The following is a 72,089-nucleotide window of genomic DNA, read 5'->3' on the forward strand; positions in this document are numbered from 1 at the left end:
GAGTTACAGGGATGAGGGTTGCGGAATGCTCTTCAGAGGGTGGGTGTGGACTTGATGGACCTGCTTCTACAATGTAGAGATTCAATGAAAAGGCATGGAAACAGAGCCTCTGAATATTTTGAAGGCAGAGGTAGTTTCTTGCTAAGCAAGGGGATGAAAGCTTACTGGGGTTGATGGGGACTTTGAGTAATTATATCAGCCGAGATCTTATTGAACAATGGAGCAGATTCAAGGGAGGGAGGAGCCTCCTCCAGTTCCTAAATTTTGTATCTGTACTTCCACCTCTTCCACCAAGGACATCATCCCCTTCTCTCCACAATCAGCATTCTGAAGGGATTGTTCCTCCAGGAGAGCCTGGTCCACCCCTCATTCGCATCCAACCCTAATGCCTTGTTATCTCCCCAAGTACCATCCCACACAACCACAAGAGGTGTAACAACCACCCTTTTAATTCCTCTTCCCTCATTGTCCAATGCCCAAATGTGCCTTTCAGTTTAACCTTCTACTAATCTTTCATTGACAGTCCTATGCTTTAAAAGATGGGTTTTGTCCTGATTTCTTTCAGAGAGAGGTTGGGAGACAGGTGCAGTCTGTGAGGAGATAAACAATGTGTGAAGCCTTGGGTTTATGGTTAAGTTGCAACAATAGAAGCAGCCTGAATGGGTGTAATCAAGCTCTCTCAGATAAAGGATTTTTAGCTAGCTTTCAGCAGTTGCTGTTGGAGTCTCAACAGGGTTGGAAGTGCAGTAAAGGTCTCCTGGCTGCTATTCTGAGTTTTCTCTTGATGTTTTTTCTTCTGGGTTGCTGGAGTTACCTGTTAGATAAATCGGTTTTCTGAATTTTGCCAAAAAGGTGTGTGTATGGGATGTTACTATATTAGAACAATTAATTAGTAAGAGTTACTTTATCTATTATTCTGTTAAGTTTTCTAATAGAATAACTTACTTCTATGTTACTCTTTCTTTTGTTGTATGTTTGCTATAGTCATGATTTGGAGGAGCTGGTGTTGGACTGGGTTGTACAAACTTAAAAATCGCACACCAGGTTATAGTCCAACAGGTTTATTTGGAAGCACTAGCTTTCAAAGCACTTTGAAAACAACAGCTTCCAAATAAACCTGTCGAACAATAACCTGTGCTGTGTGATTTTTAACTTTAGATATCGTGTTTGAATAAATTGTGTTTTGCTTAATGCTGAGCAGTTTGACCAAATGAATTGCATACAGAACACAGTACTTCACATTTTCCTTTAAAGTAAAAAGTAGTTAGGACCCAGGCTACCTTCTTAACATATTTTGAAGGGGTCTGGTCTGGACTAGAACAGCTGCCATTCTCATATTTTTGTCCTCCACTTTATTTCATTCCTCCTGTGAAGACCAACAGTAGCTTGAGGGACAACAATTTATTTTCCAATCATTCACTTCATACTCTTCTGGACTAAACATTGTGGAATGCAATCTCACCATGAACCCAATACCCCATTTTGATGTTTTGTTGCTATGTGCTGGTCTTTTTAAAAATTAACTAATGGAATATGGGCATCGCTGACTGGACCAGTATTTGTAGGGCATCACTGAGTGGGCCAGTATTTGTAGGGCATCACTGACTGGACCAGTATTTGTAGGGCATCGCTGAGTGGGCCAGTATTTGTTGCATGTCCCTAGTTGCTCTTGAAAAGGTCTGAATTATGTTTGTCATGTTTCTTGCTTTTCAACAGAGCTGTTCGTCAGCATATTATTAAAAATAACATACTGCTGGAAATTTGAAACTTACACAGAATAGTAGAGAAACTCAGCAAGCCTATAGCATCTGTCGAGAGAGAGAAACAGAGTTAATGCTGAGAGTCTGGCATAGAGTCACAGAGGTGCACAACACTTGAGAAAGCCCCTTTGGCCCATTGAGTCTTTGCTGGTTAAAAACAGTAAGCTAACTATTCTAATCTCATTCTCCAGCACTTGGCTCAAAGCTTTGTATGCCTAGTGTGACTCTTCTTCAGAGTTGTTCACTATTCTATCTTTCACACTCACTCTGGGTAAATGCTTATGCTGTGACGATTACAACTCCCTTTGCTTTTAGGGGGTTACTGTATGGAAACAGGCCCTTCAGTCCAACTTGTCCATGCCACCCAGTTTTCACAATTAATCTAGTCCTATTTGCTTGCACTTGGTCCATATCCCTCCAGGCCTATCCCATCCATGTCCCTGTCCAAATATGTATTAAATGACAATACTGTACTCGCCTCCACCATTATGTCTGGCAGCCCATTCCAGACACTTGCCAACCTCTGTGTCAAAAAATCATGACCCTTTTGCATCCCTCTTGTCTCACCTGAAACCTCTCATTTTAGATTCCCCTACCCTGGAGAACAGCTGTTGATTAGCTACCTTATGTGTGCCTCTCATGATATTATGGCGATCACCCCTCAGTCTCCTATGCTCCAGGGAAGTAAATTCCCAGCCTGTCCACCCACTGCTTATAACTCAAACCTTCCAGTTCACGTAGCATCCCAGTAAATATTTGTTCAGATATCTTTGTCATTTTATCTCTCCCACTCTGTACCCTATCCCAGACCATCCCTTTAGTTTCCCCTCCTCTCCCACATTCAAAAACCTAAAGCTCTGCTTTCTTTCAGTCCTGAAGAAGGAGAATATTCAATTTGAAAAGAACACTTATTTCTCTCTCTCTCACAGATGATTTTTCCAGCACTTTCTGTTTTAAGGTTTCAGACTCTGTCTCCATCGATCCAGACTCTCACATTTACAATGGTCACATCGGTGAGGTTTTAGTGCATGATCTCTCAAATATTCAGAAATAGGAGTACATTATTGTTTTAGCTTTGGATTAAAAATAACACGCTGGATTATCAACTGGCCACTGAACATGAAACTGCCCTGGACTGCTGCCCATTGTCAAAACCAAGGCAATTCAAATAAAATTAATTTAGATGGTGATAAAAGTCAGCCAGTTTCTGCAACATTCGGTAAATCTGAATTTGATTTACACTCAGATTGCAATTTACAATGAATATGTGAAATACACCTTGATCTAGTTGGGTTTTGTTCTATGTTACTTTCATTTGGTATTTCATCTGAGAGGTTGTCTTTACATGCACATGTATTAACTTAGTCCATGTTTTTCAAAACCTCATCTTAGTATAATTGCTATGAGGCCTAGTTGTGATTATCACTATGGCAACTTACAAAGGGCAGCTTTATCACATTAAGTTCTTCAAGACTTACCACAAAGTGAAACACTTGTAAAAATTTGTAGTTTTGCTTATGAGCAAAATTCAGGCTGTCTTGTAACTTGCTTAACTTTTTTTTATATCTTTAATACCAATATCAACAAATAGTTAAAATTATTAGTGTATGCCTAGTAAAAAAAAATCCATTCCATTTTATTGGTTGTGATCTGATCAAATTATACATATACCTTTTGTAATTGAAAACAAACTCATTTGGAAATCATTCATAGGCTGGCGAACAGTAAAAGCAAATACACTGTGGATGCTGGAAATCTGAAATATACAGAATGCTGGAAAAACTCAGCATCTGCGGAGAGGGAAATAGAGTTCATGTTTTGAGATTTGGTATAACTGTTCTTCAGAATCCTCTTCTTGTGTTCTGAAAAACAGATATAGATATGAAGACAGTCCCAAGAAAGTTTGTTAAGTTGATCAAAGCTTTGGAGGGACTGTCTTACAAGGAGAGATTGAGTAGGTTGGGCTGTATTTTTTTAAACATGGAAGATTCTCAAAAGGACCTGACAGTGTAGATTCAGAAAGGTCGCTTCCCCTCGAGGAAGAGTGTAGGGCCAGAGGGAATAATCTCAGAATAAGGATCACTGATTTAAGACAGATGAGGAGGAATTTCTTCTGAGAGTAGTGAATCTACTGAAGGTTTAATGCAGAGGACTTTTGTGGCTTCATTGTTTTATATATATATATATTCAAGATTGAGATAGACATTTTTAATCTGTCAAGGAATCAAAGACTGTGGGGATTTAGTCAAAAAAAGTGTAGAGCTGGAAAAGCACAGCCAGTCAAGCTGCATCCGAGAAGAAGGAGTCGATGTTTCCAGTGCAAGATTTTCATCAGAAATGTAGAGAAAAAGGCAGGAAAGTGGAGTTGAAGATTATCAGATCAGCCATGATCGCACAGAAAAGCAGACTCAAAGGGTTGAATGGCCGATTCTGCTCTTATTAGAATTAGAATCTCTATAGTGTGGAAACAGGACCTTCAGCCCAACGAGTTCCACATCAACCCTCCAAGAGTAATCCACCCAGACCCATTCTGCTACCCTATATTTACCCCTAACTAATAACCTACCCTATGGGCAATTTCGCATGGCCAATTCACCTAACGTGCACATTTATGTCTTATGGTGTTATGATCTAAACAAAAGCCATAAAAGTGGTTCTTAACAAATATCAGATTATAGTCAAAACGGGAAGGAGACAGCACTGAACGTGATTTGAGATAAAGAGATAAATTGAAATCACATCAAACTGAGAGTGAGTATTTCTTCCAACAGGACAGTACTGGAAGGGGAGTCGCACTGAATTAAACATTTCAACCAAACAGCAAAATACTTCACATTCTGCAAATGTGAAACAAAAGCAGGAAATCTGATTCCATATCCTCAATTAATCAGTTCGGGTTAGTGTTCCTATTAGCCTGCTGATAAAATGGTCACTGGGTACCTCAGTGGTTTCAATGGTAATAGTTACTGGCTACAGTTACCACTTGTGTCAATGATCTTCTCTTTAATCTCAGGCAAGCACTCAGAGTATACTAAACTGGAAAGGACACAAATGTAAACAGACAAAAAGAGAATTTAAAAAATATACAAGGGAGAAAAAGACAGAGGGAAGAGCAGAGACTGACAGGAATGATATATCGTCCCAACAATAAGGAAAACAGCCAAGAAAGGGAATCATTAACAGAAAGGTTAAAAGCAACACAAAAATGGTGATAGTGGTATAAAGACACACAGACAAAAAATAAAAAGCAAAATTATAGAGGTTAAACCCTAACATTTTGCTCTATGCTCAGATTTTCCTTTATTATCTGACGATTTATCTCTTTCTAGATATTTGGGATTTTAAATAACATTCGGGCTAGTTTCACATTTACAAATCTGCACACAAGAAAAAGCATCAAGGTGATATGTGGAAAAGCATTGTAAGTTATGGAAAAGTCTAACCACAAACTAGATACTATGCCTGAGCTAAAACAAACTGTCCTGATGATCTGATATCTGAATGCTGCTGAATCTTATTATTTTTTCTGGCACATACATATTTTCTGAACCTGAATATCATATTCCTTCCTTCACATTGTTAGTCCATACCCCAAATCTATAGGAACTGTTTGCATTTGCAAAATCATATGGACACAAGTTTAGAAAAAGATAAAACTTGTTACCAAAACGTCTATTGATCACCTAATAAAGTGCTTTGTTAAATTTGCTAATGTAAGGATAGATTGTTGGAACTATCTGAAGGAACTATAAATATTTAAGGAACTTGCATTGCTGAAATAAATGACATTTTCTTTTGTAATCCCATTTTTTTCATATTTCCTCTGAACATCAACGATAACTGCCTTTTACAGTTTGTTCATTTTTAAGAGCGGGCGACTTTCACTCGTCGTGTACTCGGATTCTTCAAAAAGAACAATTTGCACCATTCTAAATATCTGGCGTTTGCCAATTAAGTCAATGTATGATTAATTATGTGAAGGGAAAAGACCGTCGGTTCCTGAAACCCAATACTTCCTGCACATGACAATTCAGAATCTTAGCAACAAGAGCTGGTTGCTGTGACCAAAGGATGGCACGTAAGCATGTTAATTAGTCCCTTACCCCTGATTCCTGACAGACAGGAACCTCCCGCGATCACTCTCGATCACTTGCTGCTGCTTGTAATGAGTATCCTCTGTGCGTTTAAAACAAAAGGCTAGTCTAAAGCCCACTTTGACCAGTTCCATTGCTTCTGCAGGTAACAGCGTAGTCAGAAAGGAGGAAGCATCAGCGAAATGAACGCTTGCCGAGATTCAGCATGGAACACTCAGTGTGAAGGTGTACTCTTTATCAGTCAACATAATGTGATAAGTACAGCTCCTCCCCTCCCTCTCTATCTGCATCTGTAATCTTTCACAGGCTCCCACCCTGATGGGCTCAGCCAATCTCAGGGAGCTGATAACAGGCAGTCGTCACTTGCTGGCTCCTCGCTCCTCTCTCTGGTGTTCCATACAGCAGGCTGTGTTGTAAAATGGAATATGATAGAGACACAGACGCCAGGCAGAGCTCACTCTGCGCCTGTACTTTAAAAGTTCAGAGAACGGGAGAGATACCAACCGATGGCCAGCTCCCAACAACAGCAAGGGAAATGTGCATTGGTCCAAACATAAGATTTTTCTAAAATGCAATCAAACATCATCGGGATCTTGCAGCCAATTGTCCCTTTCTTCAGATTGGAGGTACTTTTTTTTTAAATATATATACATGGTTCAATATGATTTGCATGTGTTGCCTAACTTTTTTTTCTGTTACTGTTCTCATTGCAAGTCAAATTTTAATAACCCTTTTGCCAATTCATCACTGTTACCTCTATGCTTAGTGAGTTAAAATTTGGCTAAAGTCATAAAAGTAATTTTTGGAAAGGAAGCTAAGTGTATACAAGAATCCACATGCAATGTTAAAAGTATTACCCACTTGCTGTGACAAGGTTAACAAAAGGTGAATTTCAGATTTGACAACGAGATAACGGATAACAATTGTTAAATTGTACTGTGTAGATTGATCAGGATGGTTTGCGCAACAAACTACTGTAGGCTAGCTGCTAACTAATTTTAATCTGCTTGACTGTTTCAATTTATTAGAGCTGGGGTGAATTTGGTGATGTTTATTTTCCCCAGTGACACGCCCAGTCAGACGGGAATGACTCCATGTGCATCCTATGTCAAGGGCCACTGGAAGCCTGTTGAGAGATGGCCATGATGTGCTCACACCACCCAGTCTTCTCCTCTGTCCTCCGAGGTCTCCCCTTCACACCCCAAAGACTAGTGCTGCTGCTGTTGCTGCTTTCTGCCTGTATGGCGGGAAATGCTTCGGGAACCTGCCCTCCAGTCTGCATCTGTGCGAGCGACATCACCACTTGTACCAACAAGAACCTGACCACTGTGCCAAGGACGCTCCACAAAGTTGTGACCAGCCTGGATGTTAGCTATAACAGCATCCGCCTCCTTGACTCTAACTGGGCCCCTGCTATTTTAGACAGACTGAAAACCCTCGTTCTCAATCACAACAGCATTCATTTCCTCTCCAGAGGGGTCTTTGCTTCTACCCCCCAGCTGAGGTATCTAGACCTGTCCTCCAACAAGCTGAAAACATTAGGCAACTCATCGTTTCGAGGTTTAAGCTCCCTGGAGACCCTCCTGCTTTACAATAATCAAGTGGCCCAACTTGGCGCCGGAGCTTTCGAAGGTTTGTACAAACTTCGTAAGTTATATCTCAGTCAGAACCTGATCGCCCACTTCCCCTTGCACTTGTATAAAGGGCAGTCCAGCCTTCCACTACTCGAACTCTTAGATCTGTCCTTCAACAAGTTAACTTCTGTGCCAGTCCTGCAGGTAACTGCACTGTCTGTTCAGCTACAGAGCGGTTTGTATCTGCATGCAAACCCGTTTATTTGTGATTGTTCTTTCTACACGATGGTCACTTACTGGTATCACAGGCAGTTTAGGTCTGCAGTGGATTTTAAAGATGATTACCGATGTTATTTTCAACTTGACTCCACGAGAAGTGTTAGTATTTTACTGATCCATGATGACCTATTGAATTGCTCCAATAGTACTGTGAACGGCTCCTTTCATGCTTTGGGGCTGCTATATGAGGCTCACTTGGGGGAAAGACTAGTGATAAACTGCGACAGCAAGATACTGGATCCAAATACAAATGTTCTCTGGGTCACACCAAGGAATAATACATTGCAGCCAGGCATTCAAGATCAGGATTTGCGGGTATTATTGAATGGAAGCCTTGAGATTCAACAGGTCCGACCTGAAGATGCAGGCATCTACTCTTGTATAGCAATTAACAGCAAAAGGATGTTAAACGAATCAATCGAGGTAATGCTGAGGGTGCATAACTTTACACAAACTGGGCAACGCTTGCAGACCTTTAACACTGCCTTTACCACACTCTCTGCCTGCCTTGCCAGCATTATTTTGGTCCTGATCTATCTTTATTTGACACCTTGCCGCTGTTGGTGCAAATCCAAGCAGAAGCCCAGGAAGCCGAATGGAAATAGTGCCCACTCTTCGATCCTGAGCACCACTCCCTCCCACGAAACTGCCGACGCCGATCGGAAAGTCAGTGCTTGCAAGCGGGTGGTTTTTCTGGAGCCGGTGAAAGAGCCTCTGAAAGGTCAGAACGGGAAAATGAGACTGCACCCCGCCAACCATGCCATGGCGGAAAAGATCCTGAGGGGCAAAAGGGGCAAAGCTGACATTGACGCTATCAGTTCTGCGTTCTCAGATAAGCTCATCGTGGCGTAATCTGAATATCAGGGATATGGTTTTATCAGAAGTTAGATTGCTACCAATTAGACACACTGAGAATCAGCTGGCATTTCTGATAAATCCTGTTTGTGGAAAGCTGAAGGCTGGATTGAAGGATAACTCTGCTGTATTGAATGTTAATAGGGCTATGTCACCTTGGAGAGAAGTTTTACAAATCTACTCCATTCTTGGATCCTTCATGAGGGCACAAGTACACACTGCTCTACTTTCTAAATTCTGCACATTATCCTGGCTCTTTTGCTTGTCATAAGTTATAAATAAATTAAAACGCAATGAACTTGACAGACAGGTGAAATGCCATAGTGAAGTTGTTTTACAGGAATGTCTGTGCCGCATGTTTACAAGCCTTCTGTCAAGTTGGCATAGCCCTTTTTTAAAAAAGGTCTCATTGTTTTGGACTGCTGTTTTACTCAATCCTTAGAAGCCAAAAGTACAATGAAGCCTCATTTAATGGTCTTGCATCTGCTTCATACACACCGGCAGATAATATGCAATGCTAATTTTGCTCTAATAACTAATGAAGCTGTGTGAAAAGATTAATCTTTGCCACAAAAACTCAGCACACTCTTACAATATTCAATTTGTCATGGACCTTTGCCACAAATTACATTTTTAAAAATTCCAACGACAAACCCATTATTCAGACCTGCTTGATGACAATAAACACGTACTGTATCATTTATCTTACTGCTGTACAAACATTGAGTAGGGGCCTACATTTGTATGGTAGAGTACAAATTAAACTTTTTGTACAATGATTTAAAGCATTGCCCACATTTCTAGTTTATGCATACATTAATTTATCCCATGCGTAGGGAATTGGAAAGTTGCAATGATGTCAGTTGTCATTTCAATGTAGCATTAATAAAGTGGAAAGGTTACCAGCATTAAGATCACCAGTTCATAGGCTTCAATATTCAATGTACTGAAAGCCTGCAACTGGAGGATTTCAGTTCACTGACCCAGTAAAATATCAGACTTTGCAGTCGGAAAATGCAATCCGAAATTTCAGTCTCACAAGGTACTGATGTTTGTCATTCCCTACCGTATAAGCTTCATCAGCTCAGTCACAGCTACAAGATTCTCTAGGGACTTGTTAAAAGAAAACCCTCCAGTTATTTCTTTTTTTTTGAAGCTCAGACATGCCTCTCAGTGCTTACAGCCAAGTAATAGTGTTGATGCTGCCTGAACAGACAGTTCTGTCTAAGTTAATTGAACAGGGAAAGAGGTGGAACTGTGAAAATAAATTAAATCGTAAAAAAAAATCTATAATACATTATGGAATAAATTATTATTTATAATCTTTGAACTGAAATTACTTAATTAAAGAATTTATTTCAAATCTAAAAATGGATGGAAGAACACTAAGCATTTACTTTGAATGTGAAACAAATAGTTTGTACTGATATATTTAAGAAAAATATAAAGGACTGTAAATGTAGTATTTTGTAGTATCAACTCACTGTAGGAGATATTTATCTTTGTTACCATTACCTTAGAGATTTTACTGTACAATGTGTATAATAACTAACATGCCCTTTGATATTCATTGTCTTAGTTTGCAATATCTGGTTCTCAGTTGTAGACTTAAAACAGAATTACGCTGAATTATTAGAAATACAAAATCAGACAAGAAGAAGACTTCCTCACATTTGTCTCTGTTTTACCTGCTGTTAGATACCTCTTAGCTGCATTCTCCAAACAGAGATTAATGCCCAGCCCATGGTGGACTTGGTGATGGAGGGGGCATTTAGTCAGTTGGGAGGATGGTGGATGGGTGCTGCCTAGATACAAACCTTGGAACAAGAGTAGGTCACTTAGGCCTTCAAGCCTGCAATGCCACTCAACAACTGCATTGAGACATAGGAGTGGTCCTTTCAGCGCTCAGAGTCTACCCCACCATTCCATGTGATCATGGCTGATCGTCCAACTCAGTCCCCTCTTCCTGTTTTCTGTCCAAACCCTTTGATCACTTTATCCTTAAGAATTATAATTCTGTCAGATCACGGCTGAACTGATTTTAACCCTAACTCTACATTCCAGCAGACCTTTGATAATCTTCCATCTCCCCTCACTCTCCCGCTCTGATTTAGAAACATAAAGAATAGGAGGAGGAGTGAGACATCCAGCCTTTCAAACCTGCTCCTCCATTCATTACAGTCATGGCTGATCATCCAACTCAATAATGTTTCCTATTTTTCTCGCATTTACTTCGATCTCTTTAACCTCAAGCACTATATACAACTCCTTCTTGAAATCCAGCAATGTTTCAGCGTCTACTATTTTCTGTGACAGGGATTTCCACAGGCTCCACTCTTTGACTGAAGAAATTTCTCCTCCTCTCAGTACTAAATAGTTCATCCCATATCCTTAGACTGTGACTCCTGCTTCTGTATTTCCCCCACCATCGAGAATATTCTTCACACGTCTAGTTTTTGATAGAATTTTATATGTTTTAGGAGATAGAGTCATAGAGATGTACAGCACTGAAACAGACCCTTCTGTCCAACCCATCCATGCTGACCAGTCATCCAACTCAATCTAGTCCCACCTGCCAGCACGTGGCTCATATCCCTCCAAATCCTTCCTATTCATATACCCATCCAAAGGCCTTTTAAATGTTGTAATTGTACCAGCCTCCACCACTTCCTCTGGCAGTTCATTCCATACACGTACTGGCGAATAAAATCCTATCTAATTCCACCTCTCCTCATACATCAGTCCTAAATCCTAGGAATCATTTCTGGTAAACCATTGCTGCACCCCTCCTTCTATAGTAGGAACATTCTTCCTCCGATAAGGAGACAAAAGCTGCACAGTATTCCAGGTGTGGTCTCACCAAGTCTCTGTATAATTGCAGCAAGATACCCCGCTCTTGTGCTCAGATCCTCTCACTGTGAAGGCCAGCATATCATTTACCTCCTTCACGACCTGCTGCACATACATGCTTACTTACAGTGACTGGTGTACGAGGACACCCAGGTCTAGTTGAACATTCCCCTCCCTCAACTTCTAGCCATTCAGATATTAATACACATTCCTGTTATTGCTACCAGAGTGCAAAACCTCACATTTATCCACACTACACTATCTATCATGCATTTGCCCACTCACTGAGCCTGTCTAAGTCACAGTAAAGTATCTCTGTATCCTCCTCACAGTTCACTCTCACATCCAGCTTTGTGTCGTCTGCTATTACAATTAGTTCCCTCACATTAATATATATTGTGCTGATCCCTACGGTACCCCACTAGTCACTGCCTGACATTCAGAAAAAATATCTTTTATTCCTTCTCTTTGTTTCCTGTCTATCAACCAGTTTTCTGTCCATTTTTCTACCCCAATCTCATATGCTTTTAAGTTTACATGCTAATCTCTGAAATACAACTTTTACCAAAGTCTTCTGAAAGTTCAAACAGACCGCAACCACTGGCTCCCCCTTACTAACTCTACTAGTTACATCCTCGAAAAATTCCAGTTGATTGGTCAAGCATGGTTTCCCTTTCATAAATCCATGTTGTAAACCTTCATAACAAACTCTAGCATCGTCCTCAGTATCAACATCAGACTGACTTGTCGACAATGCCCTGCTTTTCCTCTCTAACTTATTATAAACAGTGGGGTTACGTTATTTCTAGGGTCACTTCCTTAAGTATAGATTATCAGTTTTTGGGGATTTATCCACCTTCAATCTCATCAGTGTTCCCAATACCACTTCCTTAGTCATGCGGATTTCCTTCAGTTCCTCTTTCTCACTAAACCTTTCTGGTGTGTTATTTGTGTCCCGCTTTGTGAACACAGAACCAAAAGTGTCTGTTTAGTTGGTTGCCATTTCTTTATTACCCATTCGGACTTCCCCGGTTTCTGACTGTGAGGGACCAACATTTGGTCCGTGCTGGGGAAAGGTTGCATTTGACCGCCCCAAAGCTAATCGTTAACCAGGCGATTTTAGGATCTGAGTCTACTGCTGCCAATATTCAGCCAGTGGGCAAAGGGAATTTGGCACATGCAAAAAGCCTGACAAACAATCCCTCTCCGGTTTCTGCTGGTGGTGTTGGGGCTGGGGTATTTGCACCCTACTCAGTTCAAAGGAGAAGTCAGACTACCCTGAGTGTGAGACCCTTGCACTTGCTGCTGATCCCACCCTTACCCAGGATGACCCCAACCCTGCGAACCCCTCCTGGAGATGCCTTATTTGTCCGTTAGTGCATCTAAGTCCAGGATTGCTGCATTACCAAGCCTGGCCACTACCACTGTCTGCTGGTGCTGTTGAGCAATGAAGAGCTCTGATTCATGAACCAGTGAGACATCTGCTATCAGGGACCTTGATCCAGGGAAAAGTTTAGCTAATCCCTGGGTTAGGTACCTGAGTGGCTCTCCAGTCAACAGGTGAGACAGATCACTTGCGACCCATGTTCAAGCCTTTAGATTCTCACTGGAAGAGAGAGAATGCCATTCCTAATCTGAAATAAGCATGCCGAGCACAAATACAGTTAAAAGCATTGACTTCATTGCAATTCTGTTCCCCTAGGCTTTGTACACCAACACAGCTGAGCTGACAGTACCAGGCACAGATCAACAACAAATGCATCTGGGGATCAACATTACTTTTCTTAGGACTTGGCAAACAGCAAATGATTTATGTCATTCCAGAAGTTTCTCAAGTACCTTCTAATAAACCTTCCATTCGCCTGCCCCTTCACAAACTCAAATGGCAATTTCGAAAATATGTTCACCAGGTCATACTTTTATATTCATGTGCTCACGTTTCTTTTTGTGTAATTTTGAAGACAGATTGATTGTGCTTTTGCAGAAAATAATTTACACCAAAAACTTGATATTCTCATCCATTTGCTGAGAAAAGGAATAATCCAATGTTGGAAATTTCCAAAATCAAACTGATTTTATTTCCATAGAATAAAATGGTTTCCAGAGACTGACAGTAGAGGGAATATTACAAAAACAGGTCTCCGTTTTAACTGGGGGCCAACTGGGTGGTATCAGTTTAAATGTAACCATCTTCTGGAAGATTGAGGCACAAGATATATTAATTCTTGATTTAATATCTACTGTCAGCAGGGAGAAGTCAACCTCCAAGGGTTAGAGATTGCCTCATCCATTGAGGCAATCTCTAGTTCCTCCTAACTTCATAAAGGAACCATTTATTCAACTCTTTGGTCTCTACTAGTTCCATTCTAGCTCCTCCCTGGTAAGTTTGATGATTAAAACTCTGTACTGTATCCCTCCAAAGGTGTTCTTGTAAAAATTACTGGTGAGTCCTAAAAAATCCTAAGAGTATCATTAGGATTCTATAAAAATATGTTAAAAACATCAGCTTCCAATAGCTCCAGAAAGGGTGGAGACTATGGGAGATCGTGTGTGGTGGCGTTTTAAATGCATGACCACCTTCCCAGTTTTGTTAAAAATCACCTTCAGAAAATAGGTCAGAACTAAGTATGTTTACAGACCAGTGAGACAAGCTGCAATCAGACACAGAAATCTCAAAACTAGTAAAAGGTATTACATGATCATTACAGCAGAACAAGGGACCAGTCAGCTCAACTTGTCATTAAGGTAGGATGCTGTGAATGATGGAAGTCTGAAGCAAACACAGAGAATGCTGGACAAACTCGGCAAGTCTGACAGGATCTGTGGGGAGAGGTACTGTTTTAAATATTGTATAATTATTCTTCAACTTCACTTCTGAAACAGAGTCATACCAGACTCAAAGTGCTAACACTGTTTGTCTCTTCACAGATGCTGCCAGACCTGCTGAGCTCCTCCAGCATGCCCTGTATTTGTTAGCTCAACTTATTACATTGGTATTTATACTCTACAAGAGTTTCCTCGCTGTTTATTTTATCGAACCCTATCAGCGTAGCCTCCCATTCCATTTGTGTATTTATCTAGTTTCCCCTTAAATGTATGTATTTTGGACTTGAACAAATCACTGGGGCAGCAGGTTTAATTATATTCTTAAAAGAGGTTTCTCTTGAATATTTTACTGGATTATATGATTATCATTCAAATATTAGGTCGCCCTAATAGAGAAAAGATACAGAGGCTTTGGAGAGGATGCAAATAAGTTATCAGGAAAACTCAGACTTTTCTCTCTGTAGAGAAGGAGGAAGAGAAGAGACCTGATCGAGTTATACAAGATAATGAGAGGAATAGATAGAGTTAATAGCCAGAGACTTTTCCCCAGGGCAGGATTGACTGGTATGAGGGGTCATAGTTTTATGATATATTCAGAAAAAGGTATAAAGGAGACGTCAGAGGTAGGTTCTTTACACAGGGAGTTGTGAATGCATGGAATGTGTTACCAGAGGTAGTGGTGGAAGCAGAGTTATTGGAGACATTTAAGTGACTGCTGGACATGCATATGGATAGCAGTGAGTTGAGGGGAGCATAAGTTCAGTTATTATATTTTACATTAGGATTGAACCTCGGCACAACATTGTGGGCCAAAGGGCCTGTTCTGTGCTGTACTTTTCTATGTTCTATGTGGACTCCTGAAATTGGGAAAAAAAACAACATCTAAACTGTCAGCCCCATTTATCATGCAATTTAATTGGACCAATTTTCTCAACGAGCCTCTTATTTTAAAAACAAAGCAAGTCAACTAATCGACGTGCTGATCAGCTACGTAGTGGTGCTTTTCCAGCACCATTCTAATCTAAACTCTGGTTTCCAGCATCTGCAGTCCTCACTTTTGCCTACGTATTTCATAATACAAATGTCCTTGAAGAGTTAGTCATTGGCAAGTAATTTTCAAATAATAACCCTCCCCCTTAATTATTATTCATCTTACTACAATGAAAGTGCATGGACTGACCTACTTACAGGGAGCTGAACATGTCCAGACATCTTTGTTTGGACATTATTGGTCTTCGGTGGAGACCAAGAGAAAATTCCACAGTGATTGATGCTGTGCCAGACCTGTCAGTCTGTTATGGTCCAGGAGGTCTCCTTGATTTATAATTATTGAGAATTCTGTCCTGCCACTTATTTGAGATCATTCTTTTGAGAGCTGCGCTGTATGTTATTTTTACTGCTGTCCCCGTCAGTCTGTGGCAATCGTCTGCACATTAATTTTGTAAAATGTCTAGAAAGGCAAAATACTAGTTGCTTTCTTTAAAAGAAAATGCCAAAGCCTTTTGCATAATCATGTAATTCATTTAAATGCTTCAGCGTTCAAACTCCTGATATGTTTGCAAACATTGCCTTTGTAAACCTGATCTCTCAATCAAAACTATTTGCATAAACTTAAAGTCTTTAGCCCCAGATTGGCTCCCGTAGTTGTGTTTATATATTTCATTGCTATTGGCCCCTTACATGACAGCCATCAAAACATTCCAGGAACTGGCAGAGAAAGCAGATTGTTAATTTAGCAGAAACAACAAATGTCACAAAACAAGGAAATCAAATTGGAAGCAGAGCAATTTGTTTCTGCTGACAATTACGTTCATTTGGAACACAAAAAAAAAACACGTAATAAATGCTTCCACTAAGCAACTGAAAAACAAAAGGTAAATAAAGAAGAATGATTTATTGTGGGTTTCTATCTAAAATATTGATCCAATTTTGCCACATGTTGGATCAAGCATCATTCTCTGTGTTTTTAATTTCAAATTTCCAGGATTCACATTTATCCTCTTTTACATAGCTTCCCTTCATTTGCTTAAACTGATCTCGTTCAACAATTCTCAGTGTTTTGACAGAGGTTGTTTATTGGAACAATTAATTTCATCTTTGAGTCCAGTTTTTCATCTCTGTGTTATACAACTAATGGAGTAACTCTGCCTAAAAACAATCCACCTCTCATCAGCGCTGCTGTGCCAGCTGTATTTTAAGAGTTGCTGAAATAGTCCTACTCCTTTGCCGTTATACCCTGCCAGTTTTCTTTATCAAGTATATATCTGATGCCCTTTTGCAAGTTTGAAGCTGCTATCACCACAGTTTCAGGCAGCATTCCAAACCATGACAATTTGTTACAGAATTTTTAAAAATCCTCTCATCTCCCTTTCGATTCTCTTGTCAATTATTTTAAAGCAGTATTTTCTGGTTACCAACAAACCTACTACTGCCACATACTAGCTTCAAAAGAAATGGTAGCTAATTCTTCACTTGTGAGATATATTTAACATCTAATTTATGATTGTTAATGTTTTCCAAATTCAATTCTTGTGTAGTTTTGCCCTCTGTCTTTGAAGTCAATTCATTTCTATTGTCAACCGATAAATGTTACAATGAGTTTAGATTAGTTTACTTTTTGTGGAAACAGGCCCTTCAGTCCAACAAGTCGACACCGACTTGCAGAAGCGGAACCCACCCAGACCCATTCCCCTACATTTACCCCTTCACCTAGCACTGTGGGCAATTTAGCATGGCCAATTCACCTAACCTGCACATCTTTGGACTGTGGGAGGAAACCGGAGCACCCGGAGGAAACCCACGCAGACACGGGGAGAATGTGCAAACTCCACCCAGAGAGTCGCCTGAGGCGGGAAATGAACCCAGGTCCCTGGCGCTGTGAGGCAACAGTGCTAACCACTGTGCCACCGTGCCGCCCACAATAATCTGGCAAATGCGTTCAAGTTTGATGACAAACTGTTACCTCTTCAGAGTTTAAAAGTAGGGAGGTTATGTTGCAGCTGTGAAGGGTGCTGGGGAGGCCACACCTGGAAATACTGCATGCAGTTTTGGTCTCCTTATTTGAGAAAGGATGTACTGGCACTGGACGGGCTGCAGAGGAGGTTCATTAAGTTGGTCACAGTTTTGAGAGGTTTGCCTTATGAGAAGAACTTTAGTAGACTGTGACTATACTCATTGGAATTTAGTAGAATGAGAGGGAGAATCTTAGAGAAATATATGAAATGACGAAGGGGATAAATAAGATAGAAGTAGGGAGGTTGTTTCCATGAGCAGGTGAAACCAGAAGTAAAGGGCAAAACAAGGGGGATCAGATTTAGGAAAAAGTGAGGACTGCAACTGCTGGATATCAGAGTCAAGAGTGGAGCTAGAAAAGCACAGCAGGTCAGGCAGCATCCAAGTAGCAGGAGAATCGACGTTTCGGACATAAGCTCTTCATCAGGAATCTTAGGACTGAGTTAAGGAGGAACTTCTTCATCCAAAGAATTGTAAATCTGTGGAATTCCAAGCCCAGTGAAACCTTTGAAGCTGCTTCGTTGCATGATTTTAAGGCAAAGATAGGTAGATTTTTGAACAGTAGAGGAATTAAGGGTCATGGTGAGAGGTTGGGTAAGGGGAACTGAGTCCATGAAAAGATCAGCCATGATCTTATTGAATGGCAGAGCAGGCTCGAAGGGCCAGACGGCCTACTCCTGCTCCTGGTTCTTATATTCTTCTTCACCTAACCCTATAAATGTATCATTTTATTGCTTTCTCCCTTATCCAGATTTTCCATTAAATGCATTTGTGCTATTTTTCCCTTTCTGAGGAAGGGTCAGTTGACCCGAAACATTAACTCTGATTTCTCTCCACAGGTGCTGCCAGACCTGCTGAGCTTTTCCAGGAGGTTCTGTTTTTGTTTCTCATTTACAGCATCCAGAGTTCTTTTTGGTTTTTAAACCAACATTTGAGATTGACTCTATCCAATAAACAATCCAAAGGCATCTCTTAACTTATACAAGATTGCGTTTGTTGCCTTTTTAATCAAGCAATTCCTGTTTGACACTGTCATTCAATGTCTCTAGCCCAGAATTGGAAATCTATGGAGCTTCATTCTTACAGGTAGTAGTAACTTGTTGTTAGAAATATTTAAAGTTCTCTACTTTTTTTGTTTCAATTTTCTGTTTCTCAATCCAAATTTTCTTGCTCTCCACTTATTTCTCCTTCTGCACTGCTGAGTTGAATCCACTGTTTTTCAATCAACCTCTGATTCTCAATCCTTAAACCTTACTGGTTATAAATAGACCATTTGCCAAGGTATCAGGTGCCCCCTTTGTCCCAGTCACACTATTAGCAATGAATTTGGGGGGGGTGCAGAAGAATTGCAAGCTGAATTGGGAGGATAAAAACCTTACCAGGTGCCAACATCCAGAGAAACCTGGCCCCATTACAACTCCACTGATGTGCTGCCCACGTATCACGAGCTGAAAAAAAAGACAGCTTGGCATCAGCACTCCCAATTTATTCCTTTTCCATCTGTGAATAATTTGGTTCTTACTGCCTCTGCACAGCCTCAAACCATATCCCAGGCCCCTGAAACCGTGAACAGGGTGCAGTGGTAGAGGGAGAGATGGTTTGTCCACTATGTGGATTAGAAAGCCTTTCCCTCTCGATGGGTTCACGGTTTTGTTGCATCGAGAGCAGCAGAAAATCTGTTCTCCCGTTTGGAAAGCTTTGAAAAGAAAGTGAAGTCCAAAAGACACTGGCGAAAGGAGGCAGAGACATTGGCATTTCTAGCTGGGCAGGTGGCAGTGTCCCCATGTGTCTCTGGCCCATGCCCCTCTAGATGGCCGTGAGTTTGGGGAAAAAAAGACAACTGAGGAGCTAGCGATGGTACTGTCATTAAACATCACCGAATCTCAAATGTTGTGATGCAAAAGGAGATCATTCAGCCTATTGCACCTGTACCAGCTCCTCAAACAAGCATCATCATATCGAGCCATTTTTTTAAAATTGTGCCCATACCCTTGTGGACTACTTCTATCCCAATAACCATCCAGTGCCCTCTTGAATGTCTCAGTTATAGAATCAGAGTCATACAGTGTGGAAACAGACTCTTAGGTGCAACTCATCTGCACCAACCATAAATCCCAGTCTGACCTAGTCCCACCTGCCAGCACTTGGCCCATATCCCTCCAAACTCTTCCTGTTCATATACCCATCCAGATGCCTTTTAAATGTTGTAATTGTACCAACCTCCACCACTCTGGCAGCTCATTCCATACACACACCACCCTCTGCACAAAAATGTTACCCCTCAGGTTCTTTTTAAATTTTTCCCCTCTCACCATATACCTATGCCCTCTAGTTTTGGACTCCCCTACCCTGGAGAAAATACCTTGGATGTTCACTCTATCTTGAAGGCAGGAAAATGAGGGTGAAGAGCATATTAGCCAAGATCAAATGGCGAAGCAGACTCGATAGGCTGAATGGCCTAATGCTGCTCCCAAATCTTATGAATTTATCCGTGCTCCTCATGATTTTATAAGGTTACCCCTCACTCCTCAGCTCTCCAGGGAAAAGAATTCCCAGCCTATTCAGCCTCCCTCTATATCTTAAATACTCCAGCCCGAACAAAATCCTTGTAAATTATTTCTGCATCCTCTCACATTTAACAACATTCTTCCTAAAGAAGAATTGAACTTGCCTCCAGCACATTTTCAGGCAGTTGGGAGAATGTTAGATGCTCTTATCAGCTCAAGCCTGAATGTTGCTTATGGGTACAGACTGCTTCAGTGTCTAAGGATTTATAGGCGTAATGTGCAATCGTCAGTGAATGTTACTACTTTGACTTTATTTTGGAGGAGGGGCATTGATGAAGCAGTTGAAAGCGGTTTGATTTAGGACACTGTCCTGAGGAATTCCAGCAGAAATACCCCAAAGCACAAATGATTGCCCCAGAGCAACAATACATTCTTTGCAATAGGTATAACTTCAACCAGCGAATAGGTAAGGGTTCAGGTTCTCTATAGGTATATCAGGGATAAAAGAAAGATTAGAGAAAGATTAGGGCCAATCAAGGATAGTAGTAGGACATTGTGCATGGAGTCTGAGGAGATAGGGGAAGCGCTAAATGAATATTTCATCAGTATTCACACTGGAAAAAGACAATCTTGTCAAGGAGAATACTGAGATACAGGTTACTAGACTAGATGGGATTGAGATTCACAAGGAGGAGGTGTTAGCAATTCTGGAAAGTGTGAAAATAAATAAATCCCCTGCGCTGTATGGGATTTACCATAGGATTCTGTGGGAAGCCACGGAGGAGATTGCCGAGACTTTGGCTTTATGTCGGGTCATTGTCTATAGGAATAGTGCCAGAAGACTGAAGGATAGCAAATGTTCCCTTGTTCAATAAGGGGAGTAGAGACAACTCTGGTAATTATAGACCAGTGAGCCTTACTTCAGTTGTGGGTAAAGTGTTGGAAAAGGTGACAAAAGAGAGGACTTATAATCATCTGGAGAGGAATAAGTTGATTAGGGATAGTCAACACGGTTTTGTGAAAGGTAGGTCATGCCTCACAAATTTTATTAAGTTCTTTGAGAAGGTGACCAAACAGGGTAAAATGGTTGATGTGGTGTATATGGATTTCAGTAAGGTGTGTGATAAGGATGCCCACGGTAGGCTATTACACAAAATACGGAGGTATGGGATTGAGGTGATTTAGTGGTTTGGATCAGAAGTTGGCTAGCTGAAAGAGGACAGAGGGTGGTGGTTGATGGAAAATGTTCGTGCTGGAGTTCAGTTGCTATTGGTGTCAGGCAAGGATCTGTTTTGGGTCCACTGCTGTTTGTCATTTTTACAAATGACCTGGATGAGGGCCTAGAAGGATGGGTTAGTAAATTTGTGGATGACACGAAGGTCAGCGGAGTCGTGGACAGTGCTGAAGGATGTTTCAGGTTACAGAGGGACATAGATAAGCTGCAGAGCTGGGCTGAGAGATGGCAAATGGAGTTTATTGGAGAAACATGTGAGGTGATTCACTTTGGAAGGAACAACAGGAATAAAGAGTACTGGTCGTGTAGATGAGCAGAGAGATCTTATCCATGTACACAGATGCCACTCAGGTTGTTAGGGTTGTTAAAAAGGCATTCGGTGTGTTAGCCTTTATTAGTAGAGGGATTGAGTTTCAGAGTCATGAGATGATGCTGCAGCTGTACAAAACTCTGGTGCGGCCGCACTTGGAGTATTGTGTACAGTTCTGGTCACTGCATTATAGGAAGGTTATGGAAGCTTTGGAAAGGGTGCAGAGGAGATATATTAGGATGTTGCCTGGTATGGAGGGAAGGTCTAATGAGGAAAGGCTGAGGGACCTAAGGCTGTTTTCATTAGAAGAAGGTTGAGAGAGAGAGATGACTTAATTGAGACATATAAGATACTCAGAGGGTTAGATAGGATGGATAGGCATAGGGACGAGAATGGAATTGTGTAGGTTAGATGGGCTTCAGATTGTTCCACAGGTCGGTGCAATATCGAGGCCCAAAGGGCCTGTACTGCGTTGTAATCTTCTATGTTCTAGTAGTAACCCCCTAAGAAATCACTAATGGATGTGTCAGCAATGGTGGTGCCATTAAATATGATAGGAGATACTTAGATTCTTGGAGTTGATCACTGTGTTGCAATTCCATGGTGCAAACATTACTTGCTACTTATCTGCCTAAGTCTGAATATTATCTGCATCTGGCCATATTTGAGTACAGACTGCAGCATGTGAGGGGTGGTAAACAGTGTTGAGTATTGTCTAAAACATAACGAAGCATCCTCACATCTGGCCTGATGAGGCAATTAATGAAATGTCTGGGACTGTGTCTTTATCCTGAGGAATTCCTGCCGAGACGTTCTGTCACTGAGATGACTGACCTCCAACACCCACAACCATCTTCCTTTGTGCCAGGTATGACTCTACCCATCTATACTCTTGGCATCATCCGAACTATGCCTATCAAGATTAACCATCGACTTTGAGCAGGAAGTCAGAAAAAAATGCAAATTTCTGGATAATTCTCTGCCTGCATGCAATAGATGCAAAAACAAATAAAAAGCCTTTTCTGAATCTACCAGGGTCCTTTGGATCGATCTGTTCATATGGGTCTACCACAACAAAAGCTTGGTTTTTTTGTGAAATAATGTGCCAATGTTTTGGCAAACCTCCATACCAACATCCATGACTATTTAGTCCTCATTGATAACTTCTTGTAAGTTGATAATTAAACGAGAGAATGGTTAACTTTTGTCACAACCGTATTTAAGATCACAATGTAAGTGGGACGTATCACTCTTGTTCTGAAGCTAAAAGTTTCTATCTGAAAATGGCAGAAACTGTGATAAATCCCTATCCTGAAGGACAAGAATCCTCCAAAGGTATTACCTACTCCTGACTGGCAAGAGAGTATGCACCAAGCAATTTTAAAAGTTGCTTTCTTGCTTTTTTGAATCTCAAACATATTGGATTTCAACATAGCATGAACTATATAAACCCTTTATAATCTTTTCCATTATGCATAACCCAGCAACACCACATCATATTACAATTGACCTTTTTGAAGGTGAGGGTGATCAGCAACTAGTTGAAGCAAGCAATCAGGAAGCTTGCTTAACATGAGATTACCCAGCTGCTGAGGATTTATAAAATGGAAGCACACATAATCACTTCTCATTACAGTGAATAGGTACAACTGACTGATGTTATATTAGAGCAGATTAGATTGATGAGGATGTATAGCCTAGCTTCTGCAGGGAACAAATAGTAATTGGGGTACCTTGACAAACCTCAGTTGCTGACAGAGTTGGATTTAAATTTAATTTGTTCAATAGGAGCACAGAAGAAGGATATTAAAGTGAACAAAGGGTGCACTATAATGCATCTTTTTTTAGTTATTTAAACCCTATTCAATTCTCTAGCCTCAGAGAAGCCTTCCCAAATTAATCATGTTACTGCCGTTATGGATGTTTCATTGGCTTCAATGTATTAGCACATTTAAATCTATAACCCTGTCTCCATTTTCTCCCTACTGTGTTTTTGGTTCTGGCAAAAGAGAACATACTTTCAGGAAGCTTTTTCTTTACAACAGTCAACTTTCTCTGCACTTTCAATGTTTTTCACATATTGTCTCCACTCTGCTTCATTTGAGAATGACCTGGAGTTGCTGGTGTTGGACTGGGATGAACAAAGTCAGAAGTCACATAACACCAGTTTGTCATCCAACAGGTTTACTTGAAATCACAAACTTTCAAAGCACTGTCCCTTTGCTAAGTGACTTGTGGTTTCAAATAAACCTGTTGGACTATAAACTGGTGTTGTGTGACTTCTGACTTCATTTGAGAATGTGCTTGTAAAATATTGACCTTGTCTAGCTGTACTCTGGTGAGATCCCACTCGTATGTCATTGGGCTCCCATAGTCTATGTGTGAGATTCCCTGCTGGTAGGATGAATTTATAATTGGTTCTCATGAGTTTGGGATTTCCATACACCACAATCCCAGCCTTTATGATAGACTTTATTGGGGTTAAATGGGACAGCTCCCTAAAACAGGGAAGGGATTTGAGACGCACAGTTACACCAGTCAGTGTGACACAGGGAACATGCCATCTTTGCACTGCCTAGTTACTCTTAAGATTGTAACCCTTAGAAATCAATGCCAGAGTCAACCTGGATGTATCTACTAAACTCACACAGGTTTTCAGAATTAGTGAATGCCTCTTTGACTATTCCAGGCATTGTGTTATTGACTTTAGACAATACCTGACTCACCAGACCCCCCATGTTCCAACAATGACAATCAGGCAGAAATCTGACAAGGGAAGTGATGGCCTTATAGTGTTAATACAAACACTTCATCTAGTAAAATGTTCCATGGACCTGGGTTCGAAACCTGCCACGGCAGATGGTGGAATTTGAATTCAATAAAAGTTAAGAGTCTATTGATGATCATGAGATGATGGTTGAGGAAAAACCAATCTGGTCCTTTCAGAAAGGAAATTGCTTAGCTGCTCTGGCCTACATGTGACTCCAGACCCACAATAATGTGGCTGATTTTTAACTGTCCTCTGGGTAATTAGGAGTAGGCAATAAATGCTAAGTGATGCTCCTGTGAATGAATAAACTAAAAGACATAGCTTTCATAGCTGCATATGACCTTCACACATTCATTGCTAAAAGCCTCACACTCATTTAAACACTGGTGTTGGTTCAACCATGACAACCCAATCACCCAAACAGATTACATGAACACATTAACACAACTTCTCTCTCTTGCAGTTAAATGTGACAGACAACGAGACCCCATAGATGCAAAGTAGTGGGGGTTGAGTCTGCTTGTATGTCTTTCACCCAGTGAGGAAACAATGCTTGCGAAAATTCAAACAGCCTTGACGGAGTCTGTGGCAGTGATGTGGCTGTAACCCTTGAGGATAAGACCTTGTTCATGACCAATCCTTCTCCGTACATTGCATTTTCCTTTTCACCTCACATTGACTTCTAACATAAAGCTGCAGGTGGATCAAACGTCTTGTCTTTTTCCACATGACCCTCTCCTGCGCTACGACCACAGCCTTGCTGGGGTACCTTTTCCTCTTCAGTGAATCACCCTGCCTGATTCTCTTTGGTAAGAGAGAATTAATATAGCTCTCCCTCCTTGATTAGACCTGTCCTGTGGAGCATTGGATGGGAAAAAATGAGATGTTGCCTCTATTGTCATTAACTACAATAAAGCAAAGATTGGGAAAACTTCCCAGCTTCAGCACTGAAGATCTGGCCTCCAGAACAAACCTCACCCTTCACCATGTTGTTCCAGGAGAGCTACAACACAGACATAGAACATTACAGTGCAGTACAGGTCCTTCGGCCCTCAATGTTGCGCCGCTCTATGAAGCCAATCTGAAGCCCATCTAACTTACACTATTCCATTCTTGTCCATATGCCTATCCAGTGACCATATAAATGCCCGTAAAGTTAGCAAGTCTACAAATGTTGCAGAAACTACCTCTGACATCTGTCCTATATTGATCACCCCTCAATTTGAAGCTATGTCCCCTCATGCTAGCCATCACCATCCAAGGAAAAAGGCTCTCACTGTCCACCCTATCTAACCCTCTGATTATCTTATATGTCTCTATTAAGTCGCCTCTCAACCTTCTCTTTAATGAAAACTGCTTCAAGTCACTCAGCCTTTCTTCAGAAGACCTTGCCCCCATACCAGGCAGCATCCTAGTAAATCTCCTCTGAACCCTTTCCAAAGCTTCCACATCCTTCCTATAATGCCGTGACCAAAACTGTACACAATACTCCAAATGCGGCCACGCCAGAGTTTTGTACAGCTGCAGCATGACCTCATGGTTCTGAAACTGAATCCCTCTTCTCATAAAAGCTAACACACTGTATGCCTTCTTAACAGCCCTACCAACCTGGGTGGCAACTTTGTGGAATCTAAGTACATGGACACTGAGACCTCTCTGCTCATCTACACAACCAAGAATCTTACCATTAGCTCAGTACTCTTTATTCCTGTTGCTCCTTCCAAAGTGAATCACCTCACGTGTTTCTCTAATAAGCTCCATTTGCCATCTCTTGGTCCAACTCTTCAGCTTATCTATGTCCTTCTATAACCTGCAACAACCTTCAGCACTGTCCACAACTCTACTGACCTTAGTGTCACCCGCAAATTTAGTAACCCATCCTTCTACACCCTCATCTAGGTCATTTATAAAAATAACTAACAGCAGTGGCCCTAAAACAGATCCTTATGGTACACGCCCACTCGTGACTGAACTCCAGGATGAACATTTCCCATCAACCACCACTCTCTGTCTTCTTTCAGCTCGCCAACTTCTGATCCAAACTGCTAAATCACCCTCAATCCCATGCCATATTTTGTGCAATAGCCAACCGGGAGGAACCCTTTCAAACGCCTTACCAAAATCCATATACACCACATCAACTGCTTTACCCTTATCCATCTGTTTGGTCACCTTTTCAAAGAACTCAATAAGGTTTGTGAGGCACAACTTACCCTTCACAAAACCATGTTGATTATCCCTAATCAACTTATTCCTTTCCAGATGATTAAATCCTATCTCTTATAACCCTTTCCAACACTTTACCCACAACCGAAGTAAGGCTCACTGGTCTATAATTGCCAGGGCTGTCTCTACTCCCCTTCTTGAATGACAGAACAACATTTGCTGTCCTCCAGTCTTCTGGCATTATTCCTGTAGACAAGGACGACATAAAGATCAAAGCCAAAGGCTCAGCCATCTCTGTGCTGGCTTCCCAGAGATAAATCCCATTCCACCCAGGGGACTTATCTTTTCCAGAATTGCTAACACCTCCTACTTGTGAACCTCAATCCCATCTAGTCTAGTGGCCTGTATCTCAGTATTCTCCTTGAAAATATTGTCTTTTTCTCGTGTGAACACTGACGGAAAGTATTCATTTAGTGCTTCCCCTATCTCCTCTGACTCCACGCACAACTTCCCACTACTATCATTGATTGGCCCTAATCTTACTCTAGTCATTCTTTTATTCCTGAGATACCAATAGAAAGCCTTAGGGTTTTCCTTGATCCTATCCACCAATGACTTCTCATGTCCCCTCCTGGCTCTTAGCTCTCTCTTTAGGTCTTTCCTGGCTACCTTGTAACTCTCAATCACCCTAACTGAGTCTTCATGTCTCATCCTAACATAAGCCTTCTTCTTCCTTTGACAATAGATTCAACTTCCTTAGTAAACCATGGCTCCTGTGCTCGAAAACCTCCTCCCTGCCTGACAGGTACATACTTATCAAGGACATGCAGTAGCTGGTCCTTGAATAAGCTCCACATATCAATTGTGTCCATCTCCTGCAGTTTCCTTCCCCATCTTGGCATCCTAAATCTTGTCTAATCACTTCATAATTGCCTTTCCCCCAGCTGTATTCCTTGCCCTCCGGTTTATACCTATCCCTTTCCATCGCTAAAGTAAACATAGCTGAATTATGGTTGCTGTCACCAAAGTGCTCACCTACCTCCAAACCTAACACCTGTTCGGGTTCATTCCCCAGTACCAAATCCAATGTGGCCTCACCTCTTGTTGGCCTATCTACATGCTGTGTCAAAAAAATCTCCTGCACACATTGGACAAAAACTGACCCATCTAAAGTACTTGAACTATAGTATTCTCAGTCAATATCTGGGAAGTTTAATTCCCCTATAACAACTACCCTGTCATTCTCGCTCTTATGGAGGTTCATCTTTACTATCCTTTCCTCTACATCTCTAGAACTATTCAGAAACCAGGAGAAGACTCCCAACAGGGTGACCTCTCCTTTCCTGTTTTAACCTCATCCCATACTACCTCAGCAGACGAGTCCTCAAATGTCCTTTCTGCCACCGTAATACTGTCCTTGACTAACATTGCCACACACGCCCACCCCCTCTTTTACCTTCTTCTCTGAACTGTTCTTACTGAAACATCTAAATCCCGGAACTTGCAATAACCATGTCTCTGAAATGGTCACAACATCAAAGTCCCAGGTACCAACCCATGCTGCAAGTTTTTCTTACATTAGATTACCTACAGTAGGAAACAGGCCCTTCAGCCCAACAAGTCCACACCGATCTTCTGAAGAGTATTCCACCCAGACCCATACCCCATATTTACCTCTGACTAACGCACCTAACACTATGGGCAATTTAGCATGGCCAATTCACTTGGCCTACACATCTTTGGATTGTGGGAGGAAACCAGAGCACCCGGAGGAATCCCACACAGGCACAGGAAGAATGTGCAAACTCCACACAGACAGTCACCCAAGATAGGAATTGAACCAGGGTAGCTGGTGCTGTGAGGCAGCAGTGCTATCCACTGAGCCACCATGCCACCCCCTCCCCCTCCCCCTTATTCTCCTAACTTAGTTTACCCACCTTATTCCAGATGATCCTGACATTGAAGTAGGCACACTTCAAACTGATTTCTTGCTTGCTGGTGCCTTCTTACGACCCTGAAACATTATTTCAGACCTCACTACTCTCAACCTCCTGTATAATTAAACGACAATTTAGGTTCCCATCTACCTGCTGAATTAGTTTAAACCCACCTGAAGAGCATGAGCAAATTTCCCCCATGATATTGGTACCCCTCTGGTTCAGGTGAAGACCACCCCGTTTGAGAGGTCCCACCTACCCCAGAAAGAGTCCCAATTATCCAGGAATCCAAAACCCTTCCTCCCTGCACCATCTCTGTGGCCACGTGTTCAACTCCTCTCTCTCCCTACCTCTTATCTCACTAGCACGTGGCACCAGCAACAAACCAGAGATAACAACTCTGCTTGTTCTAGCTCTAAGCTTCCACCCTAGCTCCCTGAATTTCTGCCTTAAATCCCCATCTCTCTTCCTACCCATGTTGTTGGTGCCCATGTGGACCACGACGTGGGGCTGCTCCCATTCCCACTCAAGGATCCCAAAAACACGATCAGAGACATCACGAACCCTGGCACCTGGGAGGCAACACACCAACCGTGAGTCTCTCTTGTTCCCACAGAGCCTCCTATCTGTCCCCCTAACTATGGAGTCCCCAATGACTAATGCTCTGCTCCTCTTCCCCTTTCCCTCTGGGCAACAGGGACAGACTCTGTGCCAGAGACCCCATTGCATATCCCTGGTAAGTCATCCCCCCCAGTATTCAAAATGGTATACTTGTTGTTGAGGGGAACAGCCACAGGGGATCCCTGCACTGACTGCCTGTTCCCTTTCTGTCCCCTGATGGTAACCTATCTACCTTCTTCTTGTACCTGAAGTGTGACTACCTCCCAGTAACTCCTCTCAATAACCCCCTCCATCTCCCGAATGATCCAAAGTTCATCCAGCTCCAGTTCCAGCTCCAGTTCCCTAACACAATTTTCAAGGAGCTGGAGTTGGGTGCACTTCCCACAGTCAGCAGGGACGCTGGTGGTGACCCTTACCTCCCACACACTGCAGGAGGAACATTCAGCAGCCCTAACCTCCATTCCCACTGTTCTGCTAATCTGAAACAGAACTGGATTGGCTGTACGATTATCGTAGCTACAAGAGCAGATCAGAGGCTAGGATTTCTGCAGTCAGTAAAATCACCATCGCTATAGAGAGCCAGGGGCTGCTTTCTCTTGGCAGTTTAACCTGGGGATCAGCACACTGTTGAGGGATCAGGTTGAGAAGAAGGGATCTGCATGGTCACTGCATAGTTGGCATCACCAAGCAGCTGTCTAGCCAACTGAGCTAACCAACTGTTGCAATGAACCACCACCATCAGCAAGGCACCAGTCAGGAATGTGATCAAATACCTTCCAGTGACTTAAAAGAGGAGGGACTCTACAACATTGTGGGTCAAACTATTTCCTTTGGGCTGCAGTGGTTCAAGAGGGAAGCTCATTGACATGGTCTGATTGGCAATTAAGGACGGTCAATAAGTATTGTCCTTACCATTGATACTTGTATCGAGTCAGCAAACAAAAAACAATGAATCACTTCTTCTGACCCTCACAATCAAATCAGCAGTACAATTTTGGAACTTGAGTCCTTCAGCTCAAGTTACAGACATCTAACTTTAAACAGAATTCAGATTTTTTTAAAACAAAAGCATCATCTACAGGATATAAGCATTGCTGAGTAGGCCAGCATTTATTGCCCATCCCTAATAGCAGTTAAGAGCTGACCACATCGTCTGCCACAGCAGGATTTGAGCCCAGGCCCTCGGATCTGATTTATAGGCCATCGCCTCCCCTGTTGTGAGTATAAGTCGCATTCTGTGGAATAAATTGCATGTGTTTAAATCCAGAAATAACTGGAAGCCAAGGCTGTTCAGTTCTATACTGTGACTGTGATGGTATTGATAATGTTCTGTCATGAAATGCATTGTGTGCACTTCACAAAAACATTGGGAAATTAGTCTTTAATATTATTTGTAATTGTAGCTTTTTTCCAGATGACCGCTGCTGATCCGTTATGGTATCTGCCACCCCCTTCCGTGGGTGGTACTGGGTAAGGTTTATTTGAGCTAGTCAGCTGGCACCAAATCTCCTTTTGTCTGCTTTATCTTACACCAACTGAATGAGTAGTATTAGAGGATACAGTAGTAGTATCCATCTATACTGCTATGATGAGTATCCCCCTGAGTAACGATAACAAGAGGCACTGTTCTTTGTTAGTAAGTACTATTATTGATTAGGACTTCAGGGAGCTAATACAGGTACTTGTCCCATCCAAGAATGAACATAGCTAATTAACTTGATATTAAATCTTAAGGGTCATTGGCTTGTACAACATCTCCTAGGAGAAAGTGAGGACTGCAGATGCTGGAGATTGGAGCTGAAAATGTGTTGCTGGAAAAGCGCAGCAGGTCAGGCAGCATCCAAGGAACAGGAGAATCGACGTTTTGGGCATGAGCCTGAAGAAGGGTTCGTGCCTGAAACGTCAATTCTCCTGCTCCTTGGATGCTGCCTGACCTGCTGCGCTTTTCCAGCAACACATTTTCAGCTTGTACAACATCTCCCCCATTGTGAATTCATTGTACCAACATGTATAAAGCAATTTTACCTTTGCCAATATCCCAGCTCCCTTCAAACCTCTAACTTCACAAATATAGATCATCTGGATGCTTCACACATTTCTCAAAACACATTTGATTTCGACTTTGGAGAATTGTAGTTTCTTGCCTGAGGAGCATTGGCCCTGATTCTGATCTCTGCTGAAGGATCTTTTATCTCCTGGATATTCTTCACAGAAGACACATTTCTTTGTCGGTGTTATTGTTAGTCCATGAGCTTACCTGGAAGACACTTGAACAGCTGGATTTCTTTCTTGGAAGAAAGCTGCTCTGTGAAAATAAATGCTTTCTTCCTTGTAATATTCCATATTTCTGGTTCAGGAAATAGCTTTCTAAATGGAAGAGGGAATCTCTCTTTTTTTCCTGCTGCCATGTCCTGGATGCTGGCACAGGAGAGTTTCTCCTCTTGATCATGTCCCAGATTTGTGGCCATGCACCTGGCTCCCATGGAATCATAAGCAGCTTAGCTTGATTGAGATGTTAAGTCATCATTTTGGTTGTTTCACTATTGAAATAGACTTTTCTTCTGACTGTCAGAGGATTGAATGCATCCAATAGTTTCGGTGAACTCTATGACTTCCTCCATGCTGACAATGATAAGCAGCTGTTTTTTTTGCCTACATTAAGTGATTTCACTGGATTGTTTGTTTCTTTCTGTTCAGTTTGTGCCATGGGTTGGGAAGCCCAGTGAAGTCTTCTACTGGTTGCCTCTTCACTGGTTGGTCAAGGACAGTTTGCTCTGGGGCCAGTGTTTGGATGGCTGATTGCTTCTGTTGTTCTCTGGGAGTTTGTCACTCTTCTCAAACTCTCCAGATGATGTAAAGGTTTAGTCATGCATGGAGACTCAAAATGAAGTTAGTTAATTCGGAATAGTGTACAGATTTGCCACTCTTTTGAGTGAGTTGGGGTTTAGTGTAACTTGTTGTATTTCTGTGATTCTAATAGTTATTCCATCTGCACTATATAATCACACCACTGTGAACTGTAACTTCTGCTTCTTTAGACTTGGTAACTAGTCTGATACGACAGTAACATTTGTTCCTTCACTATTCTCAGGATCATTAGAACGTAAGAACTAGGAGCAGGAGTAGACCATCTGGCCCATCGAGCCTGCTCTACCATTCAATAAAATCATGGCTGATCTTTTTGTGGACTCAACTCCACTTACCTACCTGCTCACCATAACCCTTAATTTCTTTACTGTTCAAAAATCTATCTATTTTTGCCTTAAAAACATTCAACGAGGCAGCTTCAACTGCTTCACTGAGCAGGGAATTCCCCAGGTTCACAACCCTCTGGGTGAAGAAGTTTCTCCTCAACTCAGTCCGAAATCTGTTCCTTCTTATTTTGAGGCTCTGCCCCCTAGTTCTAGTTTGACCCTCTAGTGGAAGCAACTTCCCTGCTTCTATCTTATCTATTCACTTCATAATTTTGTATTGTTCTCTAAGATTGCCCCCTCATTTTTCTATTTTTCCAATGAATACAGTCTCAGTCTACTCAATCTCTCCTCATAAGCCAATCCATTCAACCCCGGGATCAATATCCTCTGCATCCCCTTCAATGCCTAATGAACTGAATGTGCATTGATGTTGACAAGTTCTGTCTCCTCTGAATTATCTGGATTAGTTAATTCTTTTAGGAATATCTTATGTATTTTCTCCAATGAAAGCATGATGTCACATGCAGATTTCCTTTCTACTAGTGGTCATGTTCTACTATGTGTAGAATTATTTACATGGGTCATCAGCAGTATTTCCATTGCTCTAAAACTGTCCTTTCCTTCCACACATCTTCTGGACGTGACGTCCAATTTTGCAAATGAACCATTCTTAAGTGATGGCTAGTCATTGTCTGTCCCTGTGAGGCTTTGTTGTTCACATAACTAAAAATGTTTTTTTACTCCATCAAATGTTTCACTCTTTCTCTGTGTAGGCTAATCATGTGCCTCTCAAGTTTCTAAACCTTATAAAATTAATAGACTCTTTGCTTCTCAGGATATGAATCTTACTGGCTTTTGCTTCCAGCGTAATTTAAATTGATTTCCCAGAAGCTGAGTCTTCCTTTGACTATAAGAAATCTGTTATGAAGACGTGGGGGTAAGTTAAGAGATTTAAAAGCAGCAGATATACCGGACACAGCACCAAGTGTACTCAAAAAGGTAACAATGTAACACTGGGTCGAACAACTCGATTAGTTCATTGCTTGGAGACAAAAGCAAATTCAAATTTGCCCAATCAGTTTAAATTATACCCAAAACATATCAAACTCCAATCAAGTTTAAATGGAGTATATTGACAGTCTTGAGAGCAAATGACGCAATCCGATGTTCTGGAGTATAAGACCATGGAAAATTGAACCGTTGAGAGGAGAACTGCCAAGGTCTCAGAGGTAAACAGACTGCCTGAAAAATAGCTCTCTTAAAAAGGTACCCTTTCAATCAAAAACCTGTAAAGTAGAAATTCCTAACCAGAAGAAAAGAAGACAAAGGAAGATCTGAAGAACCGAAAGCTGTCTGGTTTTGAGATAAGAAGTGTTGTTTTATAAATCTTAATTGGGAGTTTTATCAGGCTAGTATTACAGAAGGGAAGGAAAAAGATAGGTTAGAGAAAGAAATTGTAAATAGCGGTTAGTTAATTATTCTCTGTTACACTTTCAGAAATAAAGTTGTTAATTGTTACTTTAAATAGTTCTTGGCCACTCGATTTTACAGATTACTGCAAGGGATAAATCTTTTCTGTGTTGTTGGTTTTAAATTAAGCAGGAGTGTTTATCCCGTGTCATAACAAATCTGACAGTTTCATCAAGAATTTCAGTCTGTTATGATGTCTGATTTCCAAGTTCCATGTTCACAGTTTTCCACTTATTTCCATGATCATTAAGGAAATTGTTTATGGATTTTCCAGAAGCTGAACTCTTCTGTTAGTTGTTTTTAAACTGAAACAATTGTTCTAAGCTTTTAGGACATCTTCAAAATTATCTTAACATTCTTTGATGCTTTGTCTGTTTCTCGCATCATCTGCAATTGTGGACCCACTGAACATATTATTGTGTTAACTTGTTCAGTTTCAATCTTCAGTTTGAGGCAATGTTGTATCTTAAGAACTGCTGCCTAGATGAAGTCCATATTAATGTTACAAAGAACAAAGAAAATTACAGCACAGGAACAGGCCCTTCGGCCCTCCAAGCCTGCACTGATCCAGATCCTCTATCTAAACCTGTTGCCTATTTGCTAAGGGTCTGTATCCCTCTGCTCCCTGCCCATTCATGTATCTTCTAGATACATCTTAAATGACATTATCTCACCCACCTCGACTGGCAATGCATTCCAGGCACCTACTACCCTCTATGTAAAGAACTTTCCACACATATCTCCCTTCAACTTTTCCCTTCTCACTTTGAACTTGTGACCCCTAGTAATTGAGTTCCACACTCTGGGAAAAAGCTTCTTGCTATCCACCCTGTCTATACTTCTCATGATTTTGTAGACTTCAACCAGGTCCCACCTCAACCTTTGTCTTTCTAATGAAAATAATCCTAATCTATACAACCTTTCTTCATACGTAGCACCCTCCAGACCAGGCAACATCCTAGTCAACCTCCTCTGTACTCTCTCCAAAGCATCCACATCCTTTTGGTAACCTAGCGACCAGAACTGTACACAATGTGGTTAGATCCGTCTCTGACCTTGAAGTTCCTAAGAAATATTATCCCTTTTTCCTATTTCTTCTCAATACAATGAGTAATCTTATTCCAGTGGAAAAAATAAATCTGTGTTACTCCAATATTGTTATAATCTTATATTCTTGTTCTTTAGTGTTATATTCATTGATATTATATTCTTTAATCTTATGACATGATCTGCAATTGTGGACCCACTGTATTAACTTGTTCAGTTTCAATTTTCAATTTGATGCAATTCTGTATCTTAAGAACTGCTGCCTATATGGAATCCATATTGGTGTTACAAAGAACAAGATGTTCTTTAATCTTATATTCATCAATGCTATTTTAAGTTGAATGACGAATATTTACCACGGTCGTATTGCAGAATTCCTTTTACTTTCCAGTCTGTTCAAATCTGAATTTCTCTAATACTGCATTATTCAATAAATCGTTAAAATGGATTGTTGTTTGTTTTGTGGTAATTTACTGCTTTCTGGGCATTTCCTACCTTTTGAGCAATCTGACATCTTTGAGAGTTTTCCGCTGTCTGCAGCCAAGGTGGAGCTTTTCTCCTTCATCCTGGGTAAAGTGAACATTGTCTATGCTTCACAGTCTAAAACACTGAGCACTTTTTTTATTCACAGACTTCTTACTCTTGAGATTCTTGATGCAACTGCAACACACCAACTTTTGTAAGCAAGCAACCAAACTTATTAAACACAGTACAGTCCAGGCTTGCTGGAGGAACCTTTATCACACACCTTGCAGAGCTTACAGAGTCATGGCAAAAAAGTCTCTCTGAACAAAGGAAACAGTTAAAATTTATTAAAGCTTGTACAAGCTAGGTGACATCCCCTTTATATAGGTCAGTTGGTCATGCTTACAGATACTCTGGCCACTCCCCCACAGTCACATGCCCCTCAAAACAACCCCCAGTTACTCACAGTCACATGTTACCCCAGGTACAATGGCAGGATGAGATCATCCTCAGAGGTAATGCTAATGCCCTAATCCTGGGGAATCATTATGCAGATGTTTTCCTCATTTAGTGTTTTCCCAAGACAATACAGGTGCAACATACCTCTGGCCAGAAAGCATTTCTGAATGGAAGAGATTGAATTGATATTTTAACTTGACAATGGCAGGGGAGTAATGTCTAAATGAAGTGTAAATTACAATGGATAGTCATTCGCATTCTTTCATGGCTTTTGTCCCCATCCAAAGACTGGTGCAGTTTAACCCCTTAATAATTTACATTAATGTCCAGAGAGATAGTCCCATTTAACCTTCTAACATTACATTTGAAATAAAGTCCTCTGGCTGTGGCCTTCCCACTAAAATCACAGCTTCATTACTACATCCTGGACATTTTTAATTTTTCCAGATCGTAAATCTTATTCTAGACTGATTCAGTAGCGTTTTTAAAAATGAGCTTAATTTCAGCTTGAAATAAGTTCATCAACCTTCTCAATTCTATAGCTCTGGTGTAAATTCCTTTTCTGACCCTTTCACTGTATTTTGCAGCTATCCTTCCTGAAGTCTGTTCTCAAGGGTGATGATGTCTGTTGTGAGAGGTGAAAATATCTTTTACACTCCCTTGCCTTCCGTTTTTGGTATTTATATAATTTTTCATACAGCTATTCTGAAAGAATGGTCTTTGACTTGAGCTCCTGGTGCCTTCAGTTGGTTTTTGCAGAGACTCTTTATGAAGACCATTAACTGGATTTCTTCCTTTATTCCAACCCCCTCTCTTGCTCCATGTCTTTTACCAGCTTCTGTATGACGTTTTGCCTTTGGTATGCTGAGATTGCCTTTTCCTTTTCCACGGCTGCCGCTATCTTTCTCTCTGTTGGTAATTGCATTAGAACAGCTGACTGGCCATCTCTTTCTTCTTAAAACAGCAGTGCTCTTCAATATTTTTACCTTTTTCTTTATCATCTGGATTAATTCTCATGATGGGTTCAGATCCCCGTCATTGCTACCATGAGCTATTTTCTGAGACAAACTGTCCTGGTACCCTGTTATATTTGCCACTTCCACCAGTTTGTGTTACTAGGTAAGAGTTGTTGAGGTAGTTCACTGCTTCTGATCCTCCTTTATCTTTAATGTATCTTGAGCCTGTCTGATGAGCAGTGGGAGAGGATGCACCACTTAACGGTATCCACAGAAGGGCAATATTCTTAGCTGCAGCTTGTCAGTCCAAGTCTGATATTGTAGCGGGTCCAGCTGTATTTAGATATTGGCTGCCTCTGAATCTGAGTCACAAATGATTATAAAAATGGGGAAACTGTGTTAAAGTCGAACAGAAATTTGCTTCAGCTACTGTTGGGCTAGTGTGTGCAGTTCAGGGCTCCACGCTATCGGAGGGATGTGATTGTGTTGGAGGGGCTGCTGTAGAGATTCACTAAGACATTGTCCGGGATGGAGCGTTTTACGTATGAAGAGAGGCTGCAGAAACTCAGCTTGCTTTCTTTAGAGCAGAGAGATTAGAGAGGGGATCTGATAGAGAGGTACAAGATTGCGAGGGGCTTGGACAGGGTACAGAGAAAGCAGTTGTTCCTTTTAGTTGAAAACAAGGGGATATCATTTTAAAATGAAAGGCAGGAGGTTTAGAGAGAAAACATTTTTTTACCCAGAGGATGGTGGGGGTCTGGAATACACTGCCTGGGTGGATATTTGAGGCGGGTAACTTCATTAGCTTTAAAAAGAACTTGGCTGAGCACTTAAAGTGTCAACATTCAAAGCGATAAACTTAGTGAAGGAAAATGGGACTAGTGGAGATTTAGTGCATCTTTGATGGTCCAAAACCGATGGGCCGAAAGGCATCTTAATGATTCTGTGAATGGTGCTGAACATTGTGCCATCATTGATGAGCATCCACATTTCTGACAATTCATGGAGTTCGATGAAGCAGCCGAAGATCTGAAGAGGATTGCACCTTGGTGTGATATTATGTTATCAGATCATCTACTGTGCATGTTCACTCGCAATGACAGTGATCCTGCTTTAAATAAATAGTAGTGCTGTTTGGAATACAGTCTGGTCCTGTTTTTCCACCACATATTAAAAAAAACTCTTTCACCTGAAAAAAGGCTAGAAAAGTAATAAAACGCACAGCAAATAAATAATTGCCAAATATCCACTTTAAATAAACTGAGAGACAGTGACCAGCAAATCCGAACTTGTTTTTACTTGATCTGGCACAGTTAGCACAGTGTTGTTAGGGTGATGGTATCACAATTAGACCACAGATTTTTTTTACAAGGTTGCTAAACCAAAGAGACCTGCTGTTTGTGATACGCCTTTAATGTGTTCTGTTTTCAGAAACTGTCAGCACCTGTAAAATGTGCAACCTTAGGACTTGTAAGCTGACAACTATATGTTAGAAATAATGCAAAATGCCTGATCCATTTTGCAGGTGTGCTTCAAACCAATCAAAATCGTCTCTGACACACTGTACGCTGTAACAGTATCGACTTCAATTTCCAATTGGGAGCACGATTGGTTGTTTTAAAATGATTCATAAGTGTTATGCTCCTCTTCAGATTTGAGTGGCCTTTGGAAATATAATTTGCAATGTGCGCACAGAAATGTTGCTGGTGTCTGCCTTGTTCCTTTAATAGCATTTTTATTTCTGTGTCAGGGGACTTGACCTTCTACCTTTGACCCTAGTCTGGCACTTGGCTACAGGACTGCAGGAAGACAGTAACCCTGGATATTTCGCACATTGAGTCTAATGTCCAACCGTCCTTGTCTGTCTTTATAGGAGAACAAAATGCCAGATCCCCAGAGGAAGAAGAGCATGGCATTTCCCTAGTGCCCTGCCTAACAACCTTTCCCTCAACCAACAACAACTTGCCATTTTGTGGTGCCTTTAACATCTCCAGAATGATTCACCTTCAAAAAGACATACCTGTTACCATGCTCGTGAAACAAAGTGGAAGCATTGTCTAGATTCGGGTGGTGCTGGAAAAGTACAGCAGTTCAGGCAGCATCCAGGGAGCAGGAAAATCAACGTTTCAGGCAAAAGCCCTTCATCAGGAGTAGAGGCAGGGTGCCTGCAGAGTGGAGAGATAAATGAGAGGGGTGTGGGGGTGGGGAGAAAGTAGCAGAGAGCACAATAGGTGAATGGGGTGGAGATGGAGGTGATAGGTCAGAGAAGAGGGTGGGGAAAGGTAGCAAAGAATACAATAGGTGAATGGGGGTGGGGATGGAGATGATAGGTCAGAGAGGAGGGTGGGGGAAGGTAGCAAAGAGTACAATAGGTGAATGGGGGTGGGGATGGAGGTGATAGGTCAGAGAGGAGGGTGGGGAAAGGTAGCAAAGAGTACAATAGGTGAATGGGGGTGGGGATGGAGGTGATAGGTCAGAGGGGAGGGTGGGGGAAGGTAGTAAAGAGTACAATAGGTGAATGGGGGTGGGGATGGAGGTGATAGGTCAGAGAGGAGGATGGGGAAGGTAGCAAAGAGTACAATAGGTGAATGGGGGTGGGGATGGAGGTGATAGGTCAGAGAGGAGAGTGGGGGAAGGTAGCAAAGAGTACAATAGGTAAATGGGGGTGGGGATGTAGGTGATAGGTCAGAGAGGAGGGTGGGGGAAGGTAGCAAAGAGTACAATAGGTGAATGGGGGTGGGGATGGAGGTGATAGGTCAGAGGGGAGAGTGGGGGAAGGTAGCAAAGAGTACAATGGGTGAATGGGGGTGGGGATGGAGGTGATAGGTCAGAGAGGAGGGTGGGGGAAGGTAGTAAAGAGTACAATAGGTGAATGGGGGTGGGGATGGAGGTGATTGGTCAGAGAGGAGGGTGGGGGAAGGTAGCAAAGAGTACAATAGGTGAATGGGGGTGGGGATGGAGGTGATAGGTCAGAGAGGAGGATGGGGGAAGGTAGCAAAGAGTACAATAGGTGAATGGGGGTGGGGATGGAGGTGATAGGTCAGAGAGGAGAGTGGGGGAAGGTAGCAAAGAGTACAATGGGTGAATGGGGGTGGGGATGGAGGTGATAGGTCAGAGAGGAGGGTGGGGGAAGGTAGCAAAGAGTACAATAGGTGAATGGGGGTGGGGATGGAGGTGATAGGTCAGAGAGGAGGGTGGGGGAAGGTAGCAAAGAGTACAATGGGTGAATGGGGGTGGGGATGGAGGTGATAGGTCAGAGGGGAGAGTGGGGGAAGGTAGCAAAGAGTACAATATGTGAATGGGATAGGGATGGAGGTGATAGGTCAGAGAGGAGGGTGGGGGAAGGTAGCAAAGAGTACAATAGGTGAATGGGGGTGGGGATGGAGGTGATAGGTCAGAGAGGAGGGTGGAGTGGATAGGTGGATAGGAAGATAGGCCGGTAGGACAGGTCATGGAGACGGTGCTAAGCTGGAAGGTTGGAGCTGGGGTGAGGTGGGGGGAAGGGGAAATGATAAAACTGGTGAAGTCCACATTGGTGCCCTGGGGTTGAAGTGTTCCGAGGCGGAAACATTGTTAACTAAGTGCAAATGATTTCAAATCTTGAACACATTAATCAGGCTGGCATGTGCAGCACAGGATTGAGGGAATTCCAGACGCTGTTTATCACTCAAACAATGCTATTTAAAGATGAGTTATCCGGTTACTATTTTACTGGTGCTAGCAGGAGTTTGCTTTTCACAAAGTAACTGCACCTCAAATGTAGGTGAAAGTGGGTACTGCAGAAGCTGGAAATTAGAATCAAGATTAGAGTGGTGCTGGAAAAGCACAGCAAGCCAGGCAGCATCCGAGGAGCAGGAAAATCAGCGATTCGGGCAAAAGCATTCTGATGAAGGATTTTTATCCGAAATGTCGATTTTTCTGCTCCTCAGATGCTGCCTGGCCTGCTGTGCTTTTCCAGCACCACTCTAACCTTGCACCCCAAATGGACCACAATGGCTCGAAAATGTTTTGGAGCATCCTGAGCTGTGGACTGCGTGAGAACAATACAAATTCTTTCCTCTTTTCTGTCATGTAATTGTGAACTCACACCCCACCCACTCCCCCCCCCACCTCCCCCACCCCCCCACAGCCTGCCCAATGATTGTAGAATTCAGAGCCAGGGTCACAGCCAAAGAATGGAGGGTGAACCATAGAACATAGAACATAGAACAATACAGTGCAGAACAGGCCCTTTGGCCCATGATGTTACACTGACCTGGGAACTAATCTAAGCCCATCCCCCGACTCTATTCCATCCTCATCCATGTGCTTATCCGAGGATTGTTTAAATGCCTCTAATGTGAGTGAGTTAACTACATTGGCAGGCAGGGCATTCCACGCCCTTATCACTCTCTGAGTAAAGAACCTGCCTCAGACATCTGTCTTAAATCTACCACCCCTCAATTTGCAGCTATTCCCCTTCATACAAGCTGACAGCATCATCCAAGGAAACAACTCTCACTGTCCACCCTATCTAATCCTCTGATCATCTTGAATGTCTCTATTAAATCCCCTCTTAGCCTTCTTCCCTCTAATGAGAACAGACCCAAGTCCCTCAGCCTTTCCTCATAAGACCTTCCCTTCAGACCAGGCAACATCCTGGTAAATCTCCTCTGCACCTTTTCCAATGCTTCCACATCCTTCCTGTAATGGGGCGACCAGAACTGTACACAATATTCCAAGTGTGGCCACACTAGCATTTTGTACAGTTGCAGCATGACATCATGACTCCGGAATCAATCCCTCTACCAATGAAACTGAGCACACCGTATGCATTCTTAACAGCACTATCAACCTAGTTGGCAACTTTCAGGGATCTATGTACATGGACTCCAAGATCCCTCTGCATATCCACATTGCCAAGAATCTTTCCATTGACCCAATGTTCTGCCTTCCTGTTTTTCTTCCCAAAGTGAATCACCTCACATTTATCTGCATTGGACTCCATTTGGCACCTCTCAGCCCAATTCTGCAGTTTATCCAAGTCCCCCTGCAACCTGTAACATTCTTCCACACTGTCCACTATTCCACCGACTTTAGTGTCGTCTGCAAATTTACTAATCCATCCACCTATGCTGCGTCTAAGTCATTTATAAAAATGACAAACAGCAGTGGTCCCAAAACAGATCCTTGTGGTACACCACAGGTAACCAGACTCCAGGCTGAATATTTTCTATCAACTACCACTCGCTGCCTTCTTTCAGAAAGCCAGTTTCTAATCAAAACTACTAAATCACCCTCAATCCTATGCCTCTGCACTTTCTCCAACAGCCTTATCAAAGGGGTACCAATATCCTGGGGGGGGATATTCGCTAAGGCTATTGGGGTGAGTTTAAACTAATCCAGCAGGGGGATGGGAACCAAACTTGTAGTTCAAGTATAGAAAATGTTGAGAGTAGGGAGGTCCGAAATCAAGTTTCAGGGACACAAGATGGCACCGGCAAGCAAGAAGTTGGTTTGAAGTGTGTCTACTTCAACGCCAGGAGCATCCGGAATAAGGTGGGTGAACTTGCAGCATGGGTTGGTACCTGGGACTTCGATGCTGTGGCCATTTCGGAGACATGGTTAGAGCAGGGACAGGAATGGTTGTTGCAGTTTCCAGGATTTAGATGTTTCAGTAAGAACGGAGAAGATGGTAAAAGGTGGTGATTCTCCCTTTCCTGAGTGAAAACAGATGAGAAATATTCATTTAGCACCTCTCTGATCTCCACAGGGTCCACACGCAACTTCCCACTTCTGTCTTTGACTGGCCTATTCCTACCATAATCATCCTTTTATTCCTCACATATCGATAGAAAGCTTTAGGGTTCTCCTTTATTCTCCCTGCTAAAGACTGCACATGTCCCCTCCTGCTCTTCTTAACCCTTTCTTTACATCCTTCCTGGTTAGTCTGTAACCCTCCATCACCTCATCACAACCATCTCATCCCAACGTCACATACGCCTCCCTCCTCCGCTTAACAAGAGATAGAATTTCTTTAGTAAACCACGGTGCCCTTACCTTATCACTTCCTCCTTGCCTGACAGGGACATACCTATCAAGGACACGCAATATCTGTCCTTAAACCAGCTCCACATTTCCATTGTCCCCATCCCCTGCCATTTTGCTATCCCATTCTATGCCTCCTAAGTCTGGCCTAATCGCATTATAATTGCCCTTCCTCCATTTATAACTCTTGACCTGTGGCATGCATCTATCCCCTTTCCATCGCTAAACTAAATGCAACTGAATTATGGTCACTCTCTCCAAAGTGCTCACCTCCAACTAAATCAAACACCTGGCCTGGTTCATTACCAAGCACCAGATCCAGTGTGGCCTCCCCTCTTGTCAGCCCTTTGACATGCTGTGTCAGGAAACCCTTCTGTACACATTGGACAAAAACTGATCCAACCGACGTACTAGAGTTATAACATTTCCAGTCAATGTTGGGGAAGTTAAAATCCCCCATAATGACCACCCTGATCCTTTCACTCCTACCCAGAATTGATTTGCCAATCCTCTCCTCCAAAGTCCTGGAACTTTGTGGAGGCCTATAAAAAACTCCCAGCAGTGTGACCTCTCCTCTGCTGTTTCTAACCTCAGCCCATACCAACTCAGTAGACGAGTCCTATTCAAAGGTTCATTCGGCCACCGTTATACTGTTCTTGACTAACAAAACCACACCTCCCCGTCTCTTACCATCTTCTCTGATCTTAATGAAAGTTCTAAATCCTGGAACCTGTAACATCCATTCCTCACCCTGCTCTATCCATGTCTCCAAAATGGCCACCACATCGAAGTCCCAGGTACCTATCCATGCTGCAAGCTCACCTACCTTATTCCGGATACTTCTGGTGTTGAAGTCGACACACTTCAAACCAGCTTGCTGTCTGCCAGCACACTCCTTTGACCATGAAATCCTGTCCCAATCCTCCCTACTCTCATCCTCCTGTGCACTGGAACTACAATACAGATTCCCACCCCACTGCTGAGCTAGTTTAAACCCACCCGAATAACACTCGCAGGTTTCCCACCCAGAATATTAGTACCCCTTTGGTTCAAGTGAAGACCGTCCTGTTTATAGAGGTCCCACCTTCCCCAGAATGAGCCCCAAATATCCATATACCTGAAATTCTCCCTGAAAATTGGCAGGGGATGGGGACAATCGAAATGTGGAGCAGGTTTAAGGAACAGATATTGCATCATCCCTGCAGCCACGTGTTCAGCTGATATCTCTCCCTATCACGTGACACGAGTAACAAATCAGAGATAACAACTCTGTTTGTTCTAACTCTCATCTTCCACCCTCGCTCCCTCAAATCCTGCCTTACATCCCTTGCCCTATCTTTGGTACCTATCTGGACCACGACTTGAGGTTGGTTACCCTCTCCCTTCAGGATCCCAAAGACACGATCTGAGGCACCATGGATCCTGGCACCTGGGAGATTTGTTGTTTTCCCAACAAACCGCCTATCTGACCCGCTAACCATTGACGCCCCAATGACGAACACTCTCCTCCTTTTTCCCCCTTCCCTTCCGCGCAACAGGGACAGACTCTGTGCCAGAGACCTGCATCCTTATGGATGTCCCTGGTAAGTCATCTCCCCCCTAAAGTATCTAAAATGGTATACTTGTTTTTCAGGGGATTGACCACTGGGGATCTCTTCTGACAGTTACCCAGCTTTCTTCATGCCTAGGAATAACTACTTCCCTGTAACTCTGCCTCTGCCTCCCAAATGATCCGAAGTTCATCCAGCTCCCGCTCCAGTTCCCTAACGCAGTCTTGGGGGAACGAGATTCCTATAGATGTACATGGTTGTGACACTAATGGCATCCCTCACCTCAAACATCATGTAGGAGGAACATTCCTCTCCCTGCACGGCCATCCCTGGTAGTCCCCTTATCAGAAAGTAAAAGAAAAGAGAAACTTACCTGATATGTCCCTGGTGTTTAAGATTAGAGGAGGGGGATGGGTGGGAGGTCCTACAAGAGTAGGGTCTTGGGTTTAGAAAACACTCACTTATATAGCTGACGAGAAAAAAATAGTCCCTCCTTTCCCAGAAACCTCTTCTACAGGGCAGCACAGTGGCTCAGTGGTTAGCAATGCTGCCTCACAGCGCCAGGGACCTGGGTTCGATTCCAGCCTCGGGCAACTGTATGTGTGGAGACACATTCTCCCCGTGTCTGCGTGGGTTTCCTCTGGGTGTCCTGGTTTTTTCCCACAGTTCAAAGATGTGCAGGTTAGGTGAATTGGCCATGGAAATGCAGGGTTACAGGGATGGGGTTGGATGCTGTTTGTGACGGGGGTGGGAGGGAGGTCAGTGTGAACCCGATGGGCCAAATGGCCTGTTTCCACACTCTAAGAATCCTATGATTGAGGACTGAGATGAGGAGGAATTTCTTCACCCGGATAATGGTGGAATTCACTGCACAGAAGATGGTTGAGGCCAAAGCATTGATCTTTTCAAGAAGGCGAGAGATAGAGCTTTTTGGGTTGAAGGGATCAAAGAGTGTGTGGAGAAAGTGGAAGCAGGAGGACTGAGTTGAATGATCAGCCATGATCATATTGAATGGTGGGGCGGCTCAAAGGGCCAAATGGCCCAGTCCTGCTCCTATTTTCTGTATTTCAGAGTGAACAATCCATGATAAAGGTGTTGACGTATGTGTTAGCATCAGAGAGACATTGTATACGTGCAGCAGCAGCACATCCAGCTGTTTGGGGCCTGCTAGCACAGGTACTTGAGAGACCAATGGGAGCAAGGATTGAGGCCGGCATGCACATCCTTTCACAATGTCACCTGACAAGTTCAGTTTATTATCACCATCCTTTCTCCAAGAGAGACAGGCAGATTTCTTTTTTTTTAAATTCATTCACATAAGGTGGGTGTCAGTGAGGACGTCAGCATTAATTGCCCGTCCCTAATTACCCAGAGGGCAGTTAAGAGTCAACCACATTGCTGTGGGTCTGGAGTCACATGGAGGCCAGGCCAGGTAAGGATGGCAGATTTCCTTCCCTAAAGGGCATTAGTGAACCAGGTGGGTTTCTCCAGCATTCGACAAGTGTCATCATTTAACTCTTAATTCCAGATGTTTTATCGAATGCTAATTCTGCCACCTGACATTTTGCTTTTGATCATAGCCTGGCATTCATCTGGCACGAATATTACTAGACAATTGTCAGCCCAAGCCTGGGTATTATCCACATCTTGGCCTTGGTGCGATTTGAACCTAGATCCCCAGGACATTGCTTGGGTCACTGATTTATAAGTTGAAAACCGAAAAAGCACAACAGGGTCAGGCAGCATCCGAGGAGCAGGAGAGTTGGCGTTTCAGGGATAAGGTCTTTATCAGGAATTATAGGTTTATAAGTCTGGTGATAGTACCACTTGTCTATCACATACTATTTAGATTAAATGAAAGGTCATCAAGCCATTGATCAGATTTGTATCAATCAGTAGCTTCTGGAGTTTACTTGGACCAGGGGCCTAGAACTCTGGGATAATTTTGATCCTGCCCATGTTGACCCAGATGCTGTGTCAGGCCGGGAGGGGCTTGTGGATGAGTTCCCCCCCCTACAATAACAGCAGGGGAGCTGAAGCTCATTCTTAATAAAATGGTATTTACTGGATAGACTCAAGTAAGAGAGTCGAACTCACGTTGACACCCTAATTTTGGCCAAAAAATCTGGAATTTTCCAAATATGTCATGTATAAGTCAACAATAGTTCTTCACAGATAATGAGCAACATTTGTGAAATTATACTGTACACAAATGTTGCAGTGAGTAAGTGAAATCCTAATATTACTTAGAAATAAAAAGCCAGTTTTTGAGGAAAATAACTGCTTCCTGTAGTAGGGGTCAACTGTACAATCAGTTATCCTGAGGCAGACATCGTGGACCATAATGGGCAGCACGCCTGTGCTTTGTGCGTAACTCACCCCTGAGGGATCACGGAGCAGTTCATTAATCACTGTCTATCATTTCAGTCCTCAGTAATTGGCGGAGCTGAGATTTGACTGGAGCACCATGTACTTAACCTGTGTCTACTGTTCACCTCTCATCCATTGTTTGCTAACATAGCTGACCCTCTGCCTCTTGTTTTACCAGTTTATACACACCCTTTTAAAATTGTTCAGCTTGCAGCACAATTCTTCCCATTTTACTTGCCCCCCTTTCACCTATCCTGTTCACATAAATGGTGTAAATATGATTTGAACTGGAGCATGAATTTCAGGCCATCAAAAGTAGTATGCATAAAGTCATAGAGTCATTGAGATGTGCAGCACGGAAACAAATCCCTCGGCCCAACTCATCCATGCCTACCAGATACCCTAAACTAATCTAGTCATATTTGCCAGCACCCGGCCCATATCCTTCCAAACCCTTCCAATTCATATACCCATCCAGATGCCTTTTAAATACTGTAATTGTACCAGTCTCCATCACATCCTCTGGCAGCTCATTGATACATGCACCACCATCTGCATGAAAAGGTTGCCCCTTAGGTCTCTTTTATATCTTTCCCCTCTCATTCGAAACCTATGCCCTCTAGTTCTGGACTCTCCCAACCCCAGAGAAAATACTTTGTTTATTTATCCTATCCATGCCACTCATGATTTTAATAACCTCTATAAGGTCACCCCACAGCCTCTGACGCTCCAGAGAAAATGCCCTAGCCTATTCAACCTCTCCCTATAGCTCAAATCTTCCAACCCTGGCCACATCTTTGCAAATCTTTTCTGAACCCTTTCAAGTTTCACAACATCTCTCTGATAGGAAGGAGACCAGAATTGCACGCAATATTCCAAAAGTGGCCTAACCAATGTTCTGTACAGCCGCAACATGACCTCCCAACTCCTGTACTCAATTCTCTGACCAATAAAGGAAAGCATACCAAACGCCTTCTTCATTATCCTACCTACCTGCAACTCCACTTTCAAGGAGCTATGAACCTGCACTCCAAGGTCTCTTTGTTCAGCAACACTCCCCAGGACCTTACCATTAAGTGTATAAGTCCTGCTAAGATTTGCTTTCCCAAAATGCAACACCTGTAAGAGACGACCCCATACGTTTAATCTTAAAACTCAGTCTAAAAAATTTGACTTCTGCATGAGTGTATATGGTATTAAAGGTTTTGAAGAGAATATCTCTCCCTTCTCCTTGTGTGTGCAGCCACGAGGACTTCCCTCCAGTTTCAAGCCCTCACCAGCCACCAGCCACCATTAGCAGGACAGTGATGTACTCTAGTGACTAATTTGGTCATTCAGCTAAAGCCAACACTGGCTTGTTGCTTTTGTAAACAAGACAAAGATGCATCCACCCTGGGTATTATCCACATCTTGGCCTTGGTGCGATTTGAACCTAGATCCCCTAGATTTTGAACCTAGACATGGGCATCGTTGGCTAGACCAGCTTTTATTCAGGTTCCCGTCATCATCAGCAAAACTGCCCACCCAATAAGAGGTAACCAACATCAGGAAGGGCAGATGGAGGTGGGGGAGGCAGTGGTGAAAGCTGCCCTTGCCTCCTTGTTCCCCATGCTGGCCTGGGCAATCCTGATACTCTCTGGTGGGTGAGGGAGGGAGGCCACTGGGATGTGATTTCATGGCTCTGGTAGAGGGTGGAGGGGAGGAACATGTCTCTGGAATGTGATATCATGCCACCTCTTCTGCTGGCTGTGCCAATGTCTTCCAGCCTCTGGTTGGCCTGTAACCCTTGGCTGCAGGACCTGCTGCCAGTAAGGACCTCAGCAGTGGTGGGGAGACTACAGGTAGCCACTAAACTGCTACAAGGACATTCAATTCCATTGGGAGTTCCCCACAAATGGCAGGTGATCCGCGTCAGTTCTCTGACCATTGGGCAACACAGCAAAATCCAGCATGAAATAACTTTTAACAATGGCAACAGTTGCTGAGCAGTCTCCTAGATTGAAATGAGAGAGAGCAAACATTCACAACCCAGGGGCAAGTAATACTGCATCTCCCAGAATCCATTTACCAAGATATTAGCCTTCCTGGTCATGGAAAGATTCTACTTGAATACTAGTTTCGAAATCTCTTTCTACATTAGCCTCTTATGGACTTTCTTTTATGTTTCAAACTGAGTCTAGCCTTTGTTTTCCCTCAAATAATATCGAATTTTGTGCTAAACTTTATGAAATTATTTCTCCAATACAGAACGTTTCACTGATGTTTGCTCAACCTCATTTCAGGCAAAGCTTTTCTTGTGTGATAGAGTCAGACAGCATGGAAACAGACCCTTCGGTCCAACTAGTCCTCACCCACCATGTTCTCAAACCAAACTAGCTTCACCTGCCTGCACTTGGCCCATATCCCAATCAAACCTTACCTATCCATGAACTTATCCAAATGTCTTTTAAACATTGGAACTGTACCTGCATCCACCACTATCGCTGGAAGTTCATTCCATCTACGAACCATTCTCTGTGTAAAAAAAGTTGCCCCCTCAACCTTTTTCAATCTTTCTCCTCTCACCTTAAAGATATGCCCCCTAGTTTCAAAGTCCCCCATCCCAGGGAAAAGACTTTTGTCATCCACCTTAATTATACCCCTCATAATTTTATAAACCTTAATAAGGTCACTCCACAACCTCCTACGTGTCAGTGAACAAAGTCCCAGTCTTTCCAATCTGTTTTTATGTCCCAAACCCTCCCTCCATTGTGCTTAATTAATCAGTTAATTATATAATTACAACACGGTGCTTGTGACATTGAGAAAAACTGGGGCAGACGAACGAGGATTTTGTTTTGAGTAGGCGATAATGTAATGCTGTGACAGCTTTGAAAAGCATCAACATGACTAAGAAAAGCAGCCTCAATTTTTAAAAATCCACAGTAACAACCTGCCTGGCCTTTGGTGTAATTCCAGCATTTACTCTTTTTGATTTCAGAGCACTGCACCTTGATGTTTGTCACTCTCAAGACCATATTCATTATCTAATGACCACCAAGCAACATATCAAAAGTTCCTGATCACTCAAGGCTGTAATGCTGTCACTGACTGCTGCTTTGTTTGAAAGCATTGCCATTATTGTGAGCAAGTAATTATGCGTCTCTCAGAATCCATTTACAAAGATATTGGCCTTCACAGTAATGGAAAGATTCGACTAGTTTGGGAATCCCTTTCTACATTAGCCTCTTATGGATTTTCCTTTATGTTTTGAACTCAGTCTGTCCTGTTTTTCCTCAAATAAACAGCCGCACGCACACACTCTCTCTCATGCACACACACACACACACACGCGCACGTATATACACACACACTTTCTCTCTTGTGCACATGCACACACACGCACGTATATACACACACACACACAAACTCTCTTGTGCACATACACACGCATGTATATACACACACACTCTCTCTCTTGTGCACATACACTCACATACGCACGTATACACACACACAAACACTCTCTCTCGTGCATGTACACACACACTCTCTCTCGTGCACATACACACACACACATACACATGTACGCACATACGCATACTCTCTCTCTCATGCACATACACACACACGCATAGTCTCTCTCTTGTGGCCATACACACACACACATACGCACATACACACACACTCTCTCTCTTGTGCACGTACACTCACATACGCACTTGTACACACACACAAACACTCTCTCTCTCTTGTGCACGTACAGACACACTCTCTCTCTCATGCACGTAGACACACACACTCTCTTGTGCACATGCACACACACATATACGCACATACACACACACACTCTCTCTTGTGCACATACACACATGCACACACATACGCACGTACACACACACACACTCTCTCTCGTGCACATACACACACACACATAGACACGTACACACACAGACTCTCTCTCTCGTGCATATACACACACACATGTACACACACACACTCTCTCTCATGCACGTACACACACATACGCACATACACACACACGCATGTACACACACATGCACGTACACACACATACACGTACACACACACACACACTTCTCAAGATCTAAACGGAGCATTGTCTTGAAGTCGAAATTATTTAATTGCAATGCTAAATTTGAAGTGTCACTCTGGTGTGGAAACCTGAATTTAACTCTGAAGCAGGACAGAAAGAATTTCCAACACACTCATTGGAATTTAGAAGAATGAGGAGGGATCTTATAGAAACATCCAAAATAATGAAATGAATAGATAAGATAGAAGCAGTGAGATTGGTTCCACTGGCGAGTGAAACCAGAACTAGGGGGCATAGCCTTAAAATAAGGGGGAGCAGATTTCGGACTGAGTTGAGGAGGAACTTCTTCACCCAAAGGGTTGTGAGTCTGTGGTATTTCCCACCCAGTGAAGCAGTTGGGGCTACCTCATTGAATGTTTTTAAAGCTAAGATAGATCGAGTTTTGAACGGTAAAGGAATGAAGGGTTATAGCGAGCAGGTGGGTAAGTGGAACCGAGTCCATGAAAAGATCAGCCATGATCTTATTAATTGGTAGAACAGGCTTGATGGGCCAGATGGCCTACTCCTGCTCCTAGCTCTTATGTTTTAATGAGTCTGAATGGGTTTCCAAGTAGTCCCACTGCAGTTTACTCCAATGTTCAGGTTGCATTCGGGATTCATGCTGTGCTGACACTGCAGCTGGGATGCAAGATTGAGTTCCCACATTTCAGGTGGCTAAGATGCTGCCAGTCTCATTTATATCTTATTGGCAAGTTGCAGACATCAGTCACAGACCCAGAGGTCCTGTCTCAACATTGAAATAAATAATAATATTGAGGTGGCGGTATTGAACTGGGTTGGAGCAGGTCAAAAATCGCACACCACCAGGTTATATTCCGGCAGGTTTTTTGGAGCAAGGCTGTGAAAGCTTGTGTTTTCAAATCAACCTGTTGGACTGTAACTTGGTGTCACGTGATTTTTGAACTTGAAATATGAAATAAAGCAAAGCTCATCATCCCTTCAGTGGCCAATGTGGTGGTGATGGTGTGTGCCAACTCACTCAGGAAGGGCTACATGCATTTTACCTGCATTCAGTGGACTGGAGCTCTGGGGAGTATTGTCAGTATCTTGAACATTCTTCTATTCACATACCTGACCAGGAATCATTCTTGATCTCGCTACCATTCGTTTGTGTTTGAGAAGGAATTGTTGCTAATAATCGACCTGTTTGGTCATGTTATAAACATATTTTCCCTGGCAGTCAAATTTTGAGTTGGGATTTGAAGACAGTTATTATTGTTGTATCATTACATAGATCCCAGTTACGGTTTAGGACAATTAGATGATATTATAACTCGTGGGACTCCAGTAGGTTCTTGCCTCAAGTGAATCAATGAGTGAGTATCCCAGACCGGTTGTTTGCCCGAGATCTTGTAGCAATGTAAGGAGGTAGTTCTATTTTTAATTCTCTCATGGGACATGGGCAACACTGACTGGGCCAACATCTACTGCCCGCCCTTAATTGCCCTTGAGAGCAATTGGTGGTGAGCTGTTGTCTTGAACCGCTGCAGTTCGTGTGCTGTAGGCAGACCCACAATGCCCTTAGGGAAGGAATTCCAAGATTTTGACCCAGTGAAGGAACAGCAATATATTTCCAAATCTTCAGGATGGTGAGTGGCTTGGAGGGGAACTTGCAATTGGTGATGTTTCCATATATCGGCTGCCTTGTCCTTCTAGATGGAAGTAGTTGTGGATTTGGAAACCTACCTCTTTGATGAATTTCTGCAGTTATTTTTATATAGTACACACTGCTGTGACTCAATATCAGTGGTGGAGGAAGTCAATGTGTGTGGATGTGGTGACAATCAAGCTGGGGCTGCTTTGTCCTGGATGGTGTCGGGGTTCTTGAGTGTTGTTGAAGCTGCACCCATCCAGGGAAGTGGGGAGTATTCCATCACACTCCTGACTTCTGCTTCCGTGATAGTGGAGAGGCTTTGTGGAGACAGTCACAGTATTCCTGGCCACTGACTTGTTCCTGTAGCCACTGTTTTTATTTGGTGAGTCTAGTTGAGTTTCTGGTCAGTGGTAAACCCCAGGATGTTGATAGTGGGAGACTGGGTGTTGTTAACAAACTTCAAGACATTGGCCTCAGTAAGAATACAGTCTTTCTGTCATATATTCCAAGAGTTGACATATATGGAAGCATTCAGACCATTTCACACTGACAATAGTGCTTGACCACATTAACTATAGATCTGGAAAAATTTGGACATGGCACGTTTGGGATTGGTGCAATATCACTAATTTTTACTAGTGGCGGAGTTGAGCCATGGAGCAGCTGAAGAAATCTCAGTAGTTCACAACATGGCAAAGGGTCTTGGAAATCATGTTAAGTGCCTGGTTAGTATGGACAAGGGGCCTGTTATTTGTTTTAGGATTCCCGGGAACTTAGAAGTGGTAGCAGTGGGGTGGATCTTTCTGGTTAGTTTCAAACATGAGCAGAAGGTGTGAGACCCTATTCACCTGAGGAGATGGGGAGTGGAAGGAACACATCAGTGCAGAAGGCATCTGAGAAGTCATACTATGGACAGGGTAAGATTTGATAATGCATGGGAAAAAATATGTGATGAGGTGACAAGACTGACTGCCATTGAAACTTATCATTGAGTATCATTGAAACTTAACTTTATTTTCAATCATATCAATGTCTGATAAAAGAGCAGGCAGAGAAATAAGTGAAGGCATTTTGAATCTATGCTAATTTTACAAAGAGAAATTCCAGAATATGTTCACCAGAGATTGGTATCAGTGTGGAAAAGGGTGAGCAGAGATCTGAGATCTGAGTATGTATTTGAAAATAAAAATGAGTGAGACTAACTCTTTCAAAAATCTGGCACAAACACGATGGGTCAAAACCTTCTATCCTTCTGTGTGATTTCAGAAATACAGCTGGAATGTAAAGGAGGCATTTTCTGCTAAATCTCCAAAGTCTAGAGTTCTGATGGGGCCAAACTTGACAGGGAATATTAAAACTTTACTATGATTAATGGTTTGTCTTGACAGGAGTTTTGAATGATACATTGGAAATAGAAGCAATCCATTTCCCCAGGCCAAACAGAAAACTGTTGCAATACGGAGAGGTGGCTATGGTTTCGGTTAAGAAAAAAAACCAAGGGATTAGTGGTAGAGAACAAAGATTTCTTCAGCTGCTCCATGGCTCAACTCTGCCACTAGTGGCATATCAGTGGTATTGCAGTTGTTCACTGAGCAAGGAATGATTGGATTAACCATGTGAGGAAAATACTGTAGATGCTGGAAACCTGATTTTTATTTAAAGTATGCTGGAATGGAAATACTCTGCAGTTTAGACATCATTCCTCGAGAGGAACAGTGTTAATGTCTGAGGAATGTCATCAAGCAGAAAGTTATGCAATCTCACAGATCGACAGCACAGATAAAAGGCCCTTCAGCCCACGCCAATCAAAAATATCCAGCTAATTATTCTAATCCCATTTCCCAGCACTTGGCCCATAGCCATATATCTCAAATGCAAATCAAAATTCTTCTTCAATGTTATGAGGGTTTTTACCTCTCCCACCCTCACAGGCAGTGAGTTATAGATTCCCACCAGCCTCTGGGTGAAAACATTTGACCTCACGTCTCTTCGAAACCTCCTGCCCCTTACCCCTTATGATCATTGATCCCTCCATTAAGGGGAAAAGTTCCTTCCTGTCTACCCTTTCTGTGCCCCTCATCATTATATACATCTCAGTCATGTCCTCTCTCAATCTCCTCTGCTCCAAGGAAAATAATCCTAGTCTGTCCAATCTCTTTTCATAACTAAACTCTCCAGCCCAGGCAAGGTCCTGGTAAATCTCCCTCTTCACCTTCTCTGGTACAACCACATCCTTCCTCTAATGTGGATCCCAGAAATGCACACAACACTCCAGCTGTGGCCTCACCAATGTTTTATACATTTCCAGCATAACTTTTTATGCCTGACTAATAAAGGTATGCAGACCATATGCCTTCTTAGCCACTTTATCCATCTGTGCTGATACCTTGATGGACTGGTGGGCATGGACATCAAAGTCCTCCTGATTCTTGGTGCTTCCCAGGATCCTATCATTCATCATGTATCCCCTTGCTTTGTTTATTCTGCCCAAATGCAACACCTTACATTTATCTGGATTGAATCCTCTTTCCCAACAGCCCACCTGTCCGTATCCTCCTGTAATCTAAGACTCTCCTCCTCCCTATTTACATCCTCACCAATTTTTGTGTCATCTGCGAATTTATTGCTCAATCCTCCTACGTTTGAGTCTAAACAATTTATATAAACCACAAACAGCAAGGGCTTCAACACTGCCCTCGGGACTGACTGGACACTGACTTCAAACACTGAACTCTGTTTCTTTCTTCATGAATCAAAATAGAAACTCGTACATCCTTCAAAGGCTTTTCTCTGAACCAATCCTCTGTTTTGAAGAGAATTTGTGGGCAGAGAGGGTTTTAACTGAAGTAACACGGATTGTTTTCCAATCTTAAAAACACAGCAGAATCATGTTATCGAAATTATCCTTCCAAAGCCTTTCCCAAATAATTAATGAGGGGGAAAACTGGCATTACTCAGGAGTAAATGCATTATATGTTTCACAATTGATGACCAAGATGAGTCTAACCTGAGTTAGCATTCGCAAGTTGCACTAGTTTTCTTCTGGGTCTGGGTCTGGGTCATTAAATATTCAATAGAGATAGATTTATAATCATGGGCTGAATGGCCTACTTCTGTTTCTCCATCTTGTGGTCTTATGGTCAAATGTAACCAAAGAGTGAATTCCAGATTGTCAGCTTATAGTACCACCACTGGTGTCTAGAGCAGAGCACTGACAAAGTTCTTAATCCTTGGACTGGAATCGGTCTACCCAACCAATAACCTTCCGAGCCGGCACCCACAACCACTTGCATGGAAGGTAGCACAGATGTCAGTTTTGAAGAGTGTTACAGGTATGGGCTCAGCCCATTTGCCTCTTTGAGAGACAATCTAGCCTCTCATTTTGTGAGAATGCACTTCATAGAGAATCACAGAGACCTGACAGTGGGGAAAGAAGCCATTTGGCCCATTGAGTCTGCACCAACCCTCCAAACAGCACCCCACCCAGTCCCAGCCCTCTGCCCTCTCCTTATAATCCCATGTCTACCATGGCCAATCCACCTAACCCACCTCAAAGGTGTGGTCAGCCAGGTATGCAAACAGGCTTGTTCACTGACATGAAGAGTTCTCACAGTTAGGATTGGGATTAACACTAACCCTATCACTGCAGCTTGGAGTGATTTAATATTGTTGGTTTTATGGATAACGTATTAGTGCACAAGTTTATTTTCTTTCATTTTTACTTCCCTCTTTATTCAATCATGAGTTGTGGGAATCACTGCGTAAGCTAGCATTTATCAATTAAAAGTCAACAACATTGCTGTGGGCCTGGTGTCACATGTAAGCCAGGCTAGGTAAGGAGAGTCGATTTCCTTCCACAATGGGTATCAGTGGCCCAGATGGGTTTTATAACAGTTGGCAGAGGTGACATGGTGTCCATTTGCCTAACGTTTTATTAAAGTCCAACCCCCACCCCACACCCCACTCCAACCATGAAGGAACTTTGAACCCATATCCTTAGAATATCAGCCAGGAGTTCTGGAGTGTAAGTCCAATGACTTTAACCAATGTGCCCCTGCCTCCCTTTACTTTCTGAACTGAGGAACATGCCAACATAGGAAAGAGAAGCAGGAGTAGACCATTCAGCCCCTTGATTGTTATTCTGATTGTCACCTCAAATCCACATTCCTACCAAGGCAGATTTGCATTCCAGTCAAAATCGAATGGTTCAGATTCCTTTTTCCCAAAGCAAATTGATGATGTGATGTTGGACATCAGCTAATAGCAGACTTGGGGTAGTAAGGCCTAGTGATAATGTACAGGAGCAGGGATGACTTGTTGGAACTGTGCAGGGCCTTAGAGAGAACACATCTCTAGTGCTATGTACTGCTTTAGTCTCCTGAGGAAGGATGTTCTGGTGACTGAGGGAGTGCAACAAAAATTTACCAGACTGATCCCTTAGATTGCAGGACTGAGGTGTGAAGAGAGACTGGATAGGCTTGAACTATATTCAGACTGTATGGTGCCAGATATGGATGACTCCTTGCGAGCTCCTGCATGCAGATCTAAGTTTCCAATTCACTACATTTTGGAAGAATGTGGGGTGGGCTCATAGGAACCTATAAAATTCTAACAGGACTAGACAGAATCAACACAACAAAGGTGTTCCGAATGACCAGGAAGTTTCAGAACCAGGGGTCACAGTGTAAAGATACAGAGTAGACCATTTAGGACTGGGGAGGATATGTTTCCTTACCCAAAGAATGATGAGCCTGTGGAATTATTGACTACAGAAAACAGCTGAGGACAAAACATTGAAATTTTTCAAGGGTGAGGCCTCTTCTGGAATACTATGTCCAGTTCTAGTCACCCAGTTGTAGGAAGGATGTTATTAAATTGGAGAGGGCTCAGAAGAGAGCTACCAAGATGTTGCTAGGTATGGAAAGTTTGAGTTATAAGGAGAGGTTGGATAGGCTGGAACTTGTTTCACTGGAGTGAGGCAATCTGATAGAAGTTTATAAAATAATGAGAGGTATGGATAGCTAATAGTAGCTATGTTTTCTCTAGGATGGAAATTTTCAAGAGTAGGGGACACGTTTTTAAAGTGAGAGGAAGAGATTTGAAAAAGACACGAGGGGCAAATTCTTTACACAGAAGGTGGTTTGCATGTAGATTGAACTTTCTGACAAAGTGATGGGTGTAGGTGCAATTACAACATTTAAAGACATTTGGGTGGATACATGAATAGGACAGGTTTGGAGGGATATGGGCCAGGAGTAGGGAGGTGGGACTAGTTTAGTTTGGGATTATGCTCAGCTTGGACTGGTTAGACTGAAGGGTCAATGTCCATGCTATTTGACTCTATGACTCTGAGAAAGTTACATAAAGTTCTTATGGCTAAAAGAATTAAAAGATATGGGAGAGAAAGTGAAAACAGTTACTGAGTTGGATGAACAGCCATGATCATATTGAATGGCAGAGTATGCTCAAACAGCCTAATGGCCTACTCCTGCTCCTATTTTATGTCAATGCCTCTAGATTAAAGAAAAACAGGCTTACTTCCATGTCATACACTTAAAAAGTCAAAGGCAGAAGTCACACAGCACGAGGTTATAATCCAACAGGTTTATTTGAAATCACAAGCGTTCGGAATTTTGTCAGGTAAAGTTCTTCAAATGCCAAATGATAATGGGCCAGAATTGAAAATGACCAATTTCAGTAGCTTAACATGAAAAGCAATACTTCGGCAAATAAGCTACTGAAATGAACAAAAGGAATACAGCGAGACATCTCTCACCCAATCACACTTAAGTTTGAAGGCTTAGTGAGTCAGGAATCATAAAGCTGTATGTTTTCCTGTGTGGTTAAAAAAATTCTTTATCATATTATTCGTTTTGGATTTTTTTCAGTGTTTTAAAATAGAGTAATTGATATTTTGGAGTTTTCAGTAGTATCATAAAACACACACAGACTGCAGATAAATTGTTTTGAACAACGTAAATACTGGAAAAGCAAGTATAAATTTTCAGGTTCTAGAGATGGACTTAGAGAGTCTATATGGAACTAAATGGCTTTCTGGGAAGTGTGAGACTTTTAAATCATTAGTGATACACATTTTAATTGATTAAAGCAAATAGCAGTTCTTTTCTGTTTGCCAGTGATAAGTCATTTAACCCCTCAGACCTATTCCACCATTCATTAAGATCCACAATCTAATTCCATCCCGCTACCACAAATCCATGAGTAAGTTCAGTTAGCAGGAATACTCTCTATCTTGGATTCAAAATGAATAATTCAATTGAGGCATCAATTAGTGTTTGTCGAAGTAAGTTCCAAATTTCTACCACCCACTCTATATAGAAATATTTCCCTAAGTTCCCTTTGAAAAGATCTGGCACTGTTTTGGACTCTATCCACTATAATCCCCAAAAAGGCAGGAACAGGTAGAAAACACTGGAAATATATTCAGCAAATGAGGTAGTATTTTTGGGGAGAGAAAATGTTCAAGTCCAGTATGACCCTTCTCTGTAACGAAGGAAATTCTCTTTATCTACCAGTTCTCTCTAACATTTTGAAAACATTGAGGGAAATACCACTTAACCTTTTAAATTCAAAGGAATATAACATCAGCTTGTGTAAATCCTTCTCATCAGGTAATTCTTTCAGCCCAGGTACAATTATGGTATATTTAGACAGAATTTCTGTCATTTCAGCCTAGGATATCCTTCTAAAGATTTAACAGCTCCATTTCATCACAGTAGCAACTTGTCTGTAATTGAATTGGAAGTGGAAGGGGTGGCATGATGGTTCAGTGGTTAGCACTGCTGCCTCACGGGACCTGGGTTCAATTCCCACCTTGGGCAACTGTGTGGAGTTTGCACATTCTCCCTGTGGTTTCCTCCCACACTCCAAAGGATGTGTGGGTTAGGTGAATGGGCCATGCTAAGTTGCCATGTCAGGGGTAAATATAGGGTATGGAAATGGGTCTGGGTGGGTTACTTTTTGGAGGGTCAGTGTAGACTGGTTGGGCTGAAGGATCTGTTTCCAAACTATAGGGAATCTAATCAAAAACCATATGACATGGGAGCAGAAGTAGGCCATTCAGCCCATTAGACTCTGTCATTCAGTTGGACCTTTGGGCTGATTTGAAAAATATGAAACAAGCTTCTAGAGGAAGTGGTACAAATACAGCCTTTTACAGGTTCTGGATGGGTATGTGTCTAGAAAGGGTTTAGAGGGATATTGGCCAAATGCAACAAGATTAGTTTAGGATGTCTGACCGGCATGGATGGGTTGGACCGAAGGGTCTATTTCCATGCTGTATGACTCTATCACTCTATCTCTGTTTCTATCACCTTTCATTCTGTTACTGAGTAAAATCTGTATTTCTCAGCCCTGAACAGACATAATGACCCAGCCTTGACAGTCATCTGTGCTAAAGAACTCCACAGATTCACTAACTTCTGAGAGAAGACATTCCTCCTCATCTCTGTCTTAAATCCCTTACTCTGAGATGATGCCCTTCTGGTCCTAGACCCTTCCACAAGGGGAAAAACATTTCTCCATCTACCCTGACAAGTTCCCTAATAATCTTGTATATTACAATAAGATCGCCTTTCATTCTTCTAAACTCCAACGAATGCAGGTCCAACCCATTCAATCGCTTCCCAAAAGACCATAAGACACAGAAACAAAAATTAGGCCATTCAGCCCTTTGAGTCTGGTCTGCCATTCAATCATGACTGGTATGTCTCTTAACTCCATTCTCCTGCTCTCTCCCCATAATCCTTGATTCCCTTGATACTCAAACCTATATATACTCATTGACCTGACCTCCACAGTCTTCTGTGGCAATGAATTCCATAGATTCCCCACTCTCTGGCTGAAGAAGTGTCTCCTTACCTCCATTCTAAACAGTCTTCCCTTTATTCTAAGGCTGTACCCTTGGATCCGAGTCTCTCCTACCAATGGAAACATCTTCCCAACATCCACTCTGTCCAGGCCATTCAGTATTCAGTATGTTTCAATTAGATTCCCCCTCATCCTTCTAAACTCCATTGAGTATAAACCCTGAATCCTTAGATGTTCCTCATACGTTAAGCCTTTCATTTGTGGGATTATTCTCATGAACCTCCTCTGATCACACTCTAAGGCCAGTACATCCTTCCTGAGATATTGGGCCCAGAACTGCACACAATCCTCTAAATGTGGCCTGACCAGAGCCACAGAAGTATTGTTTCTATATTCAAGTCTCCTCTAAATAAATGCCACCAATGCATTTGCCTTCCGAACTATTGACTCAATCTGCAAGTTTACCTTAAGAGAATCCTGGACTAGAACTCCCAAGTCTCTTTGCACTTCAGCCTTCTGAATTTTTTTCCCAATTTTCTCCATGCCTCTATTCTTCCAACCAAACTGAATGTGCTCATGCAAAGATGATTCTCATGCAAAGATGAGTGAGAGTGACAGGGTAGTTGTTATGGGGGCTTTAACTTTCCAAGTATTGATTGGGAATACTATTGTTGAAGTACTTTAGATGGTTCAGTTTTTGTCCAGTGTGTGCATGAGGGCTTTCTGACACAATATGTAGTCAGATCAACAAGGGGCAAGGTCACATTAGATTTGGTACTGGGTAATGAACCCGACCAGGTGTTTGGTTTGGAGGTAGGTGAGCACTTTGGTGATAGTGACCACAATTCAGTTATGTTTACTTTAGCAATGGAAAGGTATAGGTATACACTGGAGGGCAAGAGCTACAGCTGGGGGAAAGGCAATTATGATGTGATTGGATAAGACTTAGGATGCATAGGATGGAAAGAAAACTACAGGGAATGGGCACAATAGGAATGTTGAGCTTATTCAAGGAACAGCTACTGTGTGTCCTTGATAAGTATGTACCTGTCAGACAGGGAGGAAGTTGTCGAGTGCAGGAGCTGTGGTTTACTAAGGAATTTGAATCTCTTGTCAAGAGGAAGGAGGAGGCTTATGTTAGGATGAGATGTAAAAGCTTGTCACCGGCTGCCATTCTGAGAAGGACCCTTTTATCCCCACTCTCTGCTTTCCCAGGCAGCCAAGCTTCTATCTATGCTGGCACCTTGCCTCTGAAACCATGGGCCGTTATCTTACTCAGTAGCCTCCTGTGCAGCACCTTGTCAAAGGCCTTATTGAAGCCCAAGTAGATAACATCCATTGGTTCTCCTTGGTCTAACCTGCTCGTTACCTCCTCAAAGAATTCTAGCAGATTTGTCAGGCATGACTCTACTTGATGAAACCATGCTCACTTTGACCTATTTTACCACATACTTCCAAGTATTCATAAATCTCATCCTTCCAGGATCTTACCCACTATCGAGGTTAGGCTAATTTGTCTGTAATTTTACATCTACTGCCTTACTCCCTTTTTAAACAGCGGGTGTTATGTTAGCAATTTTCCAGTCTTCTGGGACCTTCCCTGATTTCAGAGTTTTCATTAACACCTTTGTTATCTCTCTTAGAACTCTGAGGTGTAGTCTATCTGGTCCAGGTGATTTATCCACCATCAGGCCATTCTGTTTTTCTAACATCTTTTCCTTGGTGATGGCCACCATACTCAGCTCTGCCCCCTCACTGGGATATTATTCTTGCACTACTACTATCTCTCCACTACATCCCCATTACTATCTCTCTCGCATCATTTACCAGCGGTCCAATGGCCACCTTTGCCTCTTTTTTTGTCCTTTATATATCTAAAGAAACTCTTACAGTCTTCCTTTATATTACTGGCTAGCCTACTGTCATATTTAATTTTCTCTCTCCTTATTTATTTTTTAGTTGCCCTCTGTTGGTCTTTGAAAGCTTCCCAATCCTTTGGTTTCCCACTGCCGTTGGCCACATTATAATGCTTTCTCCTTTGCTTTTATGCTATCCCTCACTTTCCTAGTCAGCCATGGTTGCATCATCCTCCCTGTACCATGCTGCTTTTACTTTGAGATGAATCTCTGTGTCTCCTGAATTGCTCCCAGAAACTCCTGCCATTGTTGTTCCACTGTCTTTCCTGCTAGGGTCCTCTCCAGTTAATTTTACCCAGCTCCTCCCTCATGACTCTGTAGTTACCTTTATTCAGCTGTTACCTCTGATACTATCTTCTCCCTCTCAAATTGCAAAGTAAATTCAATCACATTATGATCACTGCTCCGAAGGGCTCCTTCACCTTAAGCTCCCTTATCAAGGCTGTCTCATTGCACAACACTAAATCCAGTATTGCCTGTTCCCTCGTGGGCTCCACCACAAGCTGTTCCAAAAAGCCATCTCATAAATACTCCACAAATTCCTTTTCTTGCAATCCACTACCAATCTGATTTTCCCAGTCTGCCTGCAGATTGAAATCCCCCCATGGTTTCTATAACTTTTCTACACATCTTTTCTATCTCCTGGCTAATATTTGGAGGCCTGTACATAACTCCAACAATGTTTTTTTTTCATCTTTGCAGTTCCTCAATTCTACCCACACACATTCTGCACCATCTGACCCTACTCCGTTTCTTACTATTGGTTTAATTTAATTTCTTACTAATAAGGCAACCACACCCCCTGCGCCCACTGCCTATCTTTCAATAGGATGTATATCCTTGAATATTCAGCTCCTAATCCTGATTCCCTTGCAGCCATGTCTCCGTGATACCTACCACGTCATACCTGCCAATTGTGATCTGCCCCATAAGCTCATTTACTTTATTCACTACACTGCGTTCATTCAGATATAATGCCTTCAGTCCTGTATTAACCGTGCCTCTTCCCATTGTCATTTATTTGTCTAATGTGCTTTAAATTTGAGTTTAACCCTTTCCATACACATTGTTCTATTTGTGTCTGTGCTGGAGATTTTGATAACTTCTCCTGAGTTCTGCACTCTTATCTCCTCTTTTAATTTGGGTTTTGTAATTTCTCCTATAACTGAAACCTCTCCCCTCTCCCCCTCTATTTAGTTTAAAACCCTGTCTACAGCCCCTAGTTATGTAATTTGCTAGGGTCCCAGCATGGTTCAGATCAAGACCATCCCATCGGAACTGATTCCCTCTTCCCCAGTACTAGTGCCAATGTCACACAATACCTGGATCAGCTGAGTGAATCTTCTCTGGACTGCTTCCACGGCCAGTCGATCTTTCCTTAAACATCACATGAATGAGAAAACACATTTGATCAGTATAAATTTAACAGACGTTATCAAAAACATGACTTGCATTATTCAATTCGACAAAGAGCAGTTTGGGTTTTTTAAAACAGATATTTCTGGCAACTTCCATTTTAAAATGCAAACACAAAACTGTCAAAAAAACCCATCAGCCCAATTGATGTTCTCAATGAAATTGCTTTGCAAGTGAAGCCAAGAGCAGACCGCTTTGTTACATCTCACACTAGGGAACAGACGGCTTGTCTGTGGAGCACTCTCACGAGAACCACACTCGATCCAAAAATAACTAGCCTGAATTTTTCATTATCATCAGACCATTCAAAACCTGTGACAATGTCAGCACTAGTCACCTTTTTGCTGAATATAATGTGAAGAAAAAATGTGGTGGAAAATAGATTGGCTCCTTAACTGATTTGAAGGTATCTCTGACAAGTTGATTACTGTTGGCGAGACAGTTTTATAGTTCAACAGAACACTCTGTGCTTGGACAAAGAGTGTATTGGGAAAATGTGAGATAGATGGTACTTTGACCTAGTTTTCTCCTGCTGATAGTTTCTTGTACTGTTGAAATATTGGCAACCAGCAAAGGGATATCTGTCCTGATATACGTGCATAATCGATCACTATGGAATTATTTATTTATGCAAATATCTCTTCTTTGCATTTTTACAGGACATTGGTTAGGCCACTGTAGGAATATTGCATGCAATTCTGGTCTCCTTCCTATCAGAAAGATGTTGTGAAACTTGAAAGGGTTCAGAAAAGGTTTACAGGGATGTTGCCAGGGTTGGAGGATCTGAGCTACAGGGAGAGGCTGAACAGGCTGGGGCTGTTTTCCCTGGAGCTTCAGAAGCTGAGGGGTGACCTTATAGAGGTTTACAAATTATGAGGGTCACAGATAGGGTAAATAAACAAAGTCTTTTCCCTGGGGTCGGAGAGTCCAGAACTAAAGGGCATAGGTTTAGGGTGAGAGGGGAAAGATATAAAAGATTATATGTATGGAATGAATGGAATGAGCTGCCAGAAGATGTGGTGCAGGTTGGTATAATTGCAACATTTAAGAGGCATTTGGACGAGTATATGAATAGGAAGGGTTTGGAGGGATATGGGCCAGGTGCTGGCAGGTGGGACTAGATTGGGTTGGGAATATCTGGTCGACATGGACAGGTTGGACCAAAGGATCTGTTTCCATGCTGTACATCTCTATGACTCTATGATTTTTAAAAAAATAGGGTGTACCAGGTGCATTCCCGATGAAGAGTTAATTCCTGAGACATCGACTCTCATGCTCCTTGGATGCTGCCTGACCTGTTGTGCTTTTACAGCTCCATTTGTTTCCACACAGGAGCAGAGTGTCCAAGGTGACTGGATCATTGAATGTGGCAGGGAAGGTGGAGAATATAGTTAACAAAATCATGCTCTTGGCTTTATTAATAGATACACCTATTAATAGATGCACATTTAAAAGGCATCTGGATGGGTGTAGAGGGATATGGGACAAGTGCTGGCAGATGGGACGAGATTAATTTGGGATATTTGGTCAGCATGGACAAGTTGGACTGAAGGATCTATTTCTATGTTGTATATCTCTATGACTGTAAGAGCAAGGAGGTGATGTTGAACTTGTACAAAACATTTGTTAGACCTCAGTTGGAGTATTGTGTACAGTATGAGTGCCACATTGTAGGAAAGAGGTGAATGCGTTGGAGAGATTGCAGAAGCAACTTACAATGATCATTTGGGGAGGGGATGGCTTAGTGATAGTGTTGCTTTAATATTATGCTGGAGAGCCAAATAATGATGCTGGCATCTGGGTTCAAATCCTGCCATGACAGATAGTGGAATTTAAATTCAATAAAAATTCAAATTAAGAGTTTAGTGATGACTATGATTCCAATGGCAATTGTTAGGGAAAACCCATTTGGTTCACTAATGCTCTTGATTGAATTTTGAAAAAGAAAAGGTTTAGCTATGAGGATAGGTTAAAGAAGTTGAGACAGTTCTACTTGGAGAGAAGAATGCTGAGAGGAGATTTAATTGAGGTTTTCAAAATCCCGAGCGGGCTGGACAGAGTAGAGAGGGTGAAGCTGAGAAAAAAAACATTGTCATACAGCGAGTAGTTGGGATATGGAATGCACCGTCTGAAAATGTGGAGGAAGGTTTGAGTGAGGCATTCAGTTTTTGAATGGATTTTTGGATAGTAACGATGTGCTGAGATATGAGGAACAGGCAGGAGATTGGCACTAGATAATAAAACCAGTGCACACATGATGGGCCAAATGGCCTCCTTCTACACTATAGTCATTCTGTGATTCTGTCTTAAATACTCCACGTTGTTCATCTTGAAGATTTTCAAACGCATTTCTTTTTCAGTCATAAGAGGCGTGTATTCTCTTTGTTTTCATACAAGTAATTTCCTGCTGTTGGTAAATCTTGCCTCTAAGTCACAATGTTACAGGTTCACGTTCTACTGCAATCACCTGAAACATGCAAACCCAGATTTTCACCAATCCAGGCAAACTCAAGAGTTCCTTTAAAAGAAATGGAGGAAACCCTTTCCCAGCATTCCCCTCTTGCCCCAGAGCAGAGATTTTTGACTAGGCTAAGGATGCAGCTAATCCATCTGCACACTACTTTCTTGCCCTTGTCTGTCATGTTCTGAAAGGGAGTATTCCAAGTGGAAATAGCCTCTTTTGTGGAATCAGGCTCCTTCTGTAAATTGACATGCCCCAGAGGAGGCATCAACTATGAAGGAATCCACATTATGAATGGGGAAATGATTTTAAAAAACAGCCACGTACCCCTGGAATTGACAAGCCACTTGCTTTGAAATATATTTCAACATAAAATCTCTCCTTTCAGTTTCAGTTGATGGATGCTGTAACTGCAATATGTTTTTATTACAATTATTGATCACAGGGCTCTATCTTCCAAAAATAAGTTCACCATTACATTGGTGACCATAGTGTAAGTGCTGAGGTGCATTGAAGTAACTTTTCCATTGGCAAAAGTGCTATTTTGCATTATAATTGCCAATAAACATGCAGGCGAAACAGTATTTTGATCTGAAATGATCTTAAATGTCTACAGTGCTTCATATCCGGAAAACAAAGGCCATAGTTTTCACTTAGATGAAGAAGAGAAAAATACCAGCCAAATTGCTTTGTATGACAATCCATCTTGCAGAGTTCAGTTAAAAAAAATTATTTTGATTCCAGTTTCAATTAATTTATAGTCTGCAGGTCTGACGGTTTGCTTTAAAGGTTGAAGCCATTTTAAAACTTAGCTCTGCTTCAAAATCTCCTGGCACAGTGGTTAGCACTGCTGCCTCACAGTGCTAGAGACCTGGGTTCAATTCCCATCTCAGTTAACTGTCTGTGTGGAGTTTGCATATTCTCTCCATGTCTGTGTGGGTTTCCTCCCACAGTTCAAAAATGTACAGGTTAGGTGAATTGGCCATGCTAAATTGCCCGTAGTATTAGGTGAAGGGGTAAATGTAGGGGAATGGGTCTGGGTGGGTTGCTTTTCGGAAGGTCGGTGTGGACTTATTGGGCCGAAGGACCTGTTTCCACACTGTAAGTAATCTAATCTAAGAAACATTTATCTCAAGAGTTATGGATAGTTTGATAAATTTAAAAGGTTATTAAAGGATATTTTTTTGTTTTTGATATGGTTACTGAATAGATTTTTTTTCACAACAAATTGGACACTTGAGAGAATTTAATGTTCTTGAATATCTCTGGAATTTTTATCCCTTTCCATATGAAACCTGTCTTTGAGTGACAGCTCTAATTGATTATTAGAAGTGTTTATTTGATTATTATTTTTACGTTCATTTCAAATCTTTCCCATTGATATTACATGATTCCTGAGGTGTGTCCATAGTGGAAAGTGGGTGAGTGGTGATGTAGAGGGGGCAGGGAGGGATATTGGTGAGTTCTTTGGCATGAGCAGCTTAGAGCTTTAAGGGGGATTTGAGGGTTCATGGAGTGGAAGGTAGATGCTGAGCAGTGAGAGCTTGAGGACCTGATATTGATTATTAATCTCCCTGGAAATAGAGGTCACTATTCTACCTGCCAGCGTCATAGGGGTAAATGTAAGGGAATGGGTCTGGGTGGGTTACTCTTCGGAGGGTAGGTGTGGACTTGTTGGGCCGAAGAGCCTGTTTCTATACTGGAGGGAATCTAATCTAATCTAATCCATGCACATCTATTGACACGTTGGCCCTTCATCTAGAGGAGGTGGACCCAGTTCTAGAATCTTGAGCTAAGAGAAAGCCTTTCCTCATCTACCCTTACAACCTCTCTCTGAATCTTACATGCTCTGTGTTCATCATCAATTCTTTTGAACTCCAGACAGGGCAATCATTGCATCTTACAAGTCTATCAAGTGGACTTTTGTTGCAACGTCCTCTAAGGTAAGCATCTTCTCCCTTAGATACAGAGACGAAATCCATCGGCTGTGGTTTCTTCAAAGCAGCGTTGTGGAAAGCCTTTGTCTTGGCTGTTCTGATCCAGCCAGTATTGTTGAGCTCTTGGCCAGTAAGGAGGTGTAGGACTTTTGTATCCAGGTCTGAGATCTGAATACTGAGGAAGATCCACAACCACCATTCACTACAACAACATCAAATGAACATGTGAGCAGAGCAACTCCAAGATGTGACACTTTGTCCTCTGCAAAGTCTCTGTAAGAATCTCAGAGAAACATAAAATACAAGAGCAGGAGCAGGCCATTCGGCCCTTCAAGCCTACTCCACCATTCATTATGATCATGACTGATCATCCAGCTCAGTCTCCTGTTACTATTCCATTCCCTTTGATCCCTTTAGCCCTAAGAACTATATCTAACTCCTTTGGAAAGCAGTCAATAATTTGGCTTTAACTGCTTTCTGTAGCAGAAATATCAAAAAGGAGGAAGTGAGGACTGCAGTTGCTGGAGATCAGGGTCGAAAAGTGTGGCACTGGAAAAACACTGTGCTGCCTGTCCATCATCCTTCCCACCTATCCGTTCCACCTTCCGCTCCGACCTATCACCATCACCCTCCACCTGCATCTACCTATCGCCTTCCAAGCTACCTTCCCCTCAGCCCCACACCCCCCTCCTAATGATCTCACAGCCCCTTTTCCCCCCACCACATTCCTGATGAAGAGCTTATGCCCGAAACATTAACTCAATGGAGATATTAATATAACCCATAATAATTGTTAATGTGCAAAACAAACTATGTCTTGTCACATACTATAGGAGAAGGAATAGACCAGGGTGGCACGGTAAATCAATGTTTGGCAATGCTGTCTCAGTGCCAGGGACCCAGGTTCAATTCTGGCCTTGGACCAGAAGTTTGCACGTTCTCCCTGTGTCTGTGTGGGTTTCCTCCGGGTGCTCTGGTTTCCTCTCACAATCTAAAGATGTGTAGATTAGGTGAATTCGCTGTGCTAAATTGCCCATAATGTTTAGAGATGCGTAAATTTGGTGCATTAGTCAGGGGTAAAGTTAGAGTAATAGGATAGGGGAATGGGACTGGATGGGTTACTCTTTAGAGAGTTGGTGTGGACTTGTTGGGTCAAAGGGCCTGTTTCCACACTGTAGGGGCCCTATGATCTTCTAAGAAGATTTTGTTCGAGACTTTTCTCATTGAAACAGGATATGGTTTTCCTCTACCACATTATTAAAAATCACATAACACCAGGTTATAGTCCAACAGGTTTATTTGGATGTACAACTTTTCACAGCACTGCCTCTTCATTAGGTAACTAGTTAGCCCATCTTTTATTGTTTTGATCTCTGGACAGCAGAAGTTTACTCTCCTCAAATCTCTCCTCAGGGCATCATGTTGGACTATAGCCTGGTGTTGTGTGATTTTTTAACTTTCTCTACCCCAGTCCAACACCAACACCTCCACATCTTGGTTACCACATTGGACCAAGCAGGTCCTGTAGCTTGCCATGCTAAGAGGGTGGTAGCAGCACCCTTCATTATGAGTAACAGTTCCGATGGAATAAAAACAAATTACTGCCAATGCTGTAGATCTGGAACAAACACAAAGGATGCTGGAGGTGCTCAACACATCTGTCAGCATCTATGGACAAAGAGAAACAGAGTTAACATTTTGAATCTGGTGTGACTTTTCTCCAGATTGGTCAAAATAACCCTGTCAAGCCACCTACAAATCTTATTTGATTCAGTGAGGTCTCCTCTCATTCTTCTAACAATAATGTAGATTAGAGAATGATCTGGATCGCAGCATTATTGTAACAGTATGTGACAACTGTCAGAACCAACAAATTCAAATGCCCTGATCTTGAATGTCTCCAGGATTAAACATGGTTTGGCTTGTTCTGAAAGAAGGTATGAGTTATTACAAAGCTTGCAGTAACAGCAGAGCTCACGGATTCTCTGTCCATTTGCACTTGTCTTTACTAAACAGTGCTTCATAGAATCCCTATAGCGCAGAAAGAGGCTACTTGGCCAATTGAGTCTGCACCAACCCTCCAAACAGCATACCACCTAGACTCAGCCCCTTACCCTATCCCCGTAACTCTGCATTTAGCGCGGCCAAATCTGCTCACCTTTGGACTGTGAGATAAAAACCGGAGACCCAGAGGAAACCCACGCAGACACGGCGAGAATGTGCAAACTCCACACAGACAGTCAGCCAAGTTTGGAATTGACCCGGGTCCCTGGCATTGTGAGGCAGCTGTGCCAACAACTGAGTCACCGTGGTTCATAGCCACTCTTAGATTGAAATCTGCCAGGAGGTAAAGATGTCCTCTGTTGGGTAGGACGCTAAGGGCAATGATAAACTTCCCTAGAAGCGGTCTTTTTGCCTCAGTCATTGATCAAGGTTGGATCCTCATGAGCTTAACTGACCTCGATCCTGAATGCTGATGGAGGGAAAATGTTCTGTATCTGTCAAATAAACCCCCCACTGCAAAGCTACTCCTATTTTCTCCGAACTCTCACTCCTTTGGATGAATGATTCATGGTTTTCTTTATGATCCGTTTTCAACAGCCCTGAGCTTTCCTCCCAGACACATAGCTATCATCAACTGCCATGTTAATCACAGCTGTCTTATGCTTACTACTGACTGCACAGTCCATTCATTCCTGCTTGCCACTGGAGGAGCGGGTATTCATTTGCTGTTGGACATTTGACGTAATGGATCCAGCCAGTTGCTGAGCAGAGTCCCTGAGCTCCAACTGCACATAAAGGCAGATGTACCTGTGATTGGTCAGCACGTTACCAGTCAGTGACTGGCCAGTGATGATCTTTCACATTGTCAGAGACCAGCTGTAGCACCCACTCCCGGCACCACTTTTGCTGTCTCATCATTTATACCTACTGTGTCCCTTGTTGTGTTAATGTTCTGCAGAAGAATCCTCTCCTGGAAGCATGTCTGGGCTTTGGGTGTAGGTTTGCTCACTGAGCTGAAAGGTTCATTTCTAGACGTTTCGTCACCCTATTAGGTAACATCTTCAGTGGGCTTCAAACAAAGCATTGCTGAAAATTCCTGCTTTCTATTTATATTTTTGAGTGTCTTTGGGTTGGTGAAGTCACTTCCTGTCCCTTTTCTCACGGGGTGAACACATCCAGTTAGAGCCCATCTACCACTCCCTGAGGAAAGGAATAGGCAGTGACCTCACCACAGGAAATAACATCACCACAGGAAATAACTACACCAACCCAAAGAAACCCAAACATATAAATAGAAAGCAGGAAGTTTCTGTAGTGCTTCGCCTGAAGCCCACTGAAGCTGTTACCTAGTGGGTTACAAAACATCTGGAAATGAATCTTCCAGCTCAGTGAGCAAACCTACACCCAGAACCTCGACCTGAGCTACAGATCTTCTCAAACCTCGCTCATGCCTGGGCTGTTAGGATCCTCCTGTGAGCCTCCTCTGTTTACTCCAAAGGGACATCAGACATTGTGTTAGGCACAGCTTGGAATGGGCATTTATAGACATCAGTTCACCTTCAGGCTCCACTCCACATGTTCCATCCCCCAATTGTTCAGCCTTCAACTCTTTTCCAGGATTCTGAAGGTCATGGAGATGGTCTCTGTGTACTGATCAGGGAGAGACTCACATATCTGGTTCTCTTTTTACTACGCAAATAATCCACAGTGTAGGCTGTAAATAAGAAGCATTGTACAGAAGCAGAAAGCTTGCTCCATCTTGTCTCCCACATGTGAATCCATTACATCGACTTGTTAAGACATTCATTCACGAAAATCACACAACCATCCTCATCAACACTGTCAGCTACCCAATAACTCATGTAGCACATAATTATCTCTCATTTTCTTAAAATAAAGTCATGTCTGATACTTGCCTCTATCTTTGCTCTTGTAATTGAGTAAAATTGATTAAGCATGTCACAGCACTGGCAAATAGTCTGTAATGAATTCTATACTTCCCATTATGCAGTCATCTAGATCTCTACTGCTATTCACTTTCCTCCAGACTAGAATGCTGTGTACCCTCATTAAATTAAAAAATAAATTGTATATGGGATGCAATAAGTTCTTCATTATAATGAATAATGACATTCCTGTCTAAACTAATTAATTAATGACGCCAGGCCTGTTATAAACTCATCCATTTTGTCTTTGAGCAATAGCACGACAAAGTGCTTTAAATAGCTTCTTGTGACGCCAAGGTTGATACTGTATCTGGTTAAACAGAAATACCTAATTTTTAACATAATTTATGTAAAATTCAAGGTGATTTGCAACACCTAATGTGTTCAACAGTTGAATATATGTTTTTTAATATCAATCTTAGCTTAAAGTTCAGAGGACACACATTAATTTTCAAAGATTAAACGCTAAATGTTAAACATTTTTTAAAATAGAATCCCTACAGTGCGAGGGCAGGCCATTCAGCCCACACCAACCCTCCGAACAGCATCCCACCCA

At 42.3% G+C, this 72,089-nt stretch overlaps 1 protein-coding gene across 3 annotated transcripts; it reads left to right on the top strand.

The window, feature by feature from the left end:
- Positions 1 to 5,790: 5,790 nt before the first annotated feature.
- Positions 5,791 to 22,536, top strand: LOC140458001 (amphoterin-induced protein 2-like). 3 transcript variants are annotated; one of them, XM_072551934.1, is made up of 3 exons: positions 5,791 to 5,838; positions 6,000 to 6,480; positions 6,919 to 22,536. In XM_072551934.1, the coding sequence occupies exon 3, from the start codon at positions 6,991 to 6,993 to the stop codon at positions 8,557 to 8,559; it is 1,569 nt and encodes a 522-aa protein (XP_072408035.1). In that variant the 5' UTR covers positions 5,791 to 5,838; positions 6,000 to 6,480; positions 6,919 to 6,990; the 3' UTR covers positions 8,560 to 22,536. The 3 variants fall into 3 exon arrangements, with proteins under 3 accessions (XP_072408035.1, XP_072408036.1, XP_072408034.1); XM_072551935.1 differs by lacking the exon at positions 5,791 to 5,838 and having other exon boundaries at positions 5,872 to 6,480; positions 6,883 to 22,536; XM_072551933.1 differs by lacking the exon at positions 5,791 to 5,838 and having other exon boundaries at positions 5,872 to 6,480.
- Positions 22,537 to 72,089: the final 49,553 nt, after the last annotated feature.

The sequence above is a fragment of the Chiloscyllium punctatum genome, chromosome 32, assembly GCF_047496795.1.
Source record: "Chiloscyllium punctatum isolate Juve2018m chromosome 32, sChiPun1.3, whole genome shotgun sequence".
Lineage (NCBI taxonomy): Eukaryota > Metazoa > Chordata > Chondrichthyes > Orectolobiformes > Hemiscylliidae > Chiloscyllium > Chiloscyllium punctatum.

Excerpts from the sequence above, each read along its gene's own strand:
- LOC140458001 (XM_072551934.1), top strand. The coding sequence starts at position 6,991 with ATGGCCATGATGTGCTCACACCACCCAGTCTTCTCCTCTGTCCTCCGA.